Genomic DNA, 70181 nt, shown 5'->3' on the forward strand with positions numbered 1-70181 from the left:
GTCAACTCAATTCATGCTCCCGACATCGGTCCACCGACCCGACATTCAAGTCAACACATTCAATAAATTCCAATTCACCCACAAGCGCCACGACAATTCAGTCATGCTATTTACCTCCGATACAATCACTAAATTAGCCACACAATTATCATCACAATAATTCATCAATTAGGCACACTCAATCTAATTAGCCCATGCCTAAATTAATTCCTAACCCGGTACTAATCACATCCTAAACAAGTCTAAAAATACCCAAAGTACTAGGTAGGATTTAGGAAGTCACTTACCTAAGTTTGGCCCGGGAAAAGTCGGCTCGGGCCCAAAATGGCCCGGGTGAACTGATGCCGGACCTGGGCGCGGGCACGGGCCAACGGGCGCGGTGGCCGGCCAAGGCGGGCACAATGGCCGATCGGCGTGCTGGCGCGGCGGCGCGATGGCCGAACGGCGTGCCAAAGGCGCGGGCGAGAACGGACGGGCGACGCGCCTAGTCGGATGGGCAACGCGCACAGTCGGATGGGCACGGCGCCGCGGCTCGGCCACGGCGCTCGGCCACGGCGCGGACCCTCGGCCACGGGCACACGCACGGGCACGGGCGCGCGAGAACGGGCACGGCGGACGGGGCGCGCGGCTTGGTCGCGTGGGCGACGAGCCGAGGCTACGGCTTTGGCTGGGCTGGTCGGGCGGCGGCCGGCAGCGGCAGCGGCAGCGGCGGCCGGCCGCAGCGGCGGCGGCGCAGCGGCGGCAGCGGCGGTGGTGGCCAGGCGGTAGCGATGGAAGAGCCGGCCGCGGCAGCAGCAGCAGCAGGGGCGGCCCAGGCGGCAGCGGCGGCGGCTCGCAGCAGCGGCGGTGGGCGGCACGAAACAGACGAGCTCGGATCGGCGAGCTCCCGGGTGCGCGAACAAACGAGCGGCGAAGCGGACGGGGCTGAGCTCCCGCGACGGCGAGCCCGGACGGCGAGCGGGCGGAGCAAGGCGGCCCATTGGGCGGCGGCGGGCCGAGATGGGTAGTGGCGGCGGCCGAGCTCGCGCGCTTGGGGAAGGAAGGGAGGCGGCGTCGGGGCGGGGCTTCCGGGCGACAGCGGCGCGGCGCGGCGACGGCGCGAGGAAGGACGGCGGCGGCGCTCGGCGGTCAAGCGGGCTCGGGCGGTGGTTGGCTGGGCGAGCAGGAGCGGGGCGAAGCAGAACCAGACGCCGGCAAAGAACCAAGAAAGAAGAAGAAAGGAGAAGAAGGAAGAGAGAAGGGAGGAGAGAGAGAGAGGGGGGACAGGTCTGCTTTCATGCAGAGACACAGGAGGGGACGTGAGCTGAGAGAGGGACGTGCGCGAGAGAGAGAGAGAGAGAGGACAGACGGAACAGAGGGAAACGTGAGCGGGAAAAGAGGAGGAAAGAGGGAGAGAGAGAGAGAGAGAGACGTGCGCAGGAGGGGGCGTTGCACGGGAGTGGGTGGCGCGGCGCAGAGGAGAAAGGAGAGAGAGAGAAAGAAAAAGCAAATATTTATCCTCGAGCGCGAACCAACGGACACGGTTCAAACTAAATATTATTCTAACTGTCGCGATTCAAACCAGGAAAAAGATCTAACTGTCCCCGAAAAATCCCAAACAATAATATAAGACAACGGGCCAAAATAAAATAACTCGAAACACACTACGAGGGAGGTCTACCAGTCCAAATTCGCACCCGGTCCAAAAATCCACTTTCTCACTATTCCTAATCACCTCGACGCTGGCCACAATAATATCGACACCGTCCAATTTATTTCGTCCCGAAACTCTCGAAAATCGACTGCCAAGGTCAGGGTCTAAATAACGGCCAAATTCGATCGAATGCGATTCTAGCGAAATCTCAAGGTTTTAAAAATAATAACCGGGAGTGATCAGTTCCCGGGCGAGATTTTTACTATAAGCGCACTGACGAAATACCCGTTTTATAAATCCCAAAAATGGGCCAAAATTCGGAATGTCACATCTCTCCCCCTCATTCCCCCTCAACCGGCCAACTCTCCCTCTCTCTCACGCCTCACTCTCTCCCACTCCCTCCTTCCTTGGCCTTGAGCAACCAAGCCGCCGGAGCAGCCAGCCGCGGCCACGCCGCCGTCGCTCACCGAGGCTGCTCGCCCCGCCGTCCGCTGACCATCTCGCCTCACCACCACCACCACCACCTCAGCCCTTTTTCCTCCTCATTTCACCGCCCCACCACTAGCACCATCACCTCACTTCGCCGCCCAGCTCAGCCGTCACCACCGCCGCCGTACGTCGCCGAACGCCGCCGAGGGAGCCGTTGCTGGTCCGGCGTGGTGCCGCCGCTGCTCAGCCAGCCTCGCCACTTGTCCAGCCCACATTTGGAGCTCAAAAACTAGTGAGTGGAAACCCTAACCCTTAATTAGGCTTATGTGCACTTTAGACAAGTTTTAGGGGTTGATTAGGGTATTTTAGGGGTTAAATTGTGGAGGATGATTAAGGCTGAATATGTGATGTTATTGGTGGCTTAGTGTGGTTATTTTAATGTGATTTGGTGGCCTAGAATGGGCTGAGTAGTGGCTGTGCATTATGGCTTTAATTGTACCTTGTTCGGCTAATTTAGGGCTTTATTGTGGATTGTCGTGCGTGCCTTGATTTGTCCATGTTGTGGCCGAATTATGCATGAATTGGAATTTATTATGTGATGCCCATGTTGTGTGCTAGGTGTGGCCGAGAATTGAGAGGCTTGGCGGGCCTTGAGTGTGCGTAGTTATATTGGTTTAATCGCATGAATTTGGGTGCCAATTACATGTCGGGGCTGATTTGGATTAATTGGTTCATCGGGCATGGCAAGATGTGAGTTGAGCATGTTGTGGCATTAATTGAGCATGTGGCTATGTTGGAATTGAATGCTCAGTGTGAAATTTTACGAATGCCGAGTGTGGACGTTATGGCCATGAGTGTGCACATCGAGCATTGGCATAACATGTGCATATGCGAGTGTGCGTGAATGGCATGAGCATGTGATTACCTAAAATGCCCTGATGCGTTTTACGCGGGGTTCAGATAATAATTGGTGGTATGAGTACGTGTGATCACATAAAACCCTGATGCGTTTTACGCGAGGTATTGAACCCATCCTGATGTGTATTACGCGGGACGATGCCCGGACTACCGGAAGATGGCCAACCTGATGCGTTTTACGCGGGTTGTGTCATGAGCCTGATGCGTTTTACGTGGGCCGGAGATCGATCTCAAAATGTTAGACCTGATGTGTTTTACGCGAGTCATACCTGATGCGTTTAACGCGGGTCGATGTTAATTGGAAAGTTGGCATGTGTGCAAGTGTGCAGAAATGAGCATGAGCATTTGCATAGTGATGGCATGTATGCAAGAGTGCATTAACGAGCGCAAGCATGTGCATGGCATGTGCCCTTGGCCAAGTGATTGCGTGTGTGTGCCATGATGGGATTCTGCCTTATTATTGCCATTGTTATGTGCCTAACCTGCAGGGTCACTAAAATACTTGATTTGGGCCCAAGGGCTTAAATCCTTTGTGTATTGTGCTATCGTTGTTTAATGCTTGTCAGGAGGTGCATGTTAGTCTAGTTTAGGTTTAGGGGGCCTACTCGCTGAGATTTATTAGGGATAAGTACAGCGCAAGTGCCATAACTTTTGTACGGAGGACACTTAAGTGTCATAACTTTTTTTGGCTCACTTGAGTGCCATAACTTTCAAAAAAATGATGACTTAAGTGCCACTTACGAGCTGCTCGTGAGGGCCCGAAATCGCGGCTTTTCCGGCCTAACGGTGACCTTCCCGGTGAGGCGAACACCACCAGCTTGAAGAGGGGGTGTCGGTGAATCATTCCATGGCCTCAGTTTGTCTCGAAATTTCCATTTTAGCCTCCGTTGACGAAGGTAAAAATGCTTCGTAGTCACACAATTTATCGAGCCGATTTGTGTGACTACGAAGCATTTTTACCTTCGTTAACGGAGGCAAAAACGGAAATTTCGAGACGAACGGAGGCCATGGAATGATTCACCGACACCCCCTCTTCAAGCTGGTGGTGCTCGCCTCGCCAGAAAGGTCACCGTTCATCCGGAAAAGCCGCGGTTTCGGGCCGTCACGACCAGCTTGTCAGAGGGGTTGGTCGTGAGGGCCCGAAACCGCGACTTTTCCAGCCAAACGGTGACCTTCCCGGCGAGGCGAGCACCACCAGATTGAAGAGGGGATGTCGATGAATCATTATATGACCTCCGTTCGTCTCGAAATTTCCGTTTTAACCTCCGTTGGCGAAGGTAAAAATGCTTCGTAGTCACACAAATCGGCTCGATAAATTGTGTGACTACGAAGCATTTTTACCTTCGTCAACGGAGGCTAAAATGGAAATTTCGAGACGAACGGAGGTCATGGAATGATTCACCGACACCCCCTCTTCAAGCTGGTAGTGCTCGCCTCACCGGAAAGGTCATTGTTCGGCCGAAAAAATCGCGGTTTCGAGCCCTCACGACCAGCTCGTAAGTGGCACTTAAGTGATCATTTTTTTGAAAGTTATGGCACTCAAGTGAGCCAAAAAAAAGTTATAGCACTTAAGTGTCATCCGTACAAAAGTTATGGCACTTGCGCTGTACTTATCCCAATTTATTCTCACTGTTGTTTAAATCCCAACTTTTCAGACCCCCGACCTTGAGATGGCAGGTGTGCCGATTCGTTTTGGGATCCCGCACCGTATAGAGCGGTCGGTGATCGAGTACCCCGTAGGGAACGGGGAGACTTACATTAGACATTTTACCATTGTTTGGGTCAACGTGGGTGGGCCACAGCTCCAGGCTCATCAGTATCTGGTTTGGTGTTTTCGAGACCTGTTTGGAGTTTATGGGCCCCTTAGGACCTTTGATGTCCCGATCGTCGGGGTAAGCCAATGGGACCCGCAGCATATTGATGGAGAGGTAGCCAGTCCTGAGGCCGTGTCCGAGGAGGATTCTGACCCCCGGCCGATCATCTTCGAAATGGATTCCGATCCCGAGGAGGAGGAGCCAATGGAGTGGGAGTTCGACCCTGAGCCGGAGCTAATGAAGCTGGAGCCGGACCCGGAGGGCGATTCCGAGGAGGAGCCAGTGGAGGCCGAGTCCGAGCCGGATTCGATGGATTCCGAGTCCGAGTTGTCTGACGATTCGTTCGAGACCTCGGGATCCGACCTGGACTGGTTACCCTAGGACTTACCCTTGACCATAGTTAGGTAGGGCCGATACTTTTTGATAGAGCCCTTTTAGATTTAGTGCCTGACCGCCCGAGCCACATACCCATTTTTGATGTTAGTGGCTGCTGACCCATTTTGATTTGTATATAGTTCTGTTTGTAATGGATATTGTACATATCCCTATTAGTAATGCAAGTATGTCTTTATGATGGTTGTTGTTCATTGCTATCCTTGGTCGTGTGTTAATTATGTACGGGTGTTATGTTGCTTCCGCATGTGCTTTGTCCTCTATTTTGAGTTTTGGGTCAGTGACGCGTCCTGGGACGTCGCACTAAATCGACCGCGGTAGGGTTGTCGGGTGCCGTAGGGTTCGGGGCGTGACAACGGATGAGCGGCTACCACACGGGAGAGGAAGTGGACAAGGGGCTGAAGTAGGGGCGACTACTGGGCTCACGGCCGGAAGGGGGCCAAGCGATGGCGGCTGGGCGGCGGAGGCTCAGCCACGACCAAGATAGTCCAACCAAGGCTGAGCTAGGGCGGCATTGGGCTGTCCAGGTCGGTACGACGGCTGCAAGTGGCTAGGTAGGGTTATTGAGAGGCCCAGGTGGTGGCGGGCGGGCTTGACGGCGAGGGGGAGACGGCCCGACGCGACGGCCCAGGCGGCGGCGGGGCGGGATGAGAAGAAAAATAGGGGAAGGGAGGTTGTGGCGGCCAAGGGGGGCAGCAGGGCAACAGAGGTGGCTGAGGGGAGAGGCTGGGTGGCAGAGGTGGAGCGACAGCAACCAGAATGGCGGCACGCGCGGGCGGCGAGCCGCGGGAGCCGAAAGCGAGGAAGGCGCAGGAAAAGAAAAACGGGGGGATGGGAGGTCGCGCGGCGGCCAGAGGGCGGCTGGCGGCGTCGCAGTGGCCAGGTGACAAAGGACGGGCCGGCGGGCGGCTGGGCAGGTCTCAGCGAGTGGCGGTCGGCGGTCGGCATCGAGTAGCAAGGAGGAGAGCAGAAGCGGCGGCGGGAGGAAGAAGAAAAGAAGAAGAAAGAAAAAGAAAGAGAAGGGAGGAGAGAGAGAGAGAGAGAGAGAGAGAGAGAGAGAAAAGTCTGCATGGGGGGAAGGGTGAGGGGACGTCCGCACAGGGAGGAGTGGACGCGCGTAGGGGAGGGGCGCGAGAGAGAGAGAGAGAGAGAGAGAGAAGTCAAATTTTGTCCTCAAGTGCGATCCAACGGCCACAATTCGATCTCGCGAGCTTGATCCAACGGTCCCAAAAATCCCAATTCAAAATAAAGAAAAGACCAATAGACATCAAATAAAATAAACCCAGAGAGAGGTATACTGGTCAAAATCCGCATCCGGTCCAAATTTCACTTTTCACTTATCCCGGGTAATATCAACGCTGACCACAATCATATCAACACCGTCCAATTAAATTCGTCATAAAACTCCGAGAAATTCGACACCAAAGTTCGGGCTCTAAATAACGGCCAAATTCGACCGAGTGCGATTCTAGCGAAATCTCTAATTTAAAAATAACCCAAGAGTGATCAGTTCCGGGCGAGATTTTATTATAAGCGCACTGACGAAATACACCTTTTATAAATCCAAAAAATGGGTCAAAATTCGGAATGTCACATAATCGGCTAGAGGAAGAAGGAATGAAAAACAAAAAAATTATTAAAAATTATCAACGTCAGTGCCGATTGGTTAAAATTTGCCGAATGAATTGAATTGACATAAATGCAAAAGATTTAGGACTCAATTGACGAAAAAAAAAAGTTTACAACTGAATTAGTATAATTACGATAAGTTTATGACTTTTTTTGATAACTTTCCTGAACAAAAAGTGTAACTTACGTGGAAAATTCTCTACTCTCTCTCAGTAATCTAACGGACGGGCGGGTTCACAGGAAATAATTGCTAATAGCAATGAGACCAGAGAAAGATCAGGAATACCGTGGTCGTCTCAAGCAGTAATGAATGCTATGCATAAAGAGAGTACTACTTGAATCTCTCTCAAATTTTTTTAGTATATTTGACACAACTGGGTGAGCCCAAAAAAAGAACATTAGGTGCACAACTTGTAGACTTTCTTTCTCTTGCGCTCCATTCGTTCGGTGAAAAATATGATATTTTTGAAAAATATTTTTTGGGAAGTCATTTTCTTGGAAAACAACGTAATTTTCCGGTATTCGGCTGAAATTTGAAAAAGTTTCGGAAAATATTTTCTACTGCTCGAAGCGGCGATGGGCGGCTGGCAACCGGCAGGGAAAGAAGGAGGCCGGCGGAAAATGTTTTCCGCTTTTCAAAAGAGGAAAATATTTTCCTTACTTTTCTTCGTGTTTTCACTTATTAAGGGAAAATGTTTTTCGAGGTTAGTTTACTTTCCGCCCCCAAACACTGTAAAACCCGGAAAATATTTTCCTATTTTCCGCGAAACGAACGGAACCTAATAAGTGTTCATTTTTCTTTCCATTGATGCAATCGAGTAGAGATATGTCTGCATGAATAGTGCAAGTAAATAGCGAAATGTTTCGCATCACCAAATGCAATTGCCATTCAAATGTTCGCTCACTTTTTGGCGGGCCCAAACAAATTTCGGCTACATAGTCATATTCCCAAAGCCTCTTACTATCAACTTCCGAAAATGGTCGTTCATATCGTCATCGGTCTCGCGATACCAAAATGAAATCTCACGGGGTCGCTCGCTTCAATTTTCATTATTAATCATATCTTGGGAATCTGTGGCCCGTTCCATCTTCTGAACAAAAACGTGCAGCTTCGGTGGAGAATCCTCTACTCTCTCGGTGATCTAACGGAACAGGCGGATTCACGAGATATAAATTGCTAATGGCAAACGAGAGACCATAGAAAGATAAGGAATGTTGCAATCGTGTCAAAAAGGTACTACTCGAATCTCTTAATAAAAAAGAATTCGAGGGAACTTCTTAGTATATTGTGCTCTGACGCGGTTGCATATTATTGCCTCGAAAGAGCCACTGAATAACAGAGAAATCGCCGAATTGACCGTCGACGGTCGTCTCCCTCTGCTTCGCCGTATCTCCATAGAACCATCGCGGCACCAAGCGAAAGCCAGCAGCTCCTTCGTGCGCGTCGGTACACCGGCCCACCACCACCCTCCTCCTTCATATAGCCACTCTTCCACTCAGACATTTTCACAAGCACGCCCAAGGCGGAGACCTTCCCTCTCGAAGCACGCCCCGGACTGCTGCCACACTCGAGCGCTCTCCATGGATGCCGAATCGTCGCCGTGCGTGACGCCCCCAAATCTCGATTGCCCCTTTTTGTCGTAGAGTGCCCCCAAAGGGTCTCCTTTCTCACCCCAGTTTGCGTTCCCGATGCAGGTTCGAGAGCAGCGAGATGCTGGCGAGTTTCCTGGCGTCGACGCCCTTCTTGGAGGCGTCGTGGGGGCTGTGCAGCTTCGCGAACGCCGCCGCCCCGGGGGGCTTCGTGGCGGAGCGGCGCGGCGGGGTCGGGTACCTGGCGTTCTCGAGCGTCCAGGTGATCGACGGGTCCGAGCCCAGCTGCGGGACCCCGGTGGAGCTGGCCGAGTGGGGATGCGAGGATCTGTTCTCGCCGCTGAGGTGCGACGGCGACGGCGACGGCGAGGAGACGGTCAAGGTGGACGCCGGATTCCTCCGCCTCTTCCTGGAATTTTACCGGCGACCGGATTTCCGAAACCAGGTACGCCGTACGCAGTGCTTTTGGCCTTGTCACCGGATAACTACGAAGCTGAGACGGAACTAGGAGGACTTTGTTTGACTTTGTCCTTTTCTGGGTAATTTCATTACATATTCATCAGTCCAACATCATCATCAACTTCCACGAAATGATGGCTTAGCTTTCAGTCGCCCCTCATGATAAATGAAACGGCCTATGGACTTTGCATATCTTGTGATTTCATAATGTGGATCGTTTGTTTGGCGGTCAAGTCCCGTACCTAATGTGCATACCACATTTCAAGAGCCCAAAACGCCGCGGTTTTACTTGATTTTCAAAACAGAAAATGGGAGATGATCGCACAAATGGTCACTTAACTTTGGCCCAATCTAACGTAGTCCCTAAACTTTGTATTTGTTCAATGCGGTCCTTGAATTTTTGGTACATTTTCAATCTAGTCCTTGAATTATACGAAAATATTCAATATTGTCCCTGAGGTTGAACTAATGGAAAGACAACATTGAACATTTTTATATAGTCCATGGACTAAATTGAACATGTATCCAAAGTTTATGGTTCACATTGAACAAATTGAAAGTCCAGAGACTACACTGCACATTGTTGAACAAATTAAAACTTCGAGGATTACATTGCACATTATTCCAAAATTCATGGACCATTTGTGTAATTTTCCCAAACGGAAAAGAAAGAAGATAATGGTGGTTGGTAGGAAATGTATAAACATTTGCATGGCAGACTCTAAGTGTTGAGAGTATTTTGAAAGGCATGCGTCTCTGCATTTTCTTGCCTCGCATAGCTTGCAAAGTCTTCTTTTCTTCTCTTTTAACAGTGAGTTCATTCTATGCGCTTGATAACAACAAGAAAAAAGTGTTGAGTTTGATAGCATGAGATTGCAATATTCCTTTTTACCAAAGTTAATATTTATTTAATCTAATCTAATCTGATTTAATTTTTCAAGGCTTATCTGGCAAAAGCTCACTGCGAATTTGTTTTTGACCGGGTTAAATGTTTCTGTTCTGACGAATGGTTTTTGACCCTGCAATTAAGAATGACAAAAGTTTTTTATATGTCAACTAGCAATGTTTGGTAGGGGTGATTAGAAAAGAAAAGAAGAGATATAAATTGATTATTAGAGGAAAGTAGAGAAAAGATTTAAAATAACGTCGTTTGGATGCTAACAAGGGGAAAAGAAGAAAAAGAATGCAAGATGAGATAAATATCCTCTTATATATCTGCAATAGATATAAAATAAGGGTGTAAATGAGAAGAAAATGTTTGTTTGTTAATGCATGAATTCCACAAATCCCTCCTAATTTTGAATGGATTTGGTAGGATTTGAAAATTTACATTAAATGCAAATTAAGTTGCCAGTTCTCAATCCTTATGTGTGAAGGTGATGTGAGGCTGTAATTGATTAAGAACTCTTGAAAATCTATTGACCATCCCTCATTCTAAAAATCCTGCAAACTCATCCGACAGCAAGAAAGATGCATCAACTATGAAGGTTTTCTTCTGAAGAACCATATTGTTTTGTTGAACTTACCAGTCACAAACAGCAGGACAGTCTTGTTGAATTGTGTATGACTGCTGGAGACTGTTTTGAGAGATTAAACTGGTACAATAGACATATACATCGGACAGTTCTTGGACAATACTAAATTACTAATCTAGGTTACTTGTGTTCTTCATATATCATATTCCTGGGCCATGTGTTGAAAATCTAGATGTAGTCTTTCTACAGAGAGCCATTATTGTATGGTAACTTGTAGCAGTAAACTGTTGATATTGTCTCCACAGTCCTTTTTTTTTGGGTAGTCACACCAGCATATTTGAACTGATCATATTGCCCTTGGGTCATGCATGTATCAATTTTTGCTCAATTCTGGCATTCGTTCTGAGAGTCAAAAATGCGAAATCCTTCAAGCATTGAGTTGCTTTTTGTGTGCAGATTCAGGAATTTCTAGGAAAAGTTAAGATGATTATCCTCACTGGCCATTCCTTTGGAGCAACAACTGCCTCTCTCACTGCTCTTTGGCTCCTCTCCCATCTCCAGCCAGTCGCTGCTCCCATCTCAGTCCTCTGCCTCACATTCGGCACTCCCTTGCTCGGCAACAAGTCCCTTTCCCGAGCCATTCTCCGAGAAAGATGGGGTGGGAGCTTCTGTAACGTTGTCTCGAAGCTCGATGTAATGCCGAAACTGTTCTTCGCTCCATTAGCATCCTTGACTCCTCAACTGCACTTGCTGCTTCAGTTTTGGCAAGTTGCTACGGTTTCACCCAGTTTAGAACATCTTGTTGGAGAACTGCGAAAACAAAATTTCGATGAATTCTTCAGCAACGTCAAGGATCGTGTTGAAGATGCCGCAAAATCAGAAGGAGAGGCGAAGAACAGTTTGTTTTGGCCATTGGGAAGCTACCTATTCTGTTCAGAAGACGGAGCAATCTGTCTGGATAATGCAACGTCTGTTGTTAAGATGATGCATTTGATGCTCGAGACAGTCTCTCCAGCTTCCAGTTTTGAGGATCATCTGAAGTGTTTTGAGGATCATCTGAAGTATAGTTATTATACAGGACAACTTTCTTCGCAATTCCTGAAAAGGATAAACATCAACGGCCTCTCCGCATCAAGCTACGAAGCTGGTGTCTCCTTGGCATTACAATCCTCAGGAATAGATCCACAGGTAATTAAATGCTTCTCAAATCCACACGAGACACTGTCTTCTTGGATTCCTAATCCGACTCAAAAGTATAGTCTATCAATGCCCTTATTTTGTGGAAGTATTTTCTTGGAACAATCACTCTCTAATATGTGGGGCAGAACTCTCTCACTCTCTAATACAAGTGCACCCAGAATGATGTGAACTTATACTAAGATCTCTTTTTGGTAATCGCTGAATGATAAGTTCTTAGTCTTCACTTTGTGGGTTGTATCTTTTAATCACTGTGCAGGATGACAATATTTCAAGACCAGCTAAAAATTGCCTGCAGATGGCTCGGCACATGGGACATGCACCGAACCTGAACAATGCTCATCTAGCCATCAGACTATCTAAGATGACGCCCTGCAGGGCACAACTTGAGTGGTACAAGGCACGCTGCGAAGAGCCCGGGGATCAACTTGGGTACTATGACACGTTCAAGAAATTTGGAGCATCCAGGAGGGAGTCCAAAATCGACATGAACCTGTTCACACTCGCCGCATTCTGGGATGAAGTCATAGGCATGGCAGAACGGAATGAACTCTCGCACGATTTCCACCGCAGGTCCAAGTGGAACAATGCGTCCCATTTCTATATGCTCCTCGCTGAGCCATTGGAAATCGCTCGCTATTACCGTCGTGGTATGCACCTGGAGAAGGGACATTACATTAAGCATGGAAGGCACAGGAGATTCCAGATTTTGGACAGATGGTGGAGTCGAAGGACTGCTGCTGCAGCGCAAGAACCACAACAAATTAACAACAAAAGGAGTAGGAGCAGGTACGCGGGCTTGACTCAAGATTCTTTGTTTTGGGCGAAGGTGGAGGAAGCGACGGACTGGCTCAAGAATGCAAAAGAGGAAACGGACGCAAATAAGTTGAAACTTCTTTTGGTGAACTTGAATTATTTTGAGGAGTATGCGGGAAAGCTAATTGATAGGAAGGATGTGTCTATAGATGTTCTGGCTAAGAACTCAAGTTACAGATTATGGGATGACGAATGGAAAGCTTTGAAGTCGAAGTTCCCGCAGCCGCCACCTTCTGATCCTGCTCCGAGTCTAATGGATTGTGAATAAAGAAATATTTAATACACTCATCATTGTTTATGCCAGATCTTCATCTCTGGTGTAATTGTGTAATGCAGACAATACTTCTTGTAGACCAACCCGTAGCACTTGCTCAACACATGTTCAGGTGCTTCAGGTTGTACACAAGGTATGGGGGGGAAGAGAAACATCATTTTTGTTTGTTTTGTAGTAAAGTGTATTAACCTGCACAATAAGGAACTGTCAAACGGGGAAGCTCCCATTTATTGCAGCAACAGGGCACATTACAGTTCGAATTTTATTCTACTGGGCCATCGCCAACTACTGGAATTCTATTGGTCCATGCCAAAATGTCTTTGTATTATTTTCGCATTGGTAGGTGCCAAAATAGAATGACCGATGACCCTTTTTTCTAGGTAACTCGTTAGTAACTTATCAAATTACCTACTTTTCGCTCATAGTTTGCAAATTAAATAACTTACCAATTCTTCGAATTCACTGAGCTAAATTAAGAGCGACTTATCGACTTTTGTCATGTTAAATAAAAGGCGAACAAGTGGGAAATATATGCGGTCACCATTTACCTTTTCTATAATATGAGTATAAATTATATATACAGATAGATATAGATATGCATGCTAAATTTTGAGTGTATTCTTGTAATAGAGTTGGATCTGAATATTGAAGGATGGAAAGCCAAGGAACGTGGCCTTATGTGAATGGCCTATATTGATGCGGTCGACGATGCGCTCAATGCGTCTTCCTCTCTCTCTTTGAAAAACTCCGACTCTTCTTCTTCTTCTTCGCGAGCAAACCTCCGTTAATCTCTCCAATGGCGATCACCCTCCTCCGTTCACCTCCTCATCCCTCCTTCCTTCACGTAACTCTCTCTCTGTCTCTGTGAATAAAGACTTACGTTGTTCAACGGATCATTTGGGTTTTTCTGGGTCACTCTGTTTTCGGTCTATCGTCTTCGCATTCGCGGAAAAATCTCGTCTTTTAGCTGTGGATTCGCAATTTGGCATCGTTTGTCGGTCCTTCGATTGATCGTTCACATTTTGGCTGCACAGGCTTTCGCGGGCTTGAGGCAAATGCTGGGAGGTAGAATTGCCGGCAAGTGTTTTTCGTGTTTTCGGTACCAGTTTTAAGTTATTTTGTCGTGAAATTGATGGCATTGGATTGACCCTGTTGCGCTCATGAGCGGTTTTTACGGGTTTTGTAGAGGCTCTGTGTGATTACAATAAGGTTTCCAACCTTTGTTTGAGAGCTGGGAGAGTCATTTTCACGAGGTCGGTTCGGATAAATGCCCGCATATCGGTCCCTGGGGTTTCTTCGGGGAATCCGGAGAAAGCACCTCCCAAATTCTTGAGGGACAAGAAGATGGTGCCTGATTCAGATCCTCCGAGCCTTAAGGATACTGACCGTTTGCATCAGCTTTTTGAATCAAGGTCCAATCTAGATTTCTTTTACCCTTTGCCTGCGATGACTTCTTACTTTGTAGTTGTGTTCCAAAGTGTCTTGTTTCTTTGTGAGACGTATGTTCCATGACTAAATTCATGTTGCTTATGTTTGTCTAAAATTGGCTGGCGCTGGCAGTACGAAGCTTGTGGTTTTGACTGGAGCTGGGATGAGCACGGAGTGCGGTATTCCCGATTATAGAAGGTTCTTTAGTTGTGCTTAGAATCATATTTTACATTTATTGTACATTTCAAAGGATAGACATCACTGATGGGTGGAAATATTTCATTTTGGAGATATTTGAGATATAACAGCCACTCTTCTAGTTAATTTGTTCTAAACTAATTATATCAGGGAGGTTTTGAGTATGCTTTCATGGCTATTCTGTATCTTTTAATTTGGATAAGTGACTGATAAGAACTGGAAGAGAGATCTTGCTGTGATGCTGCATCATTTTTCATGCCTAACACTAATCTTCAAGTTCTGCACTTTGCTTAACCTTGTAGTATATATGTATTTTCAGCATATGTGGTCGAGTTTGTATGATTGCACTCTCATGTTAAGCTTTCATGTCGAATGTGATAATTTGTAATTTTGTCTCCACTGTATTTATGTTGACTGGTTCTTACATAGCTAAGACAAACCCTCTAACTTTTATTTGTTTATGCAGTCCAAATGGGGCTTATAGCACTGGTTTCAAACCAATTACCCATCAGGTGATCTGAAGGCACGTGCTGGGATTTGCAGCTTCCCTGATTCTCTTTTTTTTCTTTTTCTTTTTTTTTTTGGTTTGCTGATTTCATTATGTAAATAGCAACACTCTGCTTATTATGAAGAGATGAAATAAATATGCTGGGACAGTTCAATCGGAAAGCAAGTTATGGAGGATATATTTGAATTTGAAGGGTGTTCTAGTACATATATACAAATTTTGGATAAGGAAGAGGCAGAAATGAAATAGGTGGCAAGAATTGGAAGCAAACTCATTTAATTGAAAGAGCATTTTCCATAGGGAACATTTTTGTCACGTGAATGTCTTTGGGATACTCCAATTAGAATGTGTCTATGGAAGTAGCTTAAAATCATTTGTGGTCCTGCCTAAAAAAATAAGGGAGGACATTCAAGGAAGTATGTTGGATTTGTGGTTCTTATAAATGATATGAAACTATGGAAAGTACAAAAATGTTCTGTAATTAGCTGACTTTGTTTCTGGAGAAGATTTGTTGTCGGTTCTTGCTTAAATAAGATCTTTTCAGTTTCTTCTCGGGGCTTCTCTGTTGTTTTCATCTTTTTAAGTGTCTAACCATGCCTAAGATTATTTGTGTCTCTCATTTTTTGACTTTAATTCCATGACAATTCATTAGGAGTTTGTTCGTTCTAAACGGGCCCGAAGGCGATATTGGGCAAGGAGCTATGCTGGATGGAGAAGGTTTACCGCAGCACAGCCTAGTGCAGCTCATTATGCCCTTGCGTCACTAGAAAAGGCTGGTCGAATAAATTTTATGATTACCCAAAATGTTGACAGGTAACTGGGTGTGGAAATTTTATGACATTTTCAAAAATTGGAGGATAAAATTGGATACTAATAATTCTTCTGAACTTATTTCAGATTGCACCATCGTGCTGGTAGCAATCCACTGGAAATTCATGGGACTGTGTACACTGCAATATGTATAGATTGTGGATTTTCTTTTTGCCGGAATTTGTTTCAAGAAGAGGTGAAGGCTCTCAACCCAAAGGTTGGCTCTTCGAACTTACTTTTTCTAGTGCTATTCCATTTTCTCCCTTTCTGCTGAATTCAAACCCAACACATTCATAAGGTTCCACCATGATTTCCCTTTCTTTTTAACCGGTATGTCTGCAAGGAGGTTAATGGATGAAATTATGCGAAAATTATAGTTTAGTTGATAATTCAAATGGTCAGTAACTGAGCTGAGGTGATCGTTTTGCTGTAGTGGGCAGCTGCAATAGAAAGTTTGGATTATGGAAACCCTGGTTCAGACAAGAGCTTTGGTATGAAGCAGAGGCCCGATGGTGACATTGAGATAGATGAGAAATTCTGGGAGGAAGATTTTAGCATCCCTACTTGCCAAAAATGTGGTGGGGTGCTCAAACCAGATGTAAGGATCTTTCGTCTACATTTTACATTTTTCTTTTGTAGCATTTCTGAGGTAATTAGCTCCTTAATGTTTTATTGAAGGTCAAGTATGTCTTCTTACTTACGTCTATACTATTTGAAAAAGGAAATTGACAATCTATCACCACGGTCCAAGTATCTTTACAAAAGCAAATTAATAGGCTCTTTCCCACTTTTCTTGGAAAATTGCTCCTTGGGGTCATATCTAGGAATGGAAGGATTTAATATGGAATAGCCATGGTCCTTCGATGTTTCTTCCCATTTCTTGTCCCTATGTAGGTTTTACTCCTTTACTGAGGTTTACTTTGCACCACCAAAAAAAAAAGGAAAAGAGATTTTTAAATGTGCTTGTTTCACCATTTTCAAGATGATTTACTGGCATTCGATGTGCGGATGGACCTCTTCTATTGTTTCAAAAGTAGGAGTAAACAGAGAAGTAAAAGTTTTCGTGGCATCTCAGAGCTATCAGTGTGCTATGGTAGGAAGAATATTATCTATGAGAAGTTTGGACGCACTTTGTAGTTGGACTAAAGTGTGTATCTGATACTTAGCAGTACTTTATTGGGACCTGCATCGTGCATTGATTTGGTATTCTGAGAAAGAGTAGGATTTAAGAATTCTATCTAATTCCCATGTTTTCTGCTCAGAGGAGAAAACTCCTGTTTAAATTATCTTTCTTACTTTGTCTATGGTCTTATTTGCTTGCTTTTCCTTGAAGGTTGTATTTTTTGGTGATAACGTGCCAAAAGATAGGGCTGACAGAGCCATGGAAGCTGCTAAGGAGTGCGATGCTTTTCTGGTCTTAGGATCCTCTTTGATGACAATGTCTGCTTACCGCCTCATTAAGTATGTTTTTTGTGCCTATATTCCATGATTCAGATAATTACCTTTTCCCAGGCAGTATTTTTTTATGATTGAGTGGTGAAGAACACCATAAGGTCTTCTTGCTTTATCTAGTCATCAGATATTGCTGAGGATGTTGTGCAGGCTGAATATCGTGAATCTGGTGATGAATCTAATGGCACTTTCTCATTGTTGCTACTTGACTAAACTGTGCAGATGATCATATATTCAGGTCCTAATAGTGCTGATAATTCTTGTTGTGGATTGTGGGGACACTGACTGGCCCAACCTGTCATGTTATTTTCCCTGTTTAGCCTTTTATTTTGGGGCTTGTCTTGTTCTCTTTACGGACATGCATCCTGCAGTGCTTGCTTATTTTCTTTTTCTACTCCTTGTTAGGTGTATTTGGGCTCTGTTTTCCAACTGATATGCATGTTTTGTCAAGAATCTTGCTTCCTTTTCAGTTGTGTCCCTGGCAATAGGAAAGATCCAATTTGATTATTTCCTAATTCTGTGGCTTAAGCAGAGTTTTCTTTGGCTAATCAAATGTTCCCCTTCCCCTCCAATGATAAACAAAAGAAAGCAAGAAGTAATAGTTATAGTCATGGTGTTATCTTCCAATGCGAAATGTTCAAATAGTAATTTATATCTTCATGTGTGACAGAGCTGCTCATGAGGCAGGAGCTGCCACTGCAATTGTTAATATAGGCGTGACACGGGCAGATGATTTGGTTCCTTTGAAAATTAACGCCCGATTGGGAGAGGTAAGCAATTTTTCAACGTGTTACAAATCTAACACTTCATAACATTACTATGCCGGTTTTGCTGATGTTTCCATACTTTTCTTTCTTGTAGATACTCCCCAGAGTGCTTCATACAGGATCTCTCAGCATCCCTGCTGTTCAATGACAAGAAGAAGGTATTGTTTAGCTAACTAGAAAGGACCATGTCTTTGCTGAATCTGATTTAGATCTGTAATTGGAGCCCCTTGCAAAGATTAAGCTAAACACTTGAGCAAATCTTTAGTGTTGCCTCAGTTATTAAGCCCCATGAAACAAGTCTTGCCTTAAAAGTGAGATTTACCTGGGTTTGAAGTTGCCTGTAGTAATCAATGACGGTGTATGAAATAGGGAAGACAGCTTTGCTGATGCCTATCTTTGTTGTTCTATTATACATAAATCATGACATTGTTGAAAGAAGTTTTTTCATCTTGGACGAGTGCCATGAAGAGATGGTGTCTTGGCATATCTCTAAGGAAGTAAAGTAAAACAGTGTCTTCTGACCAAAAAAAAAAAAGTGTAAAACGGTGTCTTGATACATGATACATGCAATGTTATTGACATCACGAGCTTAAGATGAAAATGTGAAACAATTAGAAATGCATTCAAAATCGAAGTCTCTAGGATAATTGTGTAATCCCTGACAGGTCATGAACACAAATATTCGTTGAAGATGAGCAGATCTCACAAATTTTGTTTTCTTTTTTCTAAGAATGTCGGTTTCAACACGAGGCAAAATAAAGAGTCTTAGGAAAAGAACTACTCCACAATGCTAATATGTAAAGAGAGCCCCTTCGATCTTATGAACCCTCTAATAAGCCTACTACTGAAAGTGAATTCGATAAAACTTGAATGCACGGATAAAACAGAAGCATTGCTTGATGCTCAATTCCTTTTCAACAGCATTCGTGTCATCACATTTCGTGACCTTGTCAATGACTATTTTGCAGGAGGCCAACAAGGGAAGTGCAAGCCACGTGGCAGTGTCTCTGTATGTTTCGTCATGAGTGCCCAGTATAATACTTCTTTGAAGTCAAGTCTGTCCAACGTAGTTGGCATTTGATACAAGGACACATAAAGCTCAGATGCCATTCATCTGTCTTATTGTTCATCTGTCTTCTCAAATGGTGAAGTTGGATGCTGACGTGCAGATGTTCATGTAAACCGTAACGATATCCTGGATGGTTCTTTCCAACAAATTAGTTTGAAGCTCATGGAGATGGTGAGACTAATTGGGGGTCTCAACAGGGTGAAATATCTCTTCTTGTATAGCCAGTCACATACCTTAGCAGTGATTTTACACTTGGGTGATCACATATAGAGCAATTTTATGTGTTTGTTGTCATCTGTTTGGATTCGTGTGTTTTAATGTCAACCAGTTATATTGGTGTTGTTTTGTCAGCCGTCCATGTCCGTGTCCGTGAAAACCGTGAAAACTTAGTCTGTGTCGGCCATTGGATCATGCACAGCAAAATTGCCTTGCTTCGGGCCCCTAGAGCGTAGCAAAGGCACATATCACTCAAAACTCACAAACCTGTCTCCTCCGCCCAAAACCGAAACAGGTAACGGCTTGTTTCGAGAAAATACATTAAGCCACCATCGCATCGTGCTCACTAATATGGATATAAAATCGTTTCCGAATAGAACTCTGGACGGAGCCACGAGGGGAGACCCATTTTCCCAAACAAAATCCTTCGACTAAATCAGAGCACAAAAGAGTTCCTTTTAACCAAAATGTATATTTGCCGATAGGTGTATTTGGCAGCTTAATCATGCTCTCTTCAAGAAGCTTAAAAGTACATAGACTCTACGTCCCGAGTTCTATATATAGAGCTAAGAGAATCACAACTGAATACACAACATTGTACATGTCGGCCGACCCCAGTTCACTCCAGCCACAAAGCAAAATGAGCTGCAGGTTGATTCAGCAAAAACAGCAGCCAACAAGATTGGTCACTAGCTCCTATGCGTCCGCCAATGCCTTGTCGATTTCAGGCATGTACTTCACAAGTTTATTCCACTGCACAAGCATGAAACCAATGTGATGCCGTTGGTTTGAACCAACTGTTCAAATTTCAAGTACTAGTAGCACGCAGAACCAAGAGTTTACCTGATCTATGGGGAGTGAAATACCTGGACAAAGACCAAATCAACAGATATAGAAACCATTAAGAGAGATCATACTAATTGAAGGAATAAGAAAAAGGTCTGCCAGAGTATTATGCCATGGCAATAGTACAATAGCACAACACCACCAAATGCAACAATGACTTAGAATGCTGGGAACAGTTATACTCCAAATGGTTGATTCGGTAAGGCAAAAAGCAAGGCGAACTTAACAAGTTGCATACATGTACGGGAACAGAGCAACATTACAGAAACTTTCAGTGCTATTGGACGATGAAGTATTCATCGGCTACTGAAATCAAAGATGCTGATCTCTATTGAGATACAATTTCGCGAGAAACAGGCAAAGCACACATAAAGTAGCAATTTCCAAAACCCAGTCTACCATCCACTAAGCTCCCCTCAGGTCCATGAAGGAAAGCCAAATGGCAAGGGAGCAACAAGCTAATCAAATGTACACCTTGAACTAGCATGCACTCTAAAAGATTGGATAAGTTTTTCAGTTTAATCGATTTCAGTACTTTAGGCGCATAAAGAGAGAAGGCCCCGGCCAAGACTTCAAGATTACCATGATGCTCCCAAAATCATTGTGGAGTTTAAACTTTCATCTAACCCGCTGTACTCACCATGATACCGCTAAACAAAGTTCAATACACTCAGCCCGGTTGCAATGCTTCCGACATTTCATCTAAGATCAAAGACAAAAGCCCCTCCACAAGATGCCGGGAAAAGCGTTCTTGAAATCAAATCGAGAAAATGGCATCAGAACCAGACACCTAACCCAATTCCCACCACTCTCACACAAGATCCCACCGATGATCTCGCCTTTCTATGCCTCCGAAGCTCAACAGACAGCCCACCCGCAAACCACAACGACAAACAGACCCACATCAAACAAGGATTTCAGGAATGCAACACAACATGAGAGAGAGCATCCAAGTCCAGAAAGATCACATGCAGCTGCCTAAATTTTCACACTGCCGAGAGCAAGCAAGCAAGCAAAGCAACTCACTGAAGACACCAAACACACAAACTCTAGGGAGAGAAAGAGAGAGACCCTTTTTGCCAGGAAGACTCTTGCCGTCCTTGACGTAGAACTCGCGAACGTCGACCACGACCTGGCCGTGCCAGCTCCTGACGGTGACCCTCCTGTTCCTCGACAGCTGCACCGACACAAACAAGCAGAAAACCCCACCACCTTTCAAAACTCAAAACCCTAGGATCGCACAAGCCCTACCCTACAGCACGCACGCGATTCGCACGAAAGCCTAACGAAACCGGGGGAACCTCGCAGGCGACGATGTCGCCGGAATCATCGGAGTCCTGCCGCGCGGCCTTCCTGGGAGGCGGCGCCGCCTCCGCCTGGCCGTCCGAGCCGCCGTCGGAGGCGTAACCGTCGTCCTTCCTCTTCCCTTTCTGCGACATCCTCCCTTAGTCCCTACCACTTTCACTCCTCCCAGTCACAGAGCCTCGCTCTCTCTTTGGTATTCTTTCCCAAACGAAAATTATCAATCAATTTAAAAGAGACTGCTTTCCCAATTAGTCACTTTTACGTAGATACTAGGACAGTGCTAACCGGACCGGTCCTACCCGAGAAGCGAACCGGACCAGACCGGACCGCCCTCGCTAAGAAGATTCGGGTGTCATTTGTTTGAGTGAAAGAATCTACCACGGGATTAATTTTCCAGACTTTCATGCGTCGGGTTCGTTCTAAAAATGATCAGCTAACGAAATATCATTTAATGTCCAAGAAAATACCCGCTTTAATAAGGGAAAATGAGTTTCCGAACCTGAAAAGGTGAAAATATTTTTCTTGAAACAAACACACCAGATCAAATTTAGAAGCTCTTCTCTTTCTATCCAGATAATGTGATCATCTAATTGTTGAATAATATTATCCATCAAACATTATTTTTAAGGTGTCTCATAAACTGAAAACCATATTTCCAAGCTATATCCATCACAGGATATAAATTCACATTCCAGGGCTCCTTGCATCATGGTACTTGGTGAGTTACATCTTTACAAGATTTACACATATCATCACAGATCCCAATGCAAACCCGTGCCGACCGCAGAGCTCTCCGAGCCCGAAAGCTTCGAGTACATGAGGCCGGAATGTCTCGACAGGATGAGGCGCACGACGTTCTCGGCTGCGACGGCGCTCGTCTCCATCGTGCTCGCGGCGTTCTCAAAGGCGTTGACGTAGTACAAATCCTGTCCGTCCAGAATGAAAGGGGCAAACGCTTCAGGAGCCTCGTAATGGGGGTAAGCGCCCCAGTTGATGCGGATCGTCTCCTTCCGGACACTGGAAACAGCAATATCGATGATTAGCATTTGCCCGTCGGGTCTACATTGTCATTGAGTCCATAAAGATGCTGTGTTTTCTTATTCACTATCTACGGCGTAGTCTTGCGCGACAGTGTATTCCTTCCAATACAAGGCAGTGCATCGACACTCTTTTCGAACACTTCCTAGGCCTTACGATAAGTCATTTCTGACTGAAGGGCCGAGGAGTAACTCCATCTAAGCAATGAACAGGAGATTTTTGTATATGTGAGGTTACTCTTGGCCTCTTAAACATGAGATCATCTATGGAAACGACCTCGAGAATTTATCGCCTAGTAGAGGATCTTTGCATAGATGATAGATCCGACAATCTCTCAGCAAACAAAGCAAGCACATCCACTAAGTGGAACAAAGAATATATATATAAGAACACTAAAACATGTTACCTGAATATCTGATCCAGCAGTGTGTCTACCATGGCTTCGCGGGAGAAAACCTTGTAAGTCACCTCCTTTTCGTTGTATCGCTTGAGAACCGAAATGCTCGAGAATGGAACACCAGGATCCTCGATTGTACCAACGAGTTCTGGAATTTCTTCCACAGAGCCCAGCCCAAAGTACGCCTTTTGCATACAACAGCATTCCCGATTAAAAGACACAAAAAGGAAAGTAGAAACATGATAAATGACTAAAACAAGACATGACGAGAAAAGATCTAAATAGATGATTGAGACAGAAACAAGCAAAATACTCACAGGGTTTAGAAGACCCCTCACGAAAGTCGCATGCGTATGCTGTAGCTTCCTCGGAGGAATTGTAACTGGAGGGTCAAAGTTTATGTCCACCTCATCCAATGGTGTGGCGACCACTGCAACCTCGCACTTGTAACTGTTCCCTTCAGAGGAGTTGAGCTCGTAATAGTTTCCAAGATTAGAAATAGACTCTATCTCCTCACGAAGGTGCAGATCGACGTTCGAATGATTGAGTAAACCAGAAGCCATCTGCCAGTTTCCTCCTTGGACGGACCATAAGCCACCCCCTGATCCTGCCAAGGAAACAGCGCCAGCCAGTCCGCTGATGCTTACACTTTGACCATAATTAACCCTTGTGATGACCTAAAGCATACCATTGCTAGATAGTTCAAAATATGAATAATAAGAAATTATGAAGAACAAAATAGATGATCAACTGGGACACTAAGTTTGACACATCGGGTTTTAATCGGACATAAGTTCTCTACTTCATGAGGAGCTAACTAAATATTATATTTCCATATTCTCCCTGAGTTCATTCCATCTTATAAGCGATCCACATTCTGATACATTTAGTTTACGATGGCAATTACATGAAGCATCCAGCATATATGTTCACTCAAAACTTGAACGCATCATGTATGTTCTCCAAGCAACGTACTGTGGGCTATGCTAATCTGAAAATTTTACATTCTTTCTTTCTTTTCTAGTTCAACTGACCCACCTCGGCTTCAAATTTTCTGATTGATCAAAGACTATCTCACATGCAACAATATGATGGTTATCTTGGTAATTGATGAAGACTATAGCAAGAGAAGTAAGGGCTATTAGCAATACTGGTAATAAAAAACTCGTACAGAAACCAAAAATCAAATGATATTCCAATTTCTTTTTTTTTCTTTTTTTTCTTTTTTTTTGATAACCCAGGAACCCCCCGCACGGCCGACAGCCGGAGGGGTAAACCTGGGGTGACGCTAGCGCAGGACCCACCACCACGGCGCCACACTTAAGAATCCCTAACGACTACGCTGGGGTTCGAACTCCGATCCCTTCGTGGGGGGACAAGAGCGCAAGCCAACGCAGCCGCTGCGGGCGGTGGTTGTGATATTCCAATTTCTTCATAGCTTCAAAACCCAACTATTAGAAACAGCTACATATTCTTCCACCAATGAAAATATTGATGTCAAGTTTCGCACATAAATAGCAGAAAGGCTATATTTGCTAAGATTTAAAAATGGTAATATCAAATTCCCCAGAAAGCAAAATGGACAGGCCATGCAGGAAACCATTTTTCTTTTATACATGAAAGTTTTTTTTTTTTTTTGGTCAAATGAAAGTTGAAATGTGACAGTTGGAAATAGCTTCAAAGTTATATAATCAGGCACTCAAAACCCTCATACGTGTGAGACTCAGGGGTTGGAGAGTTTAATATACTCTAGTATGTGCATAAAAAGGTGAATAGAATGATAAATCCCACAAGAGTTCATATATTAGCCGTTGAAACAGAACATAATGTCTGGAACATCCGGTGCACATAACATAATTTAGCATCAAAAGAATCGGGCCTACAAAAGCGTGTACCTAGACCTGCAGGGATGCTCCAAAGCATGCATCTAGCAGACCACTACTAAAGTAGAGCTGCGTCAAGTCAAGAGTCACGTCAAATCTCGAATCTCATTTCAGAACATCACAATAATCAAAGTTAGTCTACCTAGCAGTCACTCAACCTCTTTGACAAGAAGTACAATAATTTATGCTCTATCCTTGAGAGACATCCTATTTCTATTCACACTAGCCAAGTTCTCAGTACAGACTTAGGCTGCAGTCACTTCACAAAGCCTTTGCCACTCACAGTCGAACTTTCTTCAAGCCAGAAACCTAGGAGTATCTCCCAAGAGCTAGGATGATAACAATTTAAAATATCTCTCAACACATCCAAAAACCACCCCAACTTCCCTCACCCTCCCCAGGCCAGATGGCCATCCAGAAGGAGAGGAAAAAACAAAGAAAAGACTAGGAGCTCTCTCAAACTTGTTATCATCGTCTACCAGTAAATCTCTATGCCTTCCATCAAACGTTTGAAATACCATAGGTTATCATTGGCATTCATGACACCCTTCCGTGCATTTTTTCCACTGCAAACTAGGCCAATTTTCCTTTCGCTGAGTAATGATCTAATTATACAGGTGGGTAATCTAACAAGCCCATTACACAATCTAGAAACACTCTTATTCACCCACTAATGGCCTGGCCTTCCATGAGGCAGCCACTACACCAACATTTGTTCTCTATCTACATGAACAAGCACATACTTTTGGTTGTAGGTTATTCAATGCTTTTTTTGTTCTCTTATGAGTAGAGAAGATTCACAGCATCTCCGTACAACGTATTGGTTCAGGAAATAGATATATGATAATTAACACCATTACAACACTAGTGTTCAGTAGGTCATTAGAACTTGCATTGCGTTCAAGTAAAGGCATCCATAGGATGAACAAAATTTGAAGTAAGTTGCTAGCCAGATCTCAAGCAGATAGTTACATAATATTGAAGGGAAAGCTCTGCACTATCAATATAAATCAATTGCGAAATTTACGAGAATTCTTACAGTGATGAGTTCCCTTATCAGCAAGGGAGACAACCCAATACTGATTAACTCCTCCTCTAAAGTATGCCCGGTAAGATTGTAGAGCCCTGCCCATTTGAGCATATCGTCCACCGTCTCAAAAACGGGCCTCGAGTCGGTGCTTTCATAGTACTTCAAGAAGTTATTCACAGTCCTCTGCAACATGGAGATGTAGCCATTTTCACGAGTCACAGAGAAAACAACATCATTATGCAAATTGACTAAACCAGACACTCAAGAAAAATCAACCTATCATTCAATTTCACATTACTTCTCCATTCAAACGCTCTGTTCAAAATGGACAGACGAAATTGATTGAGACAGAGAGAAAGAAACCTGAACGAAGTTGTCCATGCGAATGAGAGAAAACCCATAACGCCAGAACAAGATCGCCGTGTTGGCAAACGACACAATCTTGTCGACGAACGGAAGCTTGGAGTTGACCCTCCATGTCTTGAACACGAAGCTCTTCCCATCCCAGATCCCAAAATCGCCATCATCGTCGCGGCCGTCGCTGGCCGACGTGGCATTCGGCCATCTCATCTTCAAGCCGATCAATTTGGTGTAATTCAAGGCGTGGTAGTTCTTGGGGTGGAGGATCGACCCGCCGGCCTCGAAGCTGTCCCCGCCCACGTTGACCCTCGCCATGCGACCCCCAACGACGCCGTGCCGCTCGAAGACGCGGATGGAGATGGAGGCGGAGGGGGAGGAGTACTCCCGGAGGAAGTGGGCCACCGAGGAGCCGCCGATTCCGCTTCCGACGATGCAAACCCAGAGGGACGACGGCGACGACGACGGCGTGATGGTCGGGAGCGAAAGGAGTAGGATGAAGAGTGTGGCGATGCGGGCGGCCATGTTGGCTGCTTGTCGAGATTTTCACTTCTCTTGCAGCCTCTTCTTCTTCAAGAATGGTTTGAGCTTTCGTTTTCCAAGAATTCTTGGGAGAAGACTTCGGAGTTTTGGGGTGATGGAGGAGACAAGAGACTCATGGGTGGTTGAGGGGTCCCGTTGACATCGTGGGTCGAAGAAAGTCTGCTCCGAAAGCCACTGACGCCATGGCTATGCAAAGGTTTTGCGGGGTTGCCGTATGGTTTGGTCCCAGAAAATCAACTCCGGACGCCGTGGCTTCGCAATGCTTAAGAAGCAGCGGTCTTCTTACGACCAGAAACTACTGGGAGGGATCGGTTCTCGATCCGGTTCCCGGACAAAATTAGAAAACGGTGACCGGACGGGTTGGTCATGAAATCAGGAACTGGCGCCCCCAGCCCAACGGATTCGGTCACTTTTCTTTTTTCTCGTTACTTGACGTCATCTTTTCGTATCGAATTAAGTAATATATATACAATGATCCTCAAATTAAAGAAACAAATAAAAAAACGTGCTTCAATTTTTACTAACTTTTTTGAAGAAATAACAAAATAAAAAAGTTATATGTAGTCGGTACAGTCCGGTTCCCTTTGGAACCAGTAACCGGACCACCCGGCGATTTCACTTTTATGAACCCAGAACTAGACCGACATTCTCGGAAACCGGATGAAACCAGCCAGTCCGTTCCGATCTGAACGGTTCCCGATTTGGGTGGTCCGTCTAGCACACCACTAGAAACTACACATGATATACATGTACAATAGGGGCCTGTTTAGTAACGTTTCAGTTTTTTTGTTTTTATGTTCTTTTGTTCCCCGGAACAGAAAAAGAACAGAAATCCGCTTAGTAAAAAAAATCTACTTTTTTATTTCTGGAACAAAAAAGTGATCTTGGAATAGATTTGGAACAGAAACAAGAAGAAAAAAAAATCTACTTCTTTGTTTCTTGAACAAAAACAAGAAACGATTTTTTCTGGAATCCTCCAAAAACAAAGAAACAATCAATCGGCCGCAACCCACCCATTGCCGCCTCTCGCCGTCCTTCGCCGCCACCTACCGCCCGCCTTCCGCCGGCACCCGCCGACCACCTCTTGTCGTCGACCACTGTCCTCCGCCGCTCGACGCTTGTCGCCACTCGCCACCGGCCGCCGTCCTCCACCGCTGGCCGCCGTGCTCCATCGCCCGACGCCGGCTGTCAAGCCCCGAACTCCTTGGTACGCGAGCATCCCACCTTCGGTCGATTATGGTGCAACGCTCCCAGGACGCGTCGTCGATCCAACACCCAAACAGAGATAAGGCACATGCGAAAACAATAAACAAACACCCGTACAATATAAACATATGAGACCAAAGATAGTACAACAACCAAGCAGGAATATAATTACTAATATATACATTTTCTTTTCTACGAGGAAACCTTTTTACAATATCCATTTAAACAGTAAAAACATACAACCCAAAAGCAGTCAACAGCCACCAGATCAAAAAGGAGCAAGTGGCTAGGGAGAGGTTAGGCCAGCTACAAGGAAGATCACAGTCAAAAAGGTACGAACTTCCTAACTAAGGGCTAAGACCTATACTAGGGCTCCCAATCAGGGTCTGAAGACTCCGAAGAACCATCCGACAGCTCCTCCGAAGAACTCTCGGGAGGCTCAGACTCCTCTGACTCCATATCCTGTGCTGCAGCCCACTCGTCCTCTGAATCCGGCTCCAACTCCGGGTCTAGGTATAGTCCTATCTCGCCTATCTCCTCATCCAAACCTAAATCTGCAACTTCCCCGTCCTCATCCGAATCTAGGTCCATGGCCTCTAATATCTCCTCCTCTTCGTCTGTGAACTTATCAGGGTCTTCCACTGTCACCTGCGACTCCTCATCCATCACCTCATCCTAGACATCCAAATCATGATCATCCTGGGGGTCGATCACCTCACCGTCAGCAACAACAGGCGCCATCAAACCATTCTCATCAAGTGGGGCATCGAAGGTCTTGAGAGGTCTGCCTATGTTCCCGTCAGTGTCTCGAAGGCACCAAGCAACGTATTCTTGAGTCTGATAGAAATACTCGCCCACATTAACAAAAACCACGGATCGATACCTAATATACGCTTCTCCATTACCAAAGGGAAAAACGCTGGTCGACTGCTGGATCCGCGTCGGGATCCCAAAAAGTACTGGTAGCTCCGGCATGGTCAGGAATGAGGGTCTGAAAGTTTGGGTTATACAACAATGAGAACACGTCTCAATGAGTAAAACCCCCTAAACCTAGGCTAGGCTAACATACATCTTCTGACAGACAAACCAACACAATCCACAAACACTAACCTAGGCCCTTGGGCCCAGATCGATAATCATGCAGACCCTGCAGGTTAAACAGTTAGATATATAACAACCACGGCACAAACGTGGCACGCATAGTCACACGTACGCCATACGCATGGTCATGCTCAACAGTGTTTGCTTCGCATGCCAATCACCAAGTCTCACACGTTCGCACACTAGCCCATGCATTCTTATGCATGCAAATGACCTCAACATGCCATGATTCATTCTGGTTCACACTGCACACTGGCTCAATGCTCAATTTATTAATTCATTACGACCCGGGAAACGCATCGGGTCCAGTGTCTATAGCCTGCTACAAAGTGCATGAGGCGCAACACTGTTCTCATCACAACACTTCGCGGCCTGCGTAAAAACGCATTCTCTCAGCCCAGTGTCTCTAGCCTGCTACAAAGTGCATGAGGCGCAACACCGATCTCCTTACGAACCAGAGCCTGCTACAAAGTGCATGAGGTTGGTCGTCATCCGGACGTACCGGGTATCGTCCTACTACAAAGTGCATGAGGATGGCACACCCCGCGTAACATGCATCAGGGCGAAATGTGATCACACATATACACAGCCAGTTATTATCTGAACCCCGCGTAACACGCATTAGGGCGATTAGGTGATCACATGCTCATGTCAGGCACGCATTCTCGCAAAACCTCAATTCATGCCTCATTCTCGGCATACAATGCGTGGCCATGCAATGCAATACAATACAATATGAGCATCACATATCTCACTCAGGTATTCCATCAATTCATGTCGCTATAACGTACTCAACTGGCCAATTTAATATCGTGCGGCCCAAAGCACAATTCAACAGTTGGAGAAGTAATTCAAACCGTCAATTGACCCATCACACTCCACACAATTTGGTCACATAAACACACGACATGGCAATACCCGATTTACTATAGTTGAGCACAACAATCAAGAATTCAGTCAACCCGGGCATACCCGGCTGTTCAGTCACATAAACCTCAATTTGTCCATTTTAGCCCGATAAATCACCAAGTGGACCGCCACTATTAATTCCAACATTGGCCTCCAAATCACCACTAGATCACCACGATAATTCACCAAATTATTCACAATCTCATCCTCGAACCACCAGTATCAAATTCCCCTCAAATCGTACCAGTATAATCTAAACAGTGTCCGTCTAAAAATGTACACCGTCCTAGACCGGGTTTAGAAAGTTATACTCACCTAATTCTAAACTAGGACGACGAGAACGGGCGGCCAATTTCCGATGAATGGCGAATCGGCGGCGGCGGCGCGGCTCACGGTGGCGGGAGGCGACGGTACGGACGGCGGCCGAAGGTGGCGAAGACGGTGATGGCGAGATGGTGGAGGAAAAAGTGGTTCGGTGAGGTTGGGTGGCGGCGGAACCAGGCGGACGGTACAGCGGCGCACGGCGCGGCTCCCCGGCGGGCGACGACGTACGGCGGCCGAGAGGAAAAAGAGAACGGAGGAGAGAGAGAGAAGGAGAGGGAACGGACGGGATGGTGGTGCTGGTGAGGTGGGGGTGACGGAACAAGGCCAGGCGGAGCAGCGGCACCGGCGGACGGCGGCGGCTTACTCCGGCGATGCTTGGCCGAGAGAGGGAGAGAGATCGTGAGGGAGAGGGAGGTGGCCGGGAGAGGAGAGAGAAGGTGGAGGGAAAAATGAGGAGAGAGAGAGGGGTCAACATGGTCAAATATTGGGGCCTAAGGGGGATACTTGTCAAAATTCTAAGCTAATACCCAAAATATCCCTAATCTAATGGCCCTAATTCAACCCTATCCAATAATTGAGGGGTAAAATAGTAAATGGGTCCAATAATTGAGCTGAAATTATAATTTAATTAATTCCCAATCTCCAGTCCAAAATTCGGAATACCCAGCACCGGGTCCCGGGGCAAAATGGTCATTTTTCTGGCCCCGGGTCGAAATTCCATTTTTCGACTGTACCAACCTAAAATGTGTGTGGCTAACATAATATGACGTCGGATTCTCAAAAATAGTCTCTTAAGCCCTCGAAAATCGATACCGAAGTCCGGGTCCAATTTCGCGATCAAAACTTGCTCAATTTCAAATTTCAGTGTCTCTCATTAACGAGCGGCTGTTTAGGAGTTACGCGTATCGATTTAAGTTATCCGAGTCATCATGGCCTCGATTCTCAGGAGAACGAGAGAAATTTATCACTGGTTCCAGAGGTCACGATCGTTCGGGTTAAGTTCGAGACTGGTTGGCCACATGCACTTTCGGTCATGCAGAATCACTTGCGATCCGATTGTACATCGTTGGCCTTAGCCAAACCACATCCGTCACCTTCCTACGATCGGCCCACATAGGCCCAAAATATTTCTTCATCGTTTCTCGAAATCTGTGCCAGGTTGACGATCGGGTCCCTGTCCACGTACCGTGTTTCCTAATTAGCCATACCCATTTGGTCAGTATCCCGAGAGTGATCAGTTATGGGCGAGACTTACTAAAATGAAATGATAAATAATACTCGTTTTATTGATTCCGGAATTGAGTCGAAATTCGGGGTGTTACACCGGCCGCCACTCGGCGCTGGCCGCCTCCCCCCGCCAACCACCTGACGCCGGCGATCACCCACCACCGGCCGCCATCCTCTGCCGCCGGCCATCGTGCTCCACCGCCCGATGCTGACCACCACCTAGCGCTGGCTGCCCTCGACTGCCAGCCACCTCCCGCCCCTGGCCACCCAATGCCGGCGGTCACCCACCATCGGCCGCCATCCTTCGCCACCGGCCACCGTGCTCCATCGACCGACGCTGGCCACCCTCCGCCACCAGCCACCTCCCGCCGTTGCCCCCTGCTGCCGTCACCGCCGCCCGACGCCATCGTGCTCCGCCGCTAACCGCCGTGCTCCACTCCCTCCCGCCGCCTGCCGCCATCCTTTGCCGCCGCCGACCATTGTCCTCCGCCCCCCACTGCCACCCGCCATCCTCCGCCGGTAGCCCAGAAGGGAGAAACTCGTCCATGGAATAGAAATGGATCATTCGCGCCCTAAACACGTTTCTATTCTTTTTCTATTCCAGGAATAAAAATTTTGTGCAGTTACTAAACGCTATTTTTTGCTCAGAAACTGTTCCAATAAATAGAAATAGAAAAAACTATTTCTGATCAGAAATTGTTTCTAGGAACAAAAACGTTGCTATGCAGACCCTAGCTCATCACTTGTGCATTTCCTTTCGTGTTTGGATCATCCATGAAATCAGGGTTGCATTGATATCTCAATGAATTGGAGTAGTGTGTGTTCTTCTATGGTAAGATTAGGACCAGCATCACTCATGAGTTATTCGCTTTTGAAGATGTCTTTTTTTGGGGGCTTGTTTGATGCTTTAGCCGACAACTAGTTGCGTTAAAAAGACAATTTCAAAGGATCGATCGATGGCTATTGAGAACAATTGCCGATAACTCGACAGCTGATTGGCAGTAAATTGTCATTGACAGCGTCAAACCAGGATTGATCGGCTAACATCGTGGAATGCCTAGGATTTTGAGAACCAATTAGGAGAGACTAAGGACAATCCGTTGTCAGCATAGACTTATTGAAAACGACTCGGTCCAACTCCAATCGATGAGAGGATTTGTCGAGACACTAGTCATTTACCAAAATTTACATAGCAAATTAAAACTCTGGGTGCATTTTGAACAATCCCGAACACTATAAAGGGCATCTTGGATTTTCTTTTTCCTTTTTTCTTCCTCATATATCCTTAAGTGATGAAAAATCGACGTAGACTCACTCGCTTTCGATAATTTTTTAGGAGGCAAATTAACAAGGAAGATGTTCGAGTAGACCCTTTTTAATATGTAGGGGGGCATGCTTTGTATTTTTCTTTGCCATGACATTTGAGGACCTTTTGTAGTGGTAGCTGTATTGTGTGCTATGATAGTATAATCTATCCTGACCTGAAACTATAGATGTTACATGCATTTGGCAAATATAGGTGTCTTTGATATAGAAGCTACAGGCTTCCAGCACATTAACAGCTGGGTTTAGTAGGGAATATGGAATTGGGCTTTGGGCTTGAGCGATTGGTTTGACTCATATTCTAAATAAAATTGGGCTGTATGGACCGTCGATTAGGTGGAGCTCATACCATGACAAATGGCAATAGTCCTCATGTTTTTTTAAACCACCCTTACTAATCAACAAGTGTTATCATTTCAAAAGAATGAACTTTCAAGTTGAGGTTTTGTTGGGAGATCACTCGTTGGGGGTTGGAAACTTGAAACGTTTGCTCAAGCGATATACATTTTCATTGGCAAAAGTACACCACAAGTGCCATAACTTGTGTACGGCGATCACTTTGGTGCCATAACTTTTTTTCGGATCACTTTGGTGTCAACTTTTTTGAAAATCGATCACTTTAGTGCCAATGCTAACGTGGCTCGCCGGAAATCCGATGTGGCGCTGACACGGCTCGCCGGAGAGGTTCAGTTAGCATTAAAAACAAGAAACGACGCCGTTTAGCCCGCTGACGTGTATTTTTTTAAAATATTTATATTATATTTAATTGATTAATTAATTAATTTAAATAAATAAAAAAAAGCCCTGCAGCAGCGGCAAGGGAGCCCTTGCCGCTGCTGCCGCTAAGCCACCACCGCTGGGAAGGGCCGGTGGTGGTGGGCGCAGTGGTCGGCGAGGGTCGCCGGCCCCTGGCCGGGGCCCAACAACCCTCGCCGACCCCCGGCGACCCTCGCCTCGCCCGGTGAGGGCCCGATCCGGCGAGGCGAGACCTCGCCGTCGCCCGGGTCATGACGGCGAGGTCTCGCTCGCCCGGGAAGGCGAGGCCGCGCCTCGCCGTCGCGACCCGTGCGACGACGAGGTCCGGCCTCGCGCTCGGGCGGCGGGACCTCGCCGTCGCTGGGTCGCGACGGCGAGGTCTCGCCTCGCCCGGTGAAGGCGAGGTCGACCTCGCCGTCGCCCGGGTCGCGACGGCGAGGCGCGGCCTCGCCCGGCGAAGAGCGAGGCGGGGCCTCGCCGTTGCGACCCGTGCAACGGCGAGGTCTCCTCGCCGGATCCGGCCCTCGCCGGGCGAGGCGAGGGTCGCCGGGCCCCGGCCAAGGGCCGGCGACCCTCGCCGACCACTGCGCCCACCACCGCCGGCCCTTCCCGGCGGTGGTGGCTTGGCGGCAGCAGCGGCGAGGGCTCCCTCGCCGCTGCTGCAACACCTTTTTTGTTTTTTTTTTCTAAAAATTAAAAAATTCGAAAAAAAGCCACGTAATTTACACCGTGTACAAGTCAGACCATTTTTTTTTAATATAAATGCCATGTCAGCTTTTTGGCAGGAATTTTGGCCGGAGTCACTAAAGTGATCGATTTTCCTCCGACTTGGCACCAAAGTGATCCGAAAAAAAGTTATGGCACCAAAGTGATCGCCGTACACAAGTTATGGCACTTGTAGTGTACTTTTGCCCATTTTCATTACACCATCGAGTATAAACCTTCTCCCTATCGGTATGAGGTGACGCATCGTGTATGTCCGTTGGTTAGCCAAATCCGTCATTATCAAATCCTTTAAAAGAAGGATCATCGTTAGATCTACTACCAGTATAAAGAATTACTTATATGAAGGATATGTATGTTTTGAGTCTAACTTTATAATCGAATTCTTTCGCATGTCATCTATCCAATGATAAGTGTGTGAATTATATTTTATACCTGCAGTGGATCTAATAGAATTCCTCCAAAGAAAGCGTAGTCAACACCTTCCCAATGACAAAAAAATTATGAGCAGAGACAATTTTCTGTATTAAATATATAATAGGAGGAATTCGTGGCTGGGACATTCCCATTCAAGTTCAATGATCGAATTCGAGTTGACCTTCAACTTGAAGCAGAGAGCATTATAATAGGAGGAATTCGTGGCTGGGACATTCTCACTAATTTTTCAAATTTTGATTTGCTAAAAATAATTAATCAACGAAAAATCATTTTACAGTTAAAAAAATATCCATATTTAAAATATGAAAAATGAGTTTCCTGTCCTGAAAAGGCAAAAACATATTTCTTGAAAATGATTTTTATGAAAAATATTTTCCTTCATCATAAAGTTTTCTCCAAAACAATGAGAAGCTTCTCTTTCTTCACAGATAATGCGATCCATTAAACAGTTTTTAGGGTGTCAAAAACTGAAAACCGTATTTCCAAGCTATCCATCACAGGATATATTTCACTTTCCAGTCCTCCTTGCGCCAGGGCACTTGAGTATGAGTTACACATCCTAGAATATTACACAGATCATCAAAGTGTATGTGAACCCTCATCAAAGTTCCAAATGCAAACCCAAGTCAACCGTAGAGCTCTCCGAGTCCGAAAGCTTTAAGGGCACGTGGCCGAAAAGTCTTGACAGGATGAGGCGCGCGACGTTCTCGGCTGCAACCGCGCTCGTCTCCATCGTGCTCGCGGCGTTCTCAAAAGCATTGACGTAGTATAAATGCTGTCCATCCAAAATGAACGGGGCAAACACTTTAGGAGCCTTGTAACGGGGGTAAGCGCCCCAATTGATGGGGATCGTCTCCTTCCGGACACTGCAAACAGCAATATCGACGATTAGCATTTGCTCGTCGGTCTACTTTGTCATTGAGTTCATAAAGATGCCGTGTTTTCTTTCTCACTATCTACAGCGTAGTCTTGCGAGACGGTGTATTACTTCCAAAACAAGGCAGTGCTTCGACACTCTTTTCGAACACTTCCTAGGCCTTTCGATAAGTCATTTCTGACTGAAGGGCCTAACTCCATCTGAGCAATGCACAGGAGATTTTTGTAGCTGTGAGGTTACTCGTGGCCTCTTAAACATGAGATCATCCATGGAAATGACCTCAAGAATTTATCGCCTATTAAAGGATCTTTGCATAGATAATAGATCCGACTACCTCTCAGCAAACAAAGCAAACACATCCACCAAGTGCAACAAAGAACGAATCTAGCTAGACCACAAAATAACATGTGCATGTAGGTCACAATGTACCTTAATAACTAGGGCAAAGAACTAAAACATGTTACCTGAATATCTGATCCAGCAACGTTTCTACCATGGCTTCGCGGGAGAAAACCTTGTAAGTCACCTCCTTTTCATTGTGTCGCTTGAGAACTGAAATGCTCAAAAAAGGTACGCCAGGATCCTCGATTGTACTAACCAGTTCCGGAATTTCTTCCACGGAGCTGAGCCCAAAGTATGCCTTTTGCACACAATGGCATTCCCATTTAAAAGACAAAAAGGGAACGCGAAATTAGTAACTAAGACAATACAATGTGATGAAAAAAGATATAAATAGATGATTGAGACAGAAACAAATAAAATGCTCACAGGATTTAGAAGACCCCTCACGAAAGTCGCATGCGTGTGCTGTAGCTTCCTTGGAGGAATTGAAACTGGAGGGTCAAAGCGTATGCCCACCTCATCCAATGGGATGGCGACCACTGCAACCTCGCACTTATAACTGTTACCTTTGGAGGAGTTGAGCTCATAATAGTTTCCAAAATTAGAAATAGACTCTATCTCCTCACGAAGGTGCAGAGCGACATTTGAACGATTGATTAAACCAGCAGCCATCTGCCAGTTTCCTCCTTCGACGGACCATAGGTCACCCCCTGATCCTGCCAAGGAAACAGCGCCAGCAAGTCCGCTGATGCTTACACTTTGACCATAATTAATCCTTGTGATAATCTACAACATAACAATGCTAGATGGTCAGAATAATTATAATAAGAACTATGAAGAATGAAATAGATGGTCCACCAGGATACTAAATTTGGCATTTCGAGTTCTAATCGTACATAAGATCTTTTCTTCATGAAGAGCTAACTATATATTGTATCTCCATCTCCTCCCCAAGTTCATTTGATCTATAAGATCACCAGATTCTAATATATGGAGATTACTATGGCAATTGGTTGAATCATCCAGCACATATATTCACTTTAAGCTTGAACAGATCATGTAAGTTCATCAAACAACGTATTGTTGGCTATCCCAATCTGAAATTTTTATGTTTTCTTTCTTTTCAAGTTCAACTGACCCAACTCTACTTCAACTTTTCTGATTGATCAGAGACTATCTCATATGACACAATGCTGTGGTTATCTTGGCAACCGATGAAGACTATAGCAAGAGAAGCACAAGCCATTAGCAATACTGCTAATAAAAACCTCATACAGAAACCGAAAATTATATCACATTATGCCAATTTTTTCATAGCTTCGAAATCCAACAAATAGAAACAGCAACATATTATTCCATGCTGGAACTATTAATGCCGAATTTCACACATAAATAGCAGAAAATTTGCAATTGGAAATATCATTTTCAACAAAAAGCAAAATAAACAGGCCATCAAAAGGGCAGGAAATCATTTTTCGTTTATACAGGAAAATGTGATAATTGAGAATAGCTTCAAAGTTATAAAATCAGGCACTAAAACTCTCATAAGCATGAGACTCGAGGGTTGGAGAGTTTGATATAATCTAGTATGTGCGTGAATGCTAAATAGACTGATCAATGCCATAAGCGTGCACATATATTAGCCATTCAAACAGAGCACAACATATGAAATATCCAGTTCACATAACGTAATTTAGCAGCAAAAGAATCGTGACTACAAATCCGTGTACCTAGACCTGCAGGGATGCTCCAAAGCATGCATCTAGCAGCCCAACGCTAAAGTAAAGGGCTGCGTCAAGTAAACAGCCACATCGAATCTCATTGCATGACGTCACAGCAATCAAAGTCAGTCTACCTAGCAGTCACTCAACCTCTTCGACAAGAAGTAGAGTAACCTATGTTCTATCCTTGAAAGACATCCTATTCCAATTCACACTTCCTTGATCCCAGATGCACCTGTTACCAAAGTTGTCAGTACAAACTTAGGCTGCAGTCACTTCACGAAGCCTTTGCCACTCACAGTTGGACTTTCTTCAAGCCATGACCTAGGAGTATTTCCCAAGACTTAGGATGATGACAACTTAATATATCTCTTAACACATCCAGAAAGCACCCCGACTTCCCCCACCTCCCCAGGCTGGGGGAGATCCAGAAGGAGGGGAAAAAACAAAGAGAAGACTAGGAGCTCTCTCAAACTTATTGTCATCGTTTACCAGCAAATCTCCATGCCTTCCATTAACAGTTTGAAATACCATAGGTTATCATTCGCATTCATGACACCATTCCATGCATATTTGCTACTGTAAACTAGGTCAACTTTTTTTCTTTTAATAAGAAAAGATTTCATTATAAAGGTTGGTAATCTGTCTACAAGCCCATTATACAATCTAGAAACACTTTTATTCACCCGCTAGGGGCCTGGCCGTCCATGAGGCAGCCACTACACCAATATTTGTTTCATATGTACATGAATGGGCACATACTTTTGGTTGTAAGTTATTCAATCCTTTTTTATTCTCTTTTTCTGAGTAAAGATGGATCCACAGCATCATCTTCGTACAACGTATTGGTTCAGGGAATAGATATATGACAATTAACCCCATTAGAACTTGCAATCCATTCAAGTAAAGGCATCCATAGGATGAAAATTTGAAGTAAGTCACTAGCCAGATCTTGAGCAGATACATACTATAGAGGCAAAAGCACTGTCGTATCAATATAAATCAATCGTGAAATTTATGAGAATTCTTACAGTGATGAGTTCCCTTATCAGCAAGGGCGACAACCCAATACTAATTAACTCTTCCTCTAAAGTATGCCCGGTAAGATTGTAGAGCCCTGCCCATTTGAGCATCTCATCCACCGTCTCAAAAACGGGTCTCGAGTCGGTGTTTTCATAGTACTTCAAGAAGTTATTCACAGTCCTCTGCAACATGGAGATGTAGCTATTTTCATGTGTCATGAAGAAAACAACATCATTATGCAAATTGACTGAACCAGACACTCAAGAAAAACCAACCCATCATTCAATTTCACTCCACTTCTCCATTCAAATACTCTGTTCAGAATGGATAGACAAAATCGATTGAGAGATAGAGAGAGAGAGACCTGAACGAAGTTGTCCATGCGAATGAGAGAAAACCCATAACGCCAGAACAAGAGCGCCTTGTTGGCGAACGACACAATCTTGTCAACGAACGGAAGCTTGGAGTTGACCCTCCACGTCTTGAAGACGAAGCTCTTCCCATCTCAGATCCCAAAATCGCCATCGTCGTCGCGACCGTCGCCAGCCGACGTGGCATTCGGCCATCTGATCTTCAAGCCGATCAACCTGGTGTAATTCAGGGCGTGGTAGTTCTTGGGGTGGAGAATCGCCCCGCCGGCCTCGAAGCTCTCGCCGCCGACGGCGACCCTCGCCATGCGACCCCCAACGACGCCGCGCCGCTCGAAGACGCGGACGGAGATGGAGGCGGAGGCGGACGGGGAGGAGTACTCCCGGAGGAAGTGGGCCACCGAGGAGCCCCCGATTCCGCTTCCGACGATGCAGACCGAGACAGGGGACGACGACGACGACGTGATGACCGGGAGCAAGCATAGTAGGATGAAGAGCGTGACGATGCGGGCGACCATTGTGGCTGCTTGTCGAGTTTCACTTCTCTTGTTATCTCTTCTTCTTCAAGATTGGTTTGAGCTTTCGTTCTTCAGAATTCTTGGAAGAAGAACTTCGGAGTTTTTGGGGTGATGGAGGAGACCGACGAAGGAAGAGGTTTATGGGTTGCTGAGACATGGTGGGTCGAGGAAAGTATACTTCGGAAACCATGGACGCCGTGGCTTTGCAATGCTTTGCAGGTTGCCGCATGGTTTTGGTCGTCGAAGATAATCTGCTCCGTCGAAAACCATGGACGCCGTGCCGTGGCTTTGCACTGTTTTGCAGGTTGCGGTCTTCTGTTCTTACGACCAAAAACTATAATATATGGCCACCATAAAGCAAACGGTAACTTAACTTTAACCCAATTAGGTGGTCCATGAATTTTTTATTTATTCGATATGATATTTGAACTTTACCTAAATATATAACATGGTCCTCAAATTTTTAATTTATCCAATATGATCTCTGAACTTTTGATGCATGTTGAATTAAGTTTCCGGACTTTATGAAAATGTTAAATGTTGTTTTTCTATTAATTCAAGTTTAGGAAAAAAATTGAACATTTTCGTATAATCCATGGACTAAATTAAACAAATTAAAATTTTAAGGAAATATTGAACAAATTAAAAGTTCATGAAAGACATTATATATCAAGCCAAATTTTAGAAATCATTAGTGTTATTTTCTCACATATATGTATATATATAGACAAACACAAGAGCTCACCACTCATGCATTTCTTTTGTGTTTGGATCATCCACGAAGTCAAGGTTGCATCCATATCTCAATGAATCAAAATAGTGTTCATCTACAGCAAGATTCAAGAGACATCACGATTTAAAAGGATCAATTGACGGCTATCGAGAACAATTACCAATAACTTAACGACTAATTGGCACGATTGACAATGAATTGTCGTTAACTACATCGAGCCAGAGGATCGATTGGCTGCAATCATGGAATACCTACAGGATTCGAGAATCAATTAGGAGAGACCAAAGACAATATGCTGTCGGCTTGTACATATTGAAAGTGATTCGGGTCCAACTCCAAACCACGTCAATCAAGAGGATCAATTACTACTTAAGGATCGAGACCAATTTCCACGTCTCAAGACATGATACATTTTACCAAGATTTGTATTGTAGCATGATAGTATAATCTATTATGTGCTGAAACTATAGATGTTAAATACACTTGGCAATAGATGTCTTTCAGATAGGCGCTATTGAATATGTAACGGAGGCTTCAGAATATTTACCAAATTCTGGGCTTGGGCTGATTTGACAACTTTGTGGTGAATTATAATTTATCAGCTGGGCTTAGTAGAGAATATAGGCTTGGGCTTTGGGCTCGAGCTTGGGATTGGTTTTCAGTCGGATTCGAAATGAAATTGGGCTTAGACCGTGTGTTGGACGTGTATGGGCCTAGGGGCTTCGGTAGTTGGGCCTGTCTCTCAATCCAATTCTTAGCTGCTCCCGATGCATGTGAGCTCAACTTACGTGTACATCGGATGTGGTGGAGCCCACGCTTAATTTTTTATGATGATTGATCATTTATTCGCATTAAAAAACGCATTTCTTAAACAAAATATAAGGTAACAAAATGTTGAAATCCAGCAGGTTTCAAGCGGATTAAGAACCCCTACAGTAATATGAGTAGAGCTTGGGAATAGAATTACTAACATAACTCAAATTTGAGTTGGGACTCGGGGATATAATTGAAGTCTTGGGTTTGGTCTCAATATAGAATCAGTCAATCCATGACCGTCATGATAGGATTTCTAACTTCAGTGGAGTATGTATTTATAGGAGAGAGTAATTTAGGTTGTCGGGCTTTAGTTGACAGGTGGTGATCAATACTATAACAAATAGCAAAATGTCATGACGAGTGGCTGTGCCTCATGATAATACGATGGTCTTGACATGTTGTCAAACCGCCCTTGTGAGCTAATAAGTAAATGCTTTATTGGGAGATTGTCCATCAGGTGTTACTAACTTGAAACACTTTCTCAAGTGGCATGCTTCTTCATTACACCGTCGAGTATAAAACTATGGTTGGTCATATCCAACATGAGTCGATTCCAACCCTGGAACCGGACTAGGCAGGGTCTATTTCCAATTTGCAGAATTGGGAATCGGCCTACTCGATCTTGGAATCGATGATTTCTTTTTCTTTTTCTTTTTTGGTTTCTTCTATTCCTTACAAGTGGGAATTTCCCAACATTAAAAGAAAAGGATAATTTACTAATTAGGATTTGCTTCAAAATAAAAAAATTAAAAAAATTAAGAAAACTTGGCTGGTCCATCGGTCCAGTTCCTTATGTAGAATCGAGAATCGGACTGGTTATTTCCAGTTCCAAATTTTGGAATCAGAAACCGGACTGATCCCCTTGAAAACCACCTAAAATCGATCGGTTCATTACAGTCCGGTCCGATTCTCGGATTGGACCGGGATCGATGCACACCCCAATGTAAACCTTCACCCTTTAGGTATAAGGTTCCACGTAGTGCATATCCATTGGTTAACCATTCGTCATTATCAATCCCTCTTTAAAAATTATCATTATTAAGACCCAAAAAGAATGTCACAAAAACCCAAATTATGCCAATTATAACAAATTTACGGACTTTTTTTTTGTAATATCAAAAACCTCAAACTAGATCCATTATGACACATTTATCATAAAATTTTCTTGTGACATAAAAACTCAAAATTTGTAGGGGCATCCTCGATCACCAAACTTCACTCTTAAGCCGGTCGCAAATTCGATGCTTTTCCTTTTGATCAATGCGTTTGAGATTTACCCCATCAGCGATCCACTTACTACTGGAACCTACACCAAAGACGGTACGGTAGCTTTCAAACCCATGATTGACATAAATTTTCCCGCTTTGTGCAATTACTCGTGACAAACACTTGATTGTACCGAGAATGTGACATGTAAACCAGCTCAAACCCAAGGCTATAATTGACTAGCTTTCTCTACTTGTGCAGTGGAGGGATTATCTGTGTTACAAAGCAAATTCATCGTACTATGACAGTGGACCGAGGACCCGTGTCTAGCATCGGCACATGCCTGGGATTTGGTCAGTTGCGGCACCGATGTTAGTCCTCGAGTAACATCATTGTGAGTGCAAGCCTTTGTGTTTTGAGTTTTTGAGAATGATGACTAGTGTAATCTGAAGTTGAGGAATCGCTCACACACTGGTCTCTACGGTGCACTTCGAGTCCTTAATATCGTGGATACACTTCAGACAATGTAAGTTCATGACCCCGTGACATGGAACTAATTAGCTTTCGCGACTAAATTAAGCATGGAGTTTTGATTTTTCTCGATTTCAAAGTGCAGCGATGCGCATAACAACAGCTTGGACTGCCCTATTCCCGATTTTCTCGGCATGTTGCTGATCTTCAACTTCTGTGAGTCAATCATGTCTCCACCGAAGCACTCCTTTTCTCCTATGCATTTGCATTATCCAAATCGAATTTGTACCCTCTCTACTTCATTCCCATGTAGGGACTTTTAGCAGACAACAGGTCCAATGGAACTTTACCTGGACAATCGAATTTGAAGCATATGTAAGTAGCTCTTAAAGGGACGGTAATATCATGTGGCATCACATAGCCTCGCAGACCAATCTAAGTGGTTCTTTGTATTGGAAAATTTTAAGATCACATGTTAAACGAGCTCACTTTGTGCGCGATACCGCATCAATAATACAGTATACCTGGTACTATAACCATCCTTTTCCTTGACTAACTTAAACTAATTTAATGGTACAGAGTAAGTGGCAATTGCCTCAATGGTGTGCCATGCAGAGCCACAGCTCCGACGCCACCAGCATCCTCTGTAGGTCTCAGGCCAAGCCAGCTCGGATCGGCCTCGTCTTCAGATGGATCTCCCTCTTCATCAGTTGGCAACGAGATTCCGCTTAAATTGGCAATCATGGTCCAACTTATTTTCTTTCCATTCACTTGACTAGGGGATGTTTAAATGGGACGTACTATATATCAAGTTGGAAACGGCGAGCCTCGCCAAGTTTTCTTATTTATCAGATTCTGTAACCAGATGTGCTTCTCACCACTATTGCTTCCTAAGTAGCACCGACAACGACATGTCATTTCTAAAAATAATAAAAAAAAGAATATGACACGCTGGGACACGTTGTATATTAAATATATATTTTTATATGTACATGATAAACTATCATTTTTATGAAATCAAATTAATTTGATTCAAATCTACAAATAAATAAATAATAAAAAAAGAGCCTAGAATTAATTTACACTAAAAACATTAATCCACCATTTGTTAATATCATTCATTGTTTTCATTTGACAAATTCAACAACATTCCATTCCCATAATCCAAAAAACTTGGAGAGAAAAAACATAAACAATCTACATTCCACCATTAAATTTAACATTTAACAATAAGTTAAAAAATAAAAAATAATCCACGTTTCACCATCAAATATAACAAGAAATCATTCATCTACATTATCCACTTCTTCTGAAAATATCTTCAAATGTGTCAAATACATCTTCGCAAATATCCCACATCTTGGTCTATCCTTCTACATATTGTGGGTTTTTTCTTAATAGAAGACGAAAGTTGCTGTAAGTGAAAACCAAATCTTCTGCACGTTTTGGAGTATCTTATTTCTCCTCATCGAGTGCACAAATGAGTAAGTACTCCAATTTCTCTTGGCACACGATGAAGAAGAAGGTTGTACAAGAAGCTTTAAGACTATACTTTGAAGCATATGTGCACATGCACCATAATTAACCCACCAAGTCTTAGGATCCATACAATACCGATATTGAATGGAATCAAATTATCTAAAATTCCCATTTTTGTTCGCAAAATCTAGATACTTCAAATTCACCTTGTTTTGCTCATCCAAGTTAGGAAAGTATTTCCTTAGGCATTTTAGTCTTTCTTGGTTGATCTCTTTATCCTTGTATGGAGAAACACGAAAAGAATCTTCATTGAATCATTGATCACTATAGTACCTTATTTAATAAAATAAAATAAAAATAGAAAACCATAATAAGTAAGAGAAGTATTATATTATCATCTCAAAGAAAGAATAACTAATAAAGTAATAATCTCATACAATTTTAGAACTTACCTAGGATTCAAGGCATTTGCCAAGTAATGAAGTGGAGTGTTGTTCCTAGTCTAATGATCCACAGGAATTGTATAAATGACCTCATAAAATGTAGACTCCTCATCTAGCCTTTTTATTTCATGCTCATATATTGCTATCTTCACTTTTTCAATCATTGGATCCCACATATCATAAATTAAGTGAAGACAAGGCTTGTTGGCATCACAAATTCTAAGCATATCATAAATAGGAGCCATGAATGAAAGTATATAATCAATTGAATCCCACAAAAAATCATCCAACACCTTGTCCTTGACAAACTTAGCCCTCCTTCGATTATCATCTCGATAGATATTCCATTTGTCACAAATAACCATGCTTTGAAGACCACTTTTTATTAATTTAAACCTCCTAAGCATCACAATCATCGAAGCAAAACGTGTATCCGCTACGCAAAGCAACTTCAAGTTAACAAACTCATTGTATATTGCTAACATATTCATGATGAAATGTTTGATTTGCATAACTTCCCAAACAATCTCTAAAATCCAACTACATTTCTCATAAACTTCTTGATTGATCTCCATATTCTATGCGACAAAAATATTCTTTAAAGCTAGATTAAGGGTGTGCACCACACAAAGATTCCAAACAATGGATAGAAATTCTTGCTCGATGAGTTGTCCCACGCGCTTACAATTTGAAGCATTATCTGTAATCACTTGGACCACATTCCCATGCCCAATTTCATTGATTACTTCATTCCATAAGTTAAAAATGAAATACATATCCTTTGTTTCTGTTGCACAATCAACTGATTTTATAAACATAAGTTCTCCATCCGACATCGCCATAAGATTAATAAGTGGTCTCCTTTATGAGTTACTACATCCATCACTCACAATGCTTACACCCTTCTCCCTCCACATGTCTCAAATAGGTGCACACAACCTATCAATATTTTCCTTCTCTTTTTGCAATAAAGTGGTCATCAATAAATTATATTTCGGTGGTACATACCCCACAATATTATGATTAGCGTCATAAGTAAAAACAGATTGAAAGTAAGGGTTTCCTTGATAGGTTAAACAACAAACCCGCCTAATAAAACATCATAGCAATCTCAAAATTTAAACGTTCCCATTGAGTCATGTTGAGTGTCTTCTCAAGTGATCCTCCACTCCCACTTTCAATCTTCCTTTTTTTTGGAGTATGAATCCATCCCACCATCACTAATTGAAAAACTAGAAGGGGGCAAAGGTGCATTTTTAGGCGCAAAACTCACTAATCTAGTATTGACTTCTTCATATAATCTTTCCATCTGCAAAAGATCATTTTTTCTACCTTTCCACATTTTCCAATTCCTTTTCCACTTATCATCAATAAATGGGCCATAACTCTTGTGTATGAACTCATAAAATCTTTTTTGCAAAAATTGCATTTCCAAGGCAAATTTCCCCCTACATCACTATGAGTAACTACCTTAGTGATAACCTCCATAGTGGTTTATCCAAATCTTCATTAGTAGATGAAGCACTTGTGTACAAGAAGTGCTACTATCCATGCTTGAAGTCATTCTACAAAAAATACAATTACAAGAACTATAAATTTAATACTACAATTATATGTGATGGCAAAAAAGCTCGAGCACGTGATAAGAGAAATCACAAATGGTCCATGAGTCCAACGACCTAATTAAACAGAAACGGCTTCGAGACAGTCAACATTTCACAAAAGGTTGAGGATAACTGAGAAGTATCAAGGATATCTAGCTGATGATGATTGGATTGAGTTCCTTTTTCACTATTATACTCTCAATCAACTTCTTAGAATCTAAAGCAGGTCCCTTTCAATTACCCAGTTCACAATTTTGTAGGAGCAAATCAAGAACTCAGGTGAATATCACGATTCAAAAATCACGTAGCGCCATTACCAACTCCAACTGCTCTAAAAACTCGAGTGCGTGATTTGACTTCACCATACCTCAATGCTCTCGCAACACCCGTTTCAGCTAAGTCCAAACACTAACAAGAGCAAATGCTGCAGGATTCAACAAATAAGAAGGCCAATGCACTTGAGTGAAGTAGAAGAGGGCCTTGCCAATTCTCGCTCTTTCTCCAATAGCCCCATAGCCTCTGCGATCCTCCGAGACTTGGCAGCACTTGTGCCTCGTTCTTTGGGACTCATGGGGTCGAACCCCTCCAAAGCACGGCAATGGAGGGTGTTCACCGCGCCGTTGGTGGTGGCGGCGGCGACGAGGAGGAGGAGGGTGCACACTGGGAGGGAGAGGAGGAAGAGCCCTCTGCTATAGGGGTTCTTGGTCCGCGAAACGGAGAAGGGGTGGTGGTGGGTTCAGGGTCTGAGAGTGGTGATTTAGGGGTTTGGAGGTTGGAGGATGCGAAGGAATAAGATGAGAAATGGTGAGGAAATAGACACAATTGATGCTTCTCTTCAAGGCCTCCTCCTCAACGAACTTTGCTGAAACATGGAGGGATTGTATGTTCGAGCAAAGAAGAGAAATAGCAAATCGAGAAGGGGAGGGAGTAGAGAGCATGACTGAAGGCACACAGGAGACTAGAGTTTTTCTTTCACCATTTTCTTTCTTTTTTTTTATTTTTTTATAAGTTTACATTTTGACCCCTAATTTTTTGCAAATTTATAAAATGACCCCGTGTGTTTCAGAATCGAGTGTCATCGGCTTGTCCAACGCGTTGAGCACGTGTCGGATTTCCAACATCTATTGACCGCGTGTCGAAGCATGTCGAACACATGTAGGTGTCCGATACTGACACAATGACCTCCTAAACGTGTCGGTGCTACCTAGTGAGTAGCTACCTTAGTGATATACCTTCATAGTGGTTTATTCAAATCTTCATTGGTAGATTTAGACTCTTGTGTACAAGAAATGCTATTATCCATGCTTGAAGTTGTTCTATAAAAAATCAATTACAAGAATTATAAATTTAATATATACTACAAATAAATGTAACGGCAAAAAAGCGCGAGTGCGTGATAAGAGAAATCGCAAATGGTCCATGAGTCCAATGACCTAATTAAACAGTGACTACTTCGGGATAGTCGACATTTCATAAATGGTCAAGGATAATAGAGAAGTATCAAGGATATCTAAGTTATGATGATTGGATTGAGTTCCTCTTTCATGAGGAAATATTCGGTGGTTGCATAGTACCACATCATAGGTTGAAGTGGCAAGCACTTATGTATTGTTCACCAATCATGAACTGACATGTGTCATTGACGTGGAAATAAATAAAACATAATAAAATCTTAATTTTTTTCTTTTTTTCTCTCTCTTCTTCGTCCTCTATCTGGAATTGTTGAAGTTTCTGGGTTTCCTTTGTTTTTGGTCGCTTATGGGTTTCCTTCTTTTGCATTACTTTCAAGACGCCAACTCCCATTGGCTTATCTTCATCTTTCTTCTTGTCACTTGCATTTTGAAGTTTTGCTCATTCATAAGAATTTGCCCTTGCCATAACAGTTCTTGATAAGAGATTCAGTTTCAAGCAGCCAAGTATTCCATGAAGGCAAAGCCAAAAACTTACTATATTTCGTTTTTTCCATGGCGGCTGAGAGGAATCGAAGGCTCTTCTCCATCTTTTTCCCATTAGCTCAGCAATCTTGAAACCCCTCCATCGTCACTGTGGCTCACAAACCAAGCCACCCCTTCATCGTCACTCGTGGCTAGGCTCGTTTATCGCCAGATTTGGTGCAATGGACATGCCACCGTTTCGTCATCGCTCGGGATCAGACTTGCCAGATCTGAATACTTTCTTCAAGGTTTCTCTTTGATGTAACCTCCGCAGGTTATTGTGGGGTTTGTTCATATACGGAGGGGATGGCCGCAAGCGACGACGAAGTGGAGGGCTCAGGCATGGAGCTGCAACGATGGAGGGTGGCTCGGCTATGGAGGCACAGTAGTGGCCAACTTGAATGTGGTGCCGGCAACTGCAGCTGGAGGAGGTAGCTGTGGATAGAGGAGGAAGAAGAGAGAAAAAATAAAGAAAAAAGAGTTTCAGATTTTAATGGCATGGGAGATGGCGTCTCGAAAGTAAAAGCAGAAGAAGGTAACCTAGAAACTTCAACAATTGAAGACAGAGGATGAAGAAGAGAGAGAAAAAAAGTTTAAGATTTTATTATTTATTATTTATTTCCACGTTAGTGACACGTACTAGTTCGCGATTGGTGAACAGTACATAAGTGCTTGCCACGTCAGCTTATGACTTGATACTATGCAGCCATTAAGGCTCCGTTCGTTTGGCGGAAAATATTCTCCCGGAAAATATTTTCCGGGTTTTCCGGTGTTCAGGGGGCGAAAAACGTTTTCCGTGGGAAAATATTTTCCTTCCCCTCACAAAATAAGTTTGAGTCTACGGAAAATGACTTCCGCTTCTTCAAAAGCGGAAATCATTTTCCGAGCTTCTTCTTCTTCTTCACTAAGGTCGGGCCGCCGCCGCCGATCGCCGGACGCCGCCGCGCCGCGCCGCCGCCGGACGCCGGACGTTGGCCGTCGGTCGCGGGCCGCCGGACGCCGCCGCCGCCTGCCGCCGGTCTCCGACGAAAAATATTTTCCGAAACTTTTTCATATTGATCGCCGAACACGGAAAATTATGTTCCGGGAAAACATTTTCCAGAAAAATGACTTCCGGAAAAATATTTTCCAAAAGAAGAATATTTTCCGCCAAACGAACGGAGCCTAAATATTTCCTCCTCTTCACTGTTATACACTAAATCAGCCTTTCAGAATCTAAAGCAAGTCCCTTTCAATGAACCACCCAGTTCTGAATTTTGCAGGAGCAAATCAAGAACCCAGACAAATATCGAGATTCAAAAATCACTTAATGCCATTACCAATTCCAACTGCTCTAAAATCTCGAGTGCGTGATTCGACCTCACTATACCTCCGTGCTCTTGCAACACCCGTTTCAACTAAGTCCCAACACTAACATGAGTAAATGCTGCACGATTCAACAAATAAGAAGGCAGACGCACTTGAGTGAAGTAGAAGAGGGCTGTTGAATTATGTCTTGAGTTTGAGCCGTTTACGGAATTCGAATTTATGCACTAAAAGACAAAAGAGATGGGCACACTTAGTTTATTATATTTGTTGCTCACTTATTTTCTTTAGGCAAAGGGGTAGTCTTCTCTGTTTAACGTGAGAAGGCACAACTCTCATCTCACTACAACACATAGAAGGGCCAACTATTCTGTAATATATTTTATGTGTGGGGTTAGTATTCTTGGTTTAGAGAAAAGAAAAACAAAAGGAAAATATAGGTTTGTTTTGTGGGAGCCCTAGGGCCTTCACTCTTGAGGTGCAGCCACACAAATAAAGGAGTAGAGAAGTCTAGGTTATCCTCTCCCTCGAAAATGTAGCCGCACAAGACAGAGAAGGGAAAAGTCATGGGTCTTCTTCCCTCTGCTCATCAAGTCCAGCCGCAAGTGGGGTTAAGGAAATAGTGGCCACACAGTAGCTCTTCCCTTGGAGCAGAATGTGGGTTTCAAAATGAGAGCACGGTAGCTCTCCTTGAGTGGCCGGCGCATGAAGAACGAAGCCACGAGGAGGAGCTCTTGTGGATGTGCTTTCGGACACGTGAATTTATGCCGTGAGTCTTTTATATCTATTCAAGTTGTTTGTTTGTAAACACTAAGGGTTTAAGTTGAATTTAGTTGCAGAAAACACTCGAGCGTGTGAGTGAGTGATTGTAACTTTGATTCTTCGATTATTAGTGAATTATTTGCTGTTGGTTCTCCCCGTGGATGTAGGTGCTGATACGTCGGATCGAACCACGTAAATCTTGGATGTCTTTTATGTTCCTCGTTATTTCTCTGGTAATTTCGCATTAGAATTAATTTGCAAGATCTGAGTTAGCTTCTGCATTAGTTAATATTACAACAATTTGTATCAGAGCTTGAGGGTAGGTTTTCTAGATTGTGATTTGGGGCTTTTTGCTTGTCTAATTATTATTTGGAGATTCTGTTGTTGCAATTATGTTTGGGACGAAAGTTGAAATTGAGAAGTTTAACGGGAAGAACAACTTTGGGTTATGGAGCGTTAAGATGGAGGCGTTATTAGTAACTCAAGGTATGACCGAAGTATTGAAAGGCAATGATAAGTTACCTGAAACGATGAAAGATGCTGAAAAGAACGTGTTAATGAGGAAAGCGAGGAGTATAATCCTGTTGAATTTATCGGATGAGGTGTTAATAGAGGTGATCGAGGAGAAGGATGTCGCGGCGTTGTGGGCAAAACTTCAGATACTCTATATAACGAAGGGTTTGAATAATTGCTTGTACAAATTGAATATGATATTTCATTTTAGATATACTAAAGGTATGTCTATCAGGATCCACTTAGATGAGTTCAGTAAACTCATAATGGATTTAAAGAATGTCGGGAAGATTCTAGATGATGAAGAGCAAGGCATGATGTTATTAGCTTCTTTACAATAGTCATGGGAGCAATTTACTAATTCACTACTATAGGAGCATACCACGATTACCTCATAAGAGGTAATGTCCGCCTTGTTTTCTAAAGAATGGCAGAGAAAGTTGCAAGATGACCGTCTAGCGCAGGATGTAGCGTGAGGACTTGTGATTTGGGGTAGAGAACAACATCGGGGGTCTAGTATTAGCAGAAGTAAAAGCAGGTAGAAGTCACGCCATAAAAAGCCCAAGGGACGCATGAAATGCTTTGAGGGTCACTAGAAGGGCCATATCATGAGAGATTGTCCGAAGTGGAGAAATCAAGGTGACAAGCAAAATGCCACAAGTAGTGTCGCAAACGTTGCCGAGAAGAGCACCAGTGATGCATAGGCTATTTTGTGTGTGACTACTAGTTCGTCAGGAGATGAATGGGTGCTAAATTCGAGGTGTTCTTATCATATGACGCCTTATAGGAACTGGTTTACTACTTACTAGACTACAGATATTGGTAGAGTTATGATGGGGAAAAATGTAGCCTGCAAGATTGTGAGAATAGGGACAGTTCGAATTCGAATGCATGATAGGGTGGTGTGCACATTGACATACGTGAGGCATATACCGGAGCTCAAGAAGAACCTTATTTCTCTGGAGACACTCAATGACATCAGGTGTAAGCATGCCGCTGAAGGTGAAGTACTGAACATCTATCAAGGTGCCATGACAGTAATGAAAGGGAAGAAAGTAAATACTCTCTATCATTTACTGGGAGAGATTGTGACAGGAGTTGCTGCAGTTTCATCAGGTGAGTCAGACTCTGACTTGACTCAGTTATGGCATATGCGGTTAGAGCACATGAGTGAGGCCGGTATGACGATATTAAGTGAGATGGGGTTATTGAAAGGTCAAAAGACAGAGAAGCTAGACTTATGTGAGCACTGCATCTTTGGAAAGCAGTGCCAGACTAAGTTTACTACAGCTATTCATTCAACCAAGCGACCAATTGAATACATTCATTCATACGTCTGAAGCCCGTCTCCAATTCCTTCGAAAGGAGGTGCCCGATATATGCTAATATTTATCGACGACTATTCGTGGAAGGTATGGGTATACTTTCTGAAGCACAAATCTGATGTGTTTGATCTGTTCAAGAAATTTAAGGCATTGATTGAGAAATAATCGGATAAACAAATCAAGTACCTGAGGACCGATAATGGCATGGAGTTATGTGGTAAAGATTTTACCAAGTTCTGTGAGATAGAGGGGAATGTGAGACACCACACAGTACCTAGGACACCACAGCAAAATGGCGTAGCAGAATGGTACTTGAGGGAGCTCGATGCATGCTTTCGCATGCGGGACTAGGTAAGGAATTTTGAGCCGAAGCAGCGAACATAGTATGTTACCCGGTGAATCAATCTCCATCATCTATTATCGAGTGGAAGACTCCTGAGGAAGTATGGTCAGGAAAACCTATTGATTACTCCGGATTACGAGTATATTAGATGTCCTGCGTATGCTCATCCGAGTAATGGTAAGCTTGAGTCGAAGGCGAAGAAGTGTATATTTCTGGGTTTGCACATGCGGTGAAAGGCTACCGGTTATGGTGCACCGATCCCAAATCACCCGAATTTCTAATCAGCAGAGATGTGATCTTCGATGAGACTGCAATACTTTAACAAAGGAGTTCTGAGACACTACCAGCAGAGCAGACAGATCATGATGGCAGTAGTGAGGTGGAGCTTTAGGTGGAGATTTTGGAGATCTCGGAGGTAACACAGGTTAAGACTGTAGATGAGGTCACAGTTCCTGAAGTCGGTGATAGTGAACAATCAGCACAGCCGCAACACACTATACCCGCAGGTAGACAGAGAAGGCAAATTAAACCACCGGTATATTATGATTATACTGATATTGCTTATGTATTGACTGTAGGTGACGAGATGGAGATTGATGAGCCTTCATCATATTATGAGGCGATGGCTAGTAGTGAGTCATCGTAGTGGCTAGAGGGTATGAGCGAAGAGATAGAATCACTTCATCGAAATAAGATATGGGAGTTGGTCAAAGTTCCCAAGAGCCAGAAGATTGTTGGAAGCAAATAAGTTTATAAACAAAAAGAGGGCATTCCTGATGTCGAGGCAGCGAGATATAAGGCGAGACTTGTGGCGAAAAGGTATACACAGCGGAAAGGCATTGACTACAATAAGGTGTTCTCTCTTGTGGTAAAACATGCTTCTATTCGTGGGAAGAAAGACACCAGAAGTGCCAAAAGTTATGTACGGCGTTCACTTTAGTGTCAAAAGTTTCTTTTGGATCACTTAAGTGCCAAATTTTTTGAAAAACGATCTTTTCATTGCCAACTCCTATCTATTTGGCCGGAAATCTAACGTGGCTTTTTTTATTAATTTTTTAAACTGACGTGGCTCGCCGAAGAGTCCAGTCAGCATCTAAAGTCATAAACGACGTCGTATAATAGTTTTCCCTCAAATAAGAACCCTAAATAGCCAAATTGAAAGGGAACCCAATGTGAAACAGTAATTGGCCATTGAACTAAAATCACACCTTATTTTGATTTGCCCCCAAAATTAACAGCTCGATCTTGCAAATGGAGGGCAGGAGTTTCAGCAGCGACTAAAATTCATTTCAACGAAGCAAAGAAGAAGGTGAGTCTTCTTGGACTCGAGGAGAAAAATTTTATGCACAGACTTGATTTAATGATGAAAATAGTGCTTGACAAGCAACAAGAAGTTCGTAATTATGTGAATCCTGCCTAACTGCACTTTAGAACAAATGAAAATCAGCGTCGTATGTACACAAGTTGACTTGGGCATATTATCAAACATGTGGTGAGCGTATGGACCGAGGAGAAGGTATTGGCCATTTTAGAATTTGAACTCAGATCTAGACCCAAACAATCATCAAGAAACATCTGAAATCGACCCCATCAGCTCACTCAAATCCAGCAGGCCTATAGTACCAATAATAGATTTCGGGAGCGATTTCATCACTTCGTAACTCCCGGCCGCAAAGCAGAGTAAAACAGATGGCACTTCGGACTCTTCTGGAATCGATTGTTGGTGGGGGCGAACGAAGGTCAGATCGATAGGGAATTCTCAGTGACAAAGAAGCTGAGAATCAGAGCCAGCAATGGTTTGTCGAGCAGGATCCGAGTTCTTTAAGTACTCGAATTTACTTGGATCGCAGAACAAAGAGTAGAGCAAGACAATTCATAGTAAATCGATAATATTCTCGCGATTACGAGTGGATGACGATCCGAGAATTCGATAAAATCGAGAGCTTTTGCTTCCTTTTTTGCACGAAAAATATGTCTGTGGAGACTCTCGTCCATGGATGAGTGTCGGCATTGCTCGCTTCGCTGGTGGCAATGATGGAGGAGGGATAGAGGCCGAACTCAGAGAGAGGGGATAACTAAATGGGTATTTTGAGCAAGAGATACCGGAGGCATGTAGGTGAGGGAGTGGGGCCAACGCCATTGTTGCAGAGATGAGCTTAGAGAGAGGTAAAGGAGGATAGAGATGAAGAAAAAACAAAGGCCAATATTTTCTCTTCTTCTTCATTGGACAGAAGCCAAGAAAGTCCATGTGGACTGATTTTTTAAAAAACAAATGCCAAGTCATATTAAATTTTTAATTTTAAAAGCCACGTATTTTTTTTGCCGGAATTTCTTGCCGGAGGCACTTAAGTGATTATTTTTTCTCCGATTTAGCACCTAAGTGAGCCGGCGAAAACTGCTAGTACTAAAGTGAGCGCCACACACAACTTTTGACACTTCTAGTGTTCTTCTCCCTCTATTCGTGTATTACTTACCTTAGTTGCTGCACATAATCTCAAGTTGGAGCAGCTAAATATGAAAACAACATTTCTTCAAGGTGAGCTGAAGGAGCGGATTTACATGAGGCAGCATGAGGGATTTGTTATTCCAGGTAAGGAAGATCATGTTTGCTTGTTAAAGAAATCTTTATATGGGCTGAAACAGTCTTCTAGGCAGTGGTATAAGAGTTTTAATGCTTTCATGGCTAGTTAAGACTATTTGAAAAGTCAGATGAATAACTGTATTTACTTTAAGAGATTGGATGATAGGTCTTTGATATATCTGTTGCTATATGTCAATGATATGTTGATAGCAGCTAAGAATATGTATGATATTGATGTGCTGAAGAGACAGTTGAGCGCTGAGTTTGAGATGAAAGATTTAGGTGCTGCAAAAAAAATATTGGGTATGGAGATTTTGCGTGATAGGAATGCAGGAGTTTTACGTCTATCTCAAAAGAAATATATTGAGAAGATTATGGCATGGTTTAATATGCAGTCGGTGAAATCATTGAGTACATCATTAGCGAAGCACTTTAAACTTTCAGATAAGTCATCACCGCAGACTGAGGATGAGAAGGAGCATATGTCTCATGTTTCTTATTGTAGTGCAGTGAATAGTATTATATATGATATGGTATTCACTAAGCCTGACATTTCACAGGCTGTAAGCGTAGTTAGCCGTTATATGAAACGGCCTAGTAAGACTCATTGGGAAGCTATGAAATTGATTCTCATATATTTGAAGGGGAAAACAGATGTTGGTATAGTGTACCGGAGGGACAACGATGGCAGTGAGACCACTGGTTATGTGGATTCAGATCACGCTGGTGACTTGGATGAATGTAGGTCTTTAGCAAGTTATGTGTTTACACTTGCAGGTGGTGCAGTTAGTTGGAAGGTGTCCTTACAGGACCATGTTGCCTTATCTTCGACTGAGACAGAGTACTTGGCACTAACCTTTAGAGCGAAAGAGGCGATATGGCTACGGAGTTTGCTCTCGGACTTTGGGTTGAAACAGAAAAGTGTTGATATACATTGTGACAACTAAAGTGCGATACATCTAGCATATAATCTCGTTTATCATGAGCGAACGAAGCTTATTGACATTAGGTACCACTTCATTCGAGATGTCTTAGCGAGGGGTAATGTTGTTGTTAAAAAGATCGCGACAATGGAAAATTCGACGGATATGATGACGAAGCCTGTTCCTTTGGCGAAACTCAAGCTTTGCTTGATCTCAATTAGCGTTTGTGGAGAGTGAGTGCCCTTCGGGGTGTTGGGAGAGCAGCATGGATGATGAGCACTATGACTTAGCTTCAAACATTGAGCCAATGCGAAAAATTGTTGACTTATGTCTCGAGTTAGAGCTGTTTACGGAATCCGAACTTATGCACTAAAAGACAAAAGAGATGGGCACACTTAATTTATTATATTTGTTGCTCACTTGTCTCTTTAGGCAAAAGGGTGGTCTTCTCTGTTTAACGTGAAAAGGCACAACTCTCATATCACTACAAGAAATAGAAGGGCCCACTATTCTATAATATATTTTATCTGTGAGGTTAGTATTATTGGTTCAGAGAAAAGAAAAACAAAAGGAAAATATAGGTTTGTTTTGTGGGAGCCCTAGGGCCTTCTTTCTTGAGGTGCAGCCACACAAAAAAAGGAGCAGGGAAGCCTAGGATGTCCTCTCCCTTGAAAATGTAGCCGCACAAGACAGAGAAGGGAAAGTTGTGGGTCTTCTTCCCTCCGCTCATCAAGTCTAGCCGCAAGTGGGGTTGAGGGAATAGTGGCCGCACAGTAGCTTTTCCCTTGGAGCAAAACGTGGGTTTCAAAATGAGAGCACGATAGCTCTCCTTGAGTGGCCGATGCATGAAGAACAGAGCCACAAGGAGGAGCGCTTGCGGACACATGAATTTATGCCGTGAGTCTTTTATATCCATTCAAGCTATTTATTTATAAACACTTGGGGTTTAGATTTAATCTAGATGCGGGAAACACTTGACGTATGAATGAGCGATTATAACTTGGATTCTAGGATTATTAATGAATTATTTGCTGCTAGTTCTTCCCGTAGATGTACGTATCGATACGTCGGATCGAACCACGTAAATCTTGGGTGTCCTTTATGTTCCTCGTTATTTCTCTGGTAATTTCACATTGGACTTAATTTGCAAGATCCGGATTAGCTTCCGCATTAGTTAATATTACAACAAGGGCCTTGCCAATTCTCGCCCTTTCTCCGGTAGACCCACGGCCTCCGCGATCCTCCGATACTTGGCGGTGCTTGCGCCTCATTCTTTGAGACTCACGGGGTCAAACCCCCCTAGAGAGCGGCAATGGAGGGTGTTGACCGCGCCGTTAGTGGCGGCAGCAACAACGATGAGGAGGAGGGCGCGCGTCGGGAGGGAGAGGAGGAGGAGCTGTCTGTTAGAGGGGTTCTTGGTCCATGAAACAGAGGAGGGCGATGGTGGGTTCAAGGTCTGAGGGTGAGGATTCTGAGGTTTGGAGCTTAGAGGATGTGAAGGAAGAAGATGAGAAGTTGTGAGGAAATAGACGCAATCAATGTTCCTCTTCAAGGCCTCCTCCTCGACGGACGTCGCTGAAACATGAAGGGACTGTTGTTTCAAGCGAAGAAGAGAAATTGCGAATCGAGAGAGGGAGGTAGTACAGAGTGCGAGTGAAGGCACACAATAGATAAGAACAGAAGACTAGGGTTTTTCTTTTACCATTTTCTTTCTTTCTTTTTTATTTTTTATATAAATTTACATTTTGATCCCTAATTTTGAAATTTATAAAATTGACCATGTATGTGTCAGAATTAGTAGGGGTGAACAGTTCCAAATTTCTTACAGGTTCCACCTGGAACCTAGAACCTAGAACCTACCCTCTGATATAGGTTCCTCATTTTTTTGGAACTTGGAACCTACCCGCCGGAACATGGAACTTACCCTGTCATAGGTTCCAGGGTTTAACAGGTTCTCTTTTTTTATTTCATTTTTAGTTAAACAAAACGAAAATGAGCGCAACAATACTGAATAAGCTTGTCATTCACCAAAGAGAATACAAAAGACTAGTTGTCCTGACATTACGATTCAAATAAATATAATTAAAATGAGAAGTCATTGCGTGAATCGATAGTAGGGGTGAGCAGTTTTATGTTCTGTATAGGTTCCACCTGGAACCTACCCATAATAATATGTTTCTCATTTTTTGGAACCTAAAACCTACCATATCACAGGTTCAAGGGTTAGTTCCAAGGTCTACCAGGTTCTACTTGTGTTATTAATTGAACAATTACAGTGAACCATCTCATTTAATGATCACCACTTGCTACTATAATCCACTAAGCACAACTTATATTTAGACAGACGAAGAATATGAAATATTAACAAGTCATAAAATGAAAACTCATATTATATACTTATCATCTAATAATATGAAATACTGTAGGATCACGTGAAGACATAGACCAAGAAAAAACACAAAAAACTCTTTTAGGTTCCAGGTTTCAAATTCCACCCACCTAGAATATAGAACCTACCTGTCGAAATAGGTTCCCAAATTTTTGGAACCTGAAACCTATTATACATATCTTGAAACCTGAAACCTACAGGTTTCCACCGATCAGGTTTTCAGGTGCCAACTTCTACCCAGGAACTATGCTTACCTCTACAAATCATGTGTCGAGATTTCGGACTCGCGTGTCAAAGGCGTGTCCAGCATATTGACCACATGTCGAATATCCGACACCTGTTGACTGCGTATCAGTGTCCAACACAGACATGGCGGCCTCCCGAACGTATCGGTGCTACCTAGATTGCTTTTTGTCGATGGTGGGCGTATTTCAATATCATTATTAGTACATGAACGCCTTCATTCTGATAGTGCTTGTGTAAAAAGTTTGAGTATTATAACAATTCAAAGTGCGCTTATCTTCCTTTAAGAAGATGACCGTGTTAGGATATATGTATAAGTTGTATTGGAATAGTCTCACATCGGAGAATTGGTGTGGTATGGAGTAGTTAATATATTGTTGGCTCATAATTCATCGGCTTTTTTGGATCTAACTAGATATGTTGACGGATTCGGATTTGGCTATCGAGCTTCTGACGCGGTCTTACCTCTCCAATGGACAGCTCTCAACATCAGTAGCAATAGAGACAATGTAAGAGTTCTTCTGGACTTGTGCGTGAATTTGAACGTGCTCTATGTCCTTCATCTACTTGACAGAGTTACTGTCAACATCTTGTTCTTGAATTTTTAAGAGTTGTTTACCTGTCACTAGGCATCTTCGTCGGGTTTCGACATCGGGTTTCGACAATATCTTGGCGTCATGTTTCCTCCCTCCTGAGGGAGGAAACTATGTCTTTTCATTGATGGATCACAAGTATGGTCATTTGAGCTTCTGGATTAGGCTAGGGTGGATCAAGCCCCAGAAGGAATGAATGTTAATCCCCATAGCTCAAATTGAACCGACAGTGTATTTCATACTCTGCGAAATTGAAAAGGTCTAGTACTAGCCATGTACCCTCAGGTACCTAGGCCTCTATGCTCGTGTCCATGGATTATCAAAACAAAACAAAAAAAGGACTAGAATTAATTATGTGGTCTTGTTGTTTTAATGCATACACGATAACGGAAACAACTAGGCGGAACGAATTAAACTTTTCCCAGGTCCGTTTCAAGTTATTAGAATGATCAACTAGGTTCAATTCGGTTCATATCGGTTCAAGAAAATTAAGGCACAGGTTGGGTCGGTTCGGACCCCTATGCGAGCAAAGGAATGTTGGAATCTTGGGCTTAGAACCCAATTATAAGGCCCACTAGCCCACTAGCTCTCTTGTCTTTCGCTATATAAGATTTTCTTTTGGGTCGAATTCTTACTATATAAGATTAAGGATGCTTATAAACCGATATATAATGATAAAGAATGCTTCTTTTCATTGGGTGGGGGCACTCGAGTTGGTCCCACTACGCACCATCTAACATCAACAGGCGCAAAAAACACACATGATGCAAGAGAGAGGCGGGCATCGAGCCGTGGTGATGTCCCCGCTACCGTCCAAAACAGCTCCACCATCACCAACAACAACACATGACTTGATTCTCTAAACAATGAGAAGGCAAAGGACATGAACATGGGAGTCGGATTTTGGTCAACACCTTGTTGGATCTTGCTAGTTGCTAACCCCTTAAGGACGTTTGAAGGACACAGGTCACATTCTCTTTGCTTGGGAGGACACTATTCAGGCACGAGTCCACTTCATTATCAGTGTGCGGCGGTCCAACGAACCCGCCGTCTGGGTCGAGCGAAAGAAATGAACCGAGATGTGTCTTGCCCGAGATGGAGGGGCATGCGTCCATCTCGGGAAAGCGGGCGTGTGAGGTGCGGTGACATCTTAGAAACGCGTCATCGACGTCCGGACAGATTCGCTCGAGACATTGGTTGATTGATTTGTTCAAAACGCTATGAATCCTTGACTACTAAGGCGATGTATCGAATATGCTCTTGGTTTTCCCTCCTTTGTCCTTGTCAATGTGACATTCACTTCTCGTTCATACAACTAAGTATTCTTTTTATGTATCTAGAGAAGCTTGAGTCACAAGTACTACAAAGCACGAGAAACTATCTTATGAGTTGTTTCGTCAGTTTTATAATCAGATTAATTGATGGCCATGGCCACTGAGTACTCAGTATAGGATACCATTAAAAATTATAATTGAAAGTTTGTGCGGGATCAAAATTTTTTATGCTTCCATTTTATGTCTCGACCATATGACTATCATCGATGCACGTAAATGAAATATACATTAGCGATTGAGTACATTGAACTTCAAAAGTATTCGATTTGGAAGCAACGTTTACCATAAAAGGAGCCTTGGAGGCAATGCTCACTTCGAAGGGTGGATATCAACTAAAAGTTATAGCGACAACATGGTGGAGTAATTTATCTTGGTTTAGTAAATTTTGTGTGCAACTCTGTGGTTGGGATGGCCGATGATGACACTCTTTAATTCCTAGGGAGCCACTAAAAAATCGTAAATATTTATTAAATGGATGTCGAGTCTAATGTCTTGTGATGTAATACTTCTCCCCAATAATAAAATTTCGGATTTTTAATAGACTCACAATTAGTATAAAAGGAAAAATTACCTTTTGGTGCTAATTCTTAAAAACAAAAAGCACCAACTTTAATTTGAATGACAATTTTATATGAACTTTTTTTTGTCTCATAAAAAATACTAATTTTCACTTAAATCCCAAATCTGTCACGAACAATTTGAAAATTTCACATCACAACGGCTAGATTGAGATTCGAGTAAAAGTTGATGCTTTTTATTGAGACAAAGAAAAGTTCGGGTCAAAATTATCACTCAAGGCAAAGTTGGTGTTTTTTTTTTTTGAAATTGGGTCTTACTTTTTGAAAGAACTTAATTTTTTATTTGAAGGGTTAATACTATGAAAAATCTCAAATTGGTACACATGTGACAATTTTATCCCAAACTAATTTTTTGACCGCTAAAAACCCCAAACTAATACATTTGTGACAATTTTACCCTGCGCTAGTTTTCGTTAAATTTTATTGTTAAATTGCTTTGTTAAATGACACACAGTAGTTGATGGATATATCAGTTTTTGGTTTTACCATGCATTTATCACAGGTGTACCAATTTGTGATTTTTTTTTTGCATTAATCCAATTTAACTGAAACTAATGGATGGTAAATTTGTCACAAATGTACCAGTTTGGGGTTTTTTGTGATCAAAAAATTAGTTTGGGTTAAAATTATCACAGGTGTATCAGTTTGTGATTTTTGGTGGTCAAAAAATTAGTTTGGGGTAAATTTATTATATGTATACCAGTTTGAGATTTTTCGTAATATTAACCCTTATTTGAATTGAGGCTATTCAATGGATCTCTTAATATCACCAAACCTAGAAAAAACAAGAAAGAAAAAATGATGTACTGGCTGGAAAATATTTCCGTTGTATATGAAAATTAAAAAGAAATCAATCACAAATTAAATTTCTAAAAGGAAAAAAAAAAAGGAAAGCCTCGAGACCTGTTGAAACCAATTTCGGAGAAGGATGGATCAGCAAAATAAAAAATTTAGGGACCAAAAAAAAATTATTAAATAAATGTGTACTTTTTTTTTTTTGGTTGAAAAATAAATATGTACTTGCCATGTTATTTATTCTTTAATACAAACTTCTTTTGTTTGTTTCTTCAGACAAAAATCTCGTGACGGTGGGACAGCAAGTTAGGTGGGACCCACGCGAATGGCCGCAGAATCTGAAAATCAGGTCCGTGCAAAAACGTCATCCAACGGTCGAGAGGGACGGAGCTCCTTCCATCCGTACGCACGGGTCCAGGGACAACTTCCCAAATTCCAAAGTAGGAACCCCTTTATTGCATGCAATCGGACGATGCTTCAACGTCCAAGGGAGGACATTGGCCCCACAGAAAAATAAAACATCCAAAGTAGGACCCCTTTTCTTCTCCTTCAATCTATAAAAAAAAAACGATTAAAATCCGTTTTGTTAATAATATCGTTTCACATACATCGAATAAGGCTCCATCTACATTCAAGATTATAACGATGAATTCAGATTCGGAATCAATTCTTCGCTCCCGTCAAATTTGTAACCCGGCCCCTAATACCGAACACCTCGACCCCTTTGCTCCTCTTTACCACTGGGCTGTGTGTTTGGTGACAACAGGACATCGATACAAGAATCATCCATCGGCGTCATCTGTTAGGCGATCCCTAACACATAACACTTTAATATTGATTTGTGGAATTTGAACCGGGTGATCTCTAGTTTTTGGAGTGGAAATCTCTCGAAATCTTAATCTGCCGTACCAATCTGGGGGTCAGATGATTCGATTCCTTTTTTTTTTTTTATTATCAAACTCTAGATCAAACTAAGTACGAATCAACCACCAACCCGCCTTGCGATTAATTCAACGGATTCTTGAACGGAAACCTAAATTGACAGCATATGAAATTGAGCATAGTGCATCTTGATGGATTATTAGGCCTAGACCCTAGCCGCGCAACGACATGAACGGCACGAACAAGATCCCTTTGAGTTCCGTCTAGGGCGAGTCTAAGCAAGGAGAGGGGGGACAACGATATACCAGATTTTAACAAGAGTCGCCGTTTCTTCCGGTTTTCTCTTTTCTCCAAAAAGGGCAAATATCGTTAAGACAACGACGATGTCTCCACGACATGGGACGCAATTAGTTTTAGTCATAGCCGACCGATCACATGCACGACGATCAATGCGCTTTCCCCTAGATGAGATTGAGATTGATTAGCCCCCAGCTAGAGTTCGTGGGGATTCGTGGTAGTGTCGGCTCTGGTGGCTGCACAAAGTGAGAGATGGTCCCACTTTGAAAAGAACAAATTCAATGATGCGACGTGAAGAAATCGTGTTTAAGAAGGGATTAGTGTAGAAATGTGATTTACGTGGAATTACCTTATGGACATTTATGTCGAGGGAGTAAATTTACGCAGGGCGTAGATTAGAATGTCACGAGCAATTTTTGTGTAGCGATAACGCCCGTCTATATAGGCTCCGTTTATTTCGCGAAAAATATTAATCTTATTTTTCGGTATTTGATTTGTTTAGGAAAATGAGTCAATAGAAAAGCCGTACTTAAATTCAGAAAAATAATTTCCCCGCTAAAATATCGGAAATTATGGTTCAAAATAAGACTAGATATCGGCACTTGGACTAAAAACTTTACGTTTGGGCACAAAAACCTAACGCTCGTTCCTTAACCCTTGGTAGCGGACCCGAGTCTAGAGGCTAGGGTTGGGTCCACCGGAGTCAATTGAGACTAAGCTCGGGTCCAAAGAGGCTAGGCTCGAAACCCCGATGCTCAGGCTTGAGTCCACAAAGATCAGGCTCGAGACATCAGCGCTCGTGCCCGGGTCTATAGAGGCCGAGCCTTAAACCCCGGTACCCTTGTTTAGGTCCAAAGAGGTTGGGGTAAGACCCCAATGCTCGTGCTTAGATCCTTAGCACCCGGGCTTGGGTCCATTAAAGTCGAACTTAAGTCCATAGAGGCCGTCGAGCCCGAGACCCTAATGCCTATGCCTTGGGTACTTTGAGACCTAGCTCGGGTCCCTAGCACTTAGGCTTGGCCCATGGAGGTTGGCGCCAAGTTCACAAAGGCCGAACTCGAGACCCCAAAGCCCGTGTTCGAATCCCCAGCAACTGAGCTTGAGCGTGCAGCGCCAATGCCTAGGTCTGAGTACATTGAGGTTGACCCCAGGATTTTAATGCCTGTTGCTAGGTCCTCGGCACCCAGACTCAAGACCTAAGTACCTGTGTCCAGATCCCCCATGCTTGAGCCCAAGTCCATTAAGGCCGAGGCCCGGGACCGGGTCCCCGACACCCAGGCATAGGTCCATTTAGGACAATCAATCATATTTCACTTTCAAAATGACGAAAAATGTTTTGTAGTTCATTTTCAGGTTTTAGCCAAATACTAGAAAATATTATCATTTCCATGGAAAATAAATGACTTATTAGAAAATATTTTCCATAAATGTCTTAATTTTTTGGGAAATAAGCGGAGCCTAAAAGATTGCTAAAATCTCCAATTTATAAACACTTAATAAAGATGAGTTACATCCCAACCATACATCGGAGCTCAGCTCTCTAACACAGAAAAAAGCACAAAAAAGGCTTTGTATATGATTTGAAAAATAATTTTCTAAAAATAATCGCTTGAAATACTTATTCGATGAAAAATATTTACAATCATTTTTTCTAAATTCACTCACTCTTCCCGGAACAAAAGGTGTTTTCTGTTTTTCTATCCCTCCACTTTCCCGGAAAAGGGTCGAGCACGTGCGGGCGCGGGTATCGTGGGGGCGGGGACGTGCAGCGATCGAGCAACGTAATGCAAGAGCATGTGCGGTTCGTCGAGAGAGAACGTGGCCCCGACATTTCTCCATGAAAAATCAGCGTGTGTTCTCTGAATCGATCAAGCTCCAAATGATTCTTGCTGGCAATGAACCCTTGTATCTCTCACATTGTGCTTCTTCTTCTTCTTTTTATCCCTTCTTCTCCCCCAAAAAACCGGATTTTAGTTCGTATAATTTCCTTGTACCTATCGACGATAAATCAGTGACCCGAATACGTAATGATATACATGTAAATCAGGGCCATGTTAACAAGTATCGTTCGCGGACTTGTTAAGCATGCTTGATAAGAATTGATTTCGTTTTCGAGGTATTGATTAAACATGTCATCATTACCAATGACTCGGGACACGCGGATGTTATTGTTTGCGATGGCATACGAATCAAATTGCCTGAGCTCAACATTTCTATTCACCCCACGTGACATTTTGCAGATGAGTCGGTGGATCTTGAGAATCCCTTTTCTTCTTGTTTGCCATAAATCCAGATTTATTCGTGGTCGAACTCGAGAATTAACTTATTGAAATCGAACGGCTCGATACATAAAACAACAATGATTTGGATCGGATCGGATCCGATTGGATTGGACGATACCAAGGATATGGAGTGCTCATTAACATCTTTTACCATGGGCTTGGTTCCTTAAACCATTTCAATTGCGTGATCTCCTCGCTTTAGCAAAAGAAAGATGTGCACCCTTCATGACTCTCTTAATTACTTCACAATTACTATCATTTAATTTTTTTTTTCTCATTTTAGTTGGTTTCTTTGGCACTCTAGAAAGTGCCATCACCTTCTTTGGCCCCACTAATTAAATGAAACGCACTCAATTGTCCACATCAGGTGACGACAGGGGGAGGCAGATACAAACACATGTTCTTCGCACGAAATTCCGGAATATATAGCTTTATTTAATGTAAATTATTCTTTTGGGCCACAGCTTAATCACATGAAATATCAAAGGGCATAAACATTAGGGTACAAATTCTTCCTTAGTTTATGCCAAAAGTTGAAGTAAAGGACATATAAAATAGAGGATCTAGGCAGCTGAGAATTACAAGGATTATAACTTTGTGTCTATCAATTGGAAGCCAAAAAAGAGGGAAAATATTCAGAAATCCGGTCGCTATTGGGCGCATCTCGAGGATGGTATTGTGCCGATGCCCTTCTGGACATGTGTTTGCATGCAAAGTGCCCTGTCCTGTGCGTGAGACGATGCCATATGCTTATTCGAGCACTACACGAGATGTCTTCATACATAAAAAAAAACTACAGATAAATAGTTTAGCGGTGATCCGGGTTGGGATCGGGAATCAACCCGATGACCCTCAATTCCAAATATTGGAATTGAGAACCGAATTAGTTGGTTTTATTCTTGAACCGATCAGTTTCTGTCCATTTTCGAGGCCATTACATATTTTTTGATAAAAAAATCAAATTCTTATAATAAATGGTTAATACCGCGAAAAATTTCAAACTGGTATACTTGTGACAAATTTACCCCAAACTAATTTTTTGACTACTACAAGCCCCAAACTGGTACACCTGTGATAAATTTACCCTCCGTTAAATTTGACCATCAAATTGCTGAGTTTGATGACATGTGACAGTTGGCGGGCGTACTAGTTTGGGGTTTTACCCTTCTGTTTGTCACAGGATTATCAATTTATGATTTTTCATGGTATTAAATCAATTTAACGAATGGTAAATTTATCACGAGTGTACCAGTTTGGGAGTTTTGGTGGTAAAAAAATTAGTTTGGGGGTAAATTTACCACATGTGTACTAATTTGAGGTTTTTTATGGTATTAACCTTGTAATAAAATGTGTAAGTTCCAACATTTCCTTGCAAAAATACTTGTTTTTTTTTTGGGTCAAATACAAAAACTTGCTGGTAAAGTAATTATGTTGATGTTTCTTTGTGTTGAAGACCGCGATATAATTCTTAATGAATAGTAAGACCATATATACATATATATTTCTAAAACAGGTTTCAAAATCGGTTCAATTTCGGATTGGTTGAACCGGTTTCTAACAGAACCGGGGGTTTTGGTCACTTCACTGAGGCACAAAAAACTATAAAGAAAAAAAGAAAATAAAAAAAATTGGAGATCTGGTCAACGCGCAGGGGACAAAGCTGAGAACAATGAGCAAACAAAACAGCAGGTCGTGTTTTTTTTTTTTCCTTCTTTCCTCGTGATTTTTCATTTCGTATAATGCTTTTCTTCTTTTTTTTTTGGTCCGTGTATAATGCTTTTCTATTAGCCGGTTTGGGACAATATTCACAGTACCAAACGTTAAGCACAAATACGGAAGACCTTAATTCTAAACTCCTAGAAAGCTTGAAAACTTGCAATGGAATAGCTCTCATCTTCCGTCAATTTGGTCCTATTGACATAATCGAATTCTAAACTCCAGATAGAATAGCTTTTTTCTTCTTTGGTATGCTGGGACGATATATATCAAAATATTGTTTACATATAATATTGATAAAAAAAAATACCCCACCTAGAAGGTGGGATATAATTCGGATATTGCGCGACCAAGGCCAATGTTGTCCTGCCGCTCGTCACTGCCTCCATTAATAGCATCACCAAGCACTGCATGAGAACACACCACCATGAAGGCCGATCGCCGTCACCTCCTCCCTCAAACGCTGCTGCGACCTCTGCATTCCATCACCAATTGCCATAGACGCCTCAGCTCTTGATTTTTTTCGTTGGAAAATTTGTTGGAAATTCGTTTTCCAACGAATTTTCCAGAATTTTTCGTTGGAAATTTCGTCGGAAAAAATCAGTTTTTTTGTAGTGGTAGGCTACGGTTGTCCGCCATCGTCGTCAAGCCTGAGCTCGGCTGGCACAATGGAGCCTTAGATCTCAGATCTAAGGTTTACCAAGCCATGGATCCAAGATCTAGGGCTTCGGTTGAGTGCTGCAGAGCCCGAGATGCCATGCTCACACTCTATCTCAACACGGGGCTCGTGTGGTACCGTGTCTCCTTTCCCTTAACGACATTAGTGATACGGGAGGAGGGATCGCACATGCACATAGCTAAGGTTGTGGGTGTGATGGATAATATCTATTGGTATTCCATGTCATATTCGGACACTATATAATATATTATAAATCCCATCTTATTTGTATCCAATCCGATCTTATCTTATCTTAAAAAAAAAAAAGGTTCAGACGATGAAACGCAGTCTCAGCATATTCGATTGGTATAATTGCTATATTGAATTAGCTCATGCTTTGCTATACAGTCACGTAATGTGTACACACAAAACTTGCTCATCCTTTATACACACAACTACATTACGAACCCTCATGCTAATAGCTAGAGCAAACCATGGTATAAATAGTTCTTTTATGCAAATTGTTATTGAACATGAACATCTCTATCAATATGATGACAAGATGGATCTCATACACATCTCCTCCTCTTAGTCTTTGCGTAATTGAGTGGAACTTCTGGGTTAATCTTCCTCGATAGATAGATCTTGCCCAATTGAAGTGTTAATCTATCTTTATTAACATGATCCTGATGACCCATGATGGGCAATAATGTTCATACTTTCTCACACTAATCAATTCAATCTCTTGCTAAAAGAGACCTCATCAGCAAGCATGCAGCACACCCACATATGCACGTGCGTATGGTCATGGCAAATTGACAACTCGTGAAAAGGACAAACCGCCCAAATTTTTTGACACTTCCCATCGCAATCGAAGCACCATTTGTTATCTCCATCATTTCGAAAAAAGAAAGGAAAGAATTACGAGAAAAAATACATTACTAGTTCTTTCGCTTTCCGCAGGCCAAATTCCACGCCTCTTTACCACCTTTCGACGGTCAATTTCAGGACGGTACCATCTCAAAGTCAATACGTACTTCTTTCACTAGCCAACGCCGGAAAACGTTAACGAGGGGCCGGCCCAACGAGGCGTGGAGATGGTTTCATATTTGACCTGTAAATCGCCTCGTCGTGGCATGGGTGGCCCCAATTTGGAGGGATCGATAGGTAATTTCAGTCTGGTTAAGCTCGTTGAGGTCACGTACCCCGTAATTTCTATTCAAAAGTCATGTTAATGTGGAGGCCGGGAACACACATGAATATTTGATTTCTCTAAGCCTCTATGCTTAGTTGACTTTTAGATAATCCTTGGCGGAAGTCGTGTGCTTATAGTTCACCTACTATTTTCTAAATTATATTGGTTGTTATGACCTATTTTCTTCATTAGTGAGACAATAGAAATCGGTTGTTTCGACTTGAATTTGATAGTGAAAGACATGAAACAAAAGGATTGAGCAAAAACTCCTATAACTAGGTTGTTGTAGGAGGATTGACCGATTGAGGTGGGTTTGAACATTTTCCATGACCCATTGTGTATTATAGGCTACGCCAATACTATGCTATTCTATATAAATAAACAATGCTGAGGAAAAAAAATTCTTATGAAAAAATTCTTGAGTTTGGTGGAAAATTCTTCCTACTTTTTTGGACATTTCTGTCATGATAAGCTTACATGGTATGCTATAGATTGACCATAGATGCATTTTGTAGTTAATGGGTAACTTTGAGACCTTGTCTTTTCAAACATTTGACTCAATATATCATCCTGAAGTGATGATACTAAGGTTTATTGATCAACCCTCAAAGTCAAAATGATCTTAATCTCGACGTGTTTGTTTGCACGATAAGAAGGGAAGTGCACGTGGCCAAGAGGAGAAATCAAGACATGAAGAGTAGGGAGAGCGAGCTAAAGAAAAGACCTGCCTACGGATAACTATTTCTGTTCGATTTCTATGAGGTCCTTTGGGCTCGATTAGAAAGACAGACGGATAGAAAATTTCGGGATAAAGAGAATCGCGGTCGATTGCCCTCCTACATAGAAAGCTATTTCCGTCAATTATGGTAAGTCAATCATCACGATTCACCAGTGCTGCAAAGTAGCAATTGTTAATCTAAAATGGATAGAATAGGAGGAGAATACCGAAGGCAAAGAGAATAAGGGGAAGCTTTACATGAAAGCCACAATTTGTCATGATGATGCCCAATTTGGGTAGTACTAAACACAAAGTGCAATCATCGTTCCAATGCCAAAGCATCTTCCCTCTCTTTTGCCATTGCAAAAGGGGGGGATTAGGTAACTTGAAAAGCGCTTTAAGCATATATGTGCAAAAGAGAGAATATTGGTGTAGCCGAGGCAAGGAATCACAAAGAGCAAAATGGGGATTAGCTTAGAAAAATCACTTCGACCATGTGAGCCCCCAAGATGCTGGCCAATTGATTCACAACATCATCTCAATTGGACCACTTTTTGCTCTAGGGTCACTTTTGGGTCAATTTCTTACTTTAATCAATTAAATAAAGACCACACCAAGTGGTGATTAATTAAATAAATTGTCTTCAATTTATTGGTTCTCAAAACTTGGTAGGTGAGGGTGCTGAGCTTCTTGTTGGGAAAGCAAAGAGAGCACAGAGCTGTCAAAGATCCCT

At 43.1% G+C, this 70181-nt stretch overlaps 6 protein-coding genes across 10 annotated transcripts; 2 read left to right on the top strand and 4 right to left on the bottom strand.

Moving 5' to 3' along the window:
• Positions 1-8287: 8287 nt before the first annotated feature.
• On the top strand, positions 8288-12921 carry LOC115662519 (lipase-like PAD4). Its single transcript, XM_030584651.2, has 4 exons — positions 8288-8417; positions 8512-8851; positions 10797-11528; positions 11797-12921. Exons 1-4 carry the CDS (start codon positions 8398-8400, stop codon positions 12619-12621), a joined length of 1917 nt encoding a protein of 638 aa, XP_030440511.1. The 5' UTR covers positions 8288-8397; the 3' UTR covers positions 12622-12921.
• Positions 12922-13261: 340 nt separating this feature from the next.
• Positions 13262-19205, top strand: LOC115662521 (NAD-dependent protein deacylase SRT2). 4 transcript variants are annotated; one of them, XM_056303213.1, is made up of 12 exons: positions 13262-13343; positions 13661-13704; positions 13814-14039; positions 14188-14253; positions 14720-14765; positions 15414-15574; positions 15659-15788; positions 16005-16169; positions 16905-17032; positions 17694-17793; positions 17885-17948; positions 18759-19205. In XM_056303213.1, exons 1-11 carry the CDS (start codon positions 13324-13326, stop codon positions 17936-17938), a joined length of 1140 nt encoding a protein of 379 aa, XP_056159188.1. In that variant the 5' UTR covers positions 13262-13323; the 3' UTR covers positions 17939-17948; positions 18759-19205. The 4 variants fall into 4 exon arrangements, with proteins under 4 accessions (XP_056159188.1, XP_056159189.1, XP_030440514.1 ...); XM_056303214.1 differs by having other exon boundaries at positions 13321-13343; positions 13661-13692; XM_030584654.2 differs by having other exon boundaries at positions 13335-13471; positions 13662-13704.
• Positions 19206-19483: 278 nt separating this feature from the next.
• LOC115662523 (RNA polymerase II transcriptional coactivator KIWI-like) lies at positions 19484-21436 on the bottom strand. Of its 2 annotated transcripts, XM_030584659.2 has the most exons (4): positions 21223-21436; positions 20993-21098; positions 19919-19941; positions 19484-19828 (listed from the first exon to the last, which is right to left on the bottom strand). In XM_030584659.2, exons 1-4 carry the CDS (start codon positions 21358-21360, stop codon positions 19772-19774), a joined length of 324 nt encoding a protein of 107 aa, XP_030440519.1. In that variant the 5' UTR covers positions 21361-21436; the 3' UTR covers positions 19484-19771. The 2 variants fall into 2 exon arrangements, with proteins under 2 accessions (XP_030440519.1, XP_056159190.1); XM_056303215.1 differs by lacking the exon at positions 19919-19941.
• Positions 21437-21800: 364 nt separating this feature from the next.
• On the bottom strand, positions 21801-26783 carry LOC115662524 (farnesylcysteine lyase-like). The gene is made up of 5 exons (XM_030584661.2): positions 25938-26783; positions 25584-25757; positions 22979-23338; positions 22671-22846; positions 21801-22243 (listed from the first exon to the last, which is right to left on the bottom strand). Exons 1-5 carry the CDS (start codon positions 26454-26456, stop codon positions 21979-21981), a joined length of 1494 nt encoding a protein of 497 aa, XP_030440521.1. The 5' UTR covers positions 26457-26783; the 3' UTR covers positions 21801-21978.
• Positions 26784-34960: 8177 nt separating this feature from the next.
• LOC115682484 (farnesylcysteine lyase-like) lies at positions 34961-38943 on the bottom strand. The gene is made up of 5 exons (XM_056303108.1): positions 38809-38943; positions 38453-38626; positions 36127-36486; positions 35823-35998; positions 34961-35347 (listed from the first exon to the last, which is right to left on the bottom strand). The coding sequence occupies exons 1-5, from the start codon at positions 38824-38826 to the stop codon at positions 35083-35085; spliced, it is 993 nt and encodes a 330-aa protein (XP_056159083.1). The 5' UTR covers positions 38827-38943; the 3' UTR covers positions 34961-35082.
• A 6-nt stretch (positions 38944-38949) lies between these two features.
• On the bottom strand, positions 38950-39330 carry LOC130134977 (farnesylcysteine lyase-like). Its single transcript, XM_056303109.1, has one exon. The coding sequence runs from the start codon at positions 39328-39330 to the stop codon at positions 38950-38952; it is 381 nt and encodes a 126-aa protein (XP_056159084.1).
• Positions 39331-70181: the final 30851 nt, after the last annotated feature.

Source organism: Syzygium oleosum, unplaced genomic scaffold (genome assembly GCF_021117445.2).
Source record: "Syzygium oleosum isolate NSW1041296 unplaced genomic scaffold, Sole_v2.1 Sole_v2.26, whole genome shotgun sequence".
Taxonomy (NCBI): domain Eukaryota; kingdom Viridiplantae; phylum Streptophyta; class Magnoliopsida; order Myrtales; family Myrtaceae; genus Syzygium; species Syzygium oleosum.

Coding starts and splice junctions, on each gene's coding strand:
- LOC130134977 (XM_056303109.1), bottom strand. CDS start 39,330: ATGGTCGCCCGCATCGTCACGCTCTTCATCCTACTATGCTTGCTCCCG.
- LOC115662524 (XM_030584661.2), bottom strand. CDS start 26,456: ATGGCCGCCCGCATCGCCACACTCTTCATCCTACTCCTTTCGCTCCCG. Junction 23,339..25,583: donor TGATAAGGGAACTCATCACT/GTAAGAATTCTC, acceptor GGTATGCTTTAG/GTCATCACAAGGGTTAATTA. Junction 22,847..22,978: donor TGAGGGGTCTTCTAAACCCT/GTGAGTATTTTG, acceptor TGTATGCAAAAG/GCGTACTTTGGGCTGGGCTC.
- LOC115662519 (XM_030584651.2), top strand. CDS start 8,398: ATGGATGCCGAATCGTCGCC. Junction 8,418..8,511: donor ATGGATGCCGAATCGTCGCC/GTGCGTGACGCC, acceptor TTCCCGATGCAG/GTTCGAGAGCAGCGAGATGC. Junction 11,529..11,796: donor CCTCAGGAATAGATCCACAG/GTAATTAAATGC, acceptor ATCACTGTGCAG/GATGACAATATTTCAAGACC.
- LOC115682484 (XM_056303108.1), bottom strand. Junction 36,487..38,452: donor TGATAAGGGAACTCATCACT/GTAAGAATTCTC, acceptor GTTATGTTGTAG/ATTATCACAAGGATTAATTA. Junction 35,348..35,822: donor TTGCTGGATCAGATATTCAG/GTAACATGTTTT, acceptor TGCTGTTTGCAG/TGTCCGGAAGGAGACGATCC.
- LOC115662521 (XM_030584654.2), top strand. CDS start 13,424: ATGGCGATCACCCTCCTCCGTTCACCTCCTCATCCCTCCTTCCTTCAC. Junction 14,766..15,413: donor TCAAACCAATTACCCATCAG/GTGATCTGAAGG, acceptor ACAATTCATTAG/GAGTTTGTTCGTTCTAAACG. Junction 16,170..16,904: donor GTGGGGTGCTCAAACCAGAT/GTAAGGATCTTT, acceptor TTTTCCTTGAAG/GTTGTATTTTTTGGTGATAA.
- LOC115662523 (XM_030584659.2), bottom strand. CDS start 21,360: ATGTCGCAGAAAGGGAAGAGGAAGGACGACGGTTACGCCTCCGACGGC. Junction 21,099..21,222: donor GCGACATCGTCGCCTGCGAG/GTTCCCCCGGTT, acceptor GTGTCGGTGCAG/CTGTCGAGGAACAGGAGGGT. Junction 19,942..20,992: donor GAGTCTTCCTGGCAAAAAGG/GTCTCTCTCTTT, acceptor GTCTTTGTCCAG/GTATTTCACTCCCCATAGAT.